This window comes from Diadema antillarum, unplaced genomic scaffold, assembly GCF_040938485.1.
Source record: "Diadema antillarum isolate AM-2024a unplaced genomic scaffold, OU_Dant_1.0 seq00001146_RagTag, whole genome shotgun sequence".
In the NCBI taxonomy this organism is placed as follows: domain Eukaryota; kingdom Metazoa; phylum Echinodermata; class Echinoidea; order Diadematoida; family Diadematidae; genus Diadema; species Diadema antillarum.
In genome coordinates this window covers 143910-215998 of record NW_027271958.1, presented here as the reverse complement: position 1 = coordinate 215998, position 72089 = coordinate 143910, and the positions used below count along the sequence as shown (strand labels likewise).

The following is a 72089-nucleotide window of genomic DNA, read 5'->3' as shown; positions in this document are numbered from 1 at the left end:
TTCGTTAACGAAACGGTCATTTCATCGACGAAATGACCAATTTCGTAACGAAATATTCCATGCGACACTTGGCACTCCGTGGTTTTTGTCCATGGTTTAAACCATGATTTCATTTGTACCACCTTCGTGAATTCGGGCCCAAGAGTCTGTGCAACCTCAAGATAATCGACGTCTTCACCAAGAAAATCATCTAAGATTCTATAGGTTTTCCCATTCATTTTCAAACTTTTTTCATTCAATTTCACAACTTTTCACTTCAATTTCGTCGCGGGATGTCGGGAATAGGCCAATCTTACTTTCAAATTCGTCGTTCATTTTCAAATAAAGTCCATTCAATTTAGTCATTTTCAGTCAGTCCGCAGCACCCGATAATTCGCTCGTAGTTATTCAACTCGTATGCACGCCCGCTCGAGGCCTGCATACGTAATGACCTGCGGAAGGGGATTTTGTCCTTGGACTTTCAGCTACAAAAATACATCTTATATTCACAAATTTGGTATCAAATTCAAGGAAAATATGTAAGCTCTCGTCACATGTTACTCAAATTATTGTAAATGAAAAATATCATAGCGTAATTTGAGCTTAAAAAATGATGAAAAAGCAATTCGTGTAGTACATGTTCAAGACGTCAAAAGAATACCAAATTCACTTTGCGTCCCAATGAAAATGCATTATTTGGTAGTCCATCTCTTAATCTTTGTAGCTATGTAAATATCTTGACAATTTGTTGCTTAATCCGGTCAGAAACCAGTAAGATATACATCGATGTCAGTGCTGGTCAGCTTGAAACCGTGCAATCTCAAGAGTAAGCTCTCTCATTGGACAGCGCTTGCATTCAGCGCTTGCATTACGTCATTAATATGCTGCTACGGTTTCATGCCACGTGCGTGCATCGCGCATGCTTGCATACAAGCACACGTGTAGTTCAAGCCAAGTTCAAGCGTTGAATGCAAGCACTGTCCAATGAGAGAGCTCTTTCGCGCCACTGTACACTTTGTGTTGTGCATACTTCCGGCTTAAGAGTGAATTTTACAGACATTTCAAAACGGAAAAACAAGTATAAATCATGCTTGCGTCTCCTTGACTCAAATAATATGATGAGCATCTAAGTTTCCTCTCTACGAAAAAGCCAAAATCAGAAACAACAGTTTCTTAATCCGGTCAGGAACCAAAAACGAACTTTAGACGACAAAATCTTCCGTGAAAAGCAGGTAAAATTTACACAAATTCAACTGATTATATCATCATGATAAGAACCGATATTATACGCAAATTTGGTATCAAAATAAAGATCAAAGTCTGGAGAACCATTTACTGTGACTTGTAGCTATGATGAATGTATGTACAAGTCGCTACACTGTGAAAACCATAGCCCTGTCAAAATCTCGCAAACTCTCGCACATACGAGACACCTTTCGAACGCAAAGATCGTCAACGAGAGTGCTGAATAAATTTTGCCGGATTGGCTCATTAGCATACGTGCTGCGGACTGACTGTTTTGGCATACATTTTCGTCATTTACCGTTCAAATTCGTCAGTCTCACTCGCAGCACTCAAAACAGTAGGATCGATTTCGTCTTTTGTCAATCATTTTCGTTAAATTTTCATTCATATTCGTCTCATATCTCTATCCGGTGTGATTTCCCAGTCATTCATGTATTTTTTTCTGTAACCGTTCACATTTTACATTCAGGAGTTAACATACACACAAGTGCCCCCCCCCCCCCACACACAAACACACACAGACAGAACCACAGATACAGACACACACACAAGCAATCCGAGTACACAATGGGTGCGTTTATCAACTCCTTTTCTCGGCAGAAACAGGTTATCCAAACAGCTTTCAAGGAATTTTTACGAGTTGATAAACGCAAAGCTGTTTTGATAGCCCTTTAGGAAAGCCTTTTACGAAAGGGTGCGTTTATCAACTCTCCTTTCTCGGCAGAAACAGGTTATCCAAACAGCTTTCAAGGAATTTTCACGAGTTGATAAACGCAAAGCTGTTTTGAAAGCCCTTTAGGAAAGCCTTTTCGAAAGCCCGAAATTTGTGACGATCCAAACAGGTTTCCTAAGCAGGCTATCAGAAACCTGTTTGTAAAAGCCTTTCGAAGTTGATAAACGCAAAGCTGTTTTGAAAGCCCTTTAGGTCGCCCTATACTGCGGTTGCGCAACCATGCGTTTCCAGTTTCTGAAAAGACGCGCGCCACGTAAAGTGCACACGAGTACTTGTACACAGGTGTATACATACAGCTGTGTGTAATGCACGCATATGCTTGGAACATGGAGATGTTTCTCTCACCAACAAGGTTTGAGAAATAAAGTAACAACAGTCTCATTCCCTTTGATCCCATGTCTCATGCCGCTACTCAGAAATATTTGAAGTATGTGCTAAACTGGAGCTGCCTCACAGATAGGAAGACAATTAGTCCATGGGCCAGGCCAGATATTGGTACCATCTGAGGTGGCAATACCTTTTTGGTGTCATTTTGTTTGTCGGGCATAGATATGCTTATCAAGCTATGATAGCATTTCCAAATGAGTAGCTTAGTCATAGTAAATGAATTTTAAACTAATTTGGTCTCGTTGTTATATCCCTGTACTTCTGAATCGAGACCAACCGCTATACAAAGAAGAGCACTGTCTTCTGTGTGTTCACAGGTGTTCTGTTGTAAACGCGGTGCGCTTAGTCTTTATTCAAGGCAGCAAAGGGAATATCCAAGGGTTATGATGTCCACAGCGCTTAGTCTAATATTCAAGACTGCGAAGGGAATATCCAAAGCTTATAATACAGTGTATATCCCTTTATCTAAAAACAACAACAACAAAAAAAGCAATTTCTAGTGAATTCTTGCGTATTTTTCAATTAGTTATAATTTTCCGCTGAAAACGCTACGTTGCAAACGCTAAAACCACGCCAATGTCGCTTTATTTCCATCCAACAATGAAAGATTATGCAAAACAATGTACCGGTACACTACAATACATTATAATCAATAATGTTGTAAATGAACAGAGTGATTTTTGTTTAAAACTGATGTATTTGTTGAGAGGGTGGTATAAAAACAGTATAGATAATCCCTTTTATTAGGAACTTTAGATATGATTAACGGTACATTGTTCTAGATAAAGACTAAGCGCACCGCGTGGCAGCGGTGGACATCATAACCCTTTGGATATTCCCTTCGCTGCCTTGAATAAAGACTAAGCGCACCGCGTTTACAACAGAACACCTGTGGACATGCAGAAGGCAGTGCTCGTATTTGTATAGCGGTTAGTTTCGATTCAGAAGTATAGGGATATAAAAACGAGCCCAAATTGGTTAAAAATTCATTTATTATGACTAAGCTACTCATTTGGAAATGCTATCATAGCTTGATAAGCATATCTATGTCCGACAAACAAAATGACACCAAAAAGGTTTTGCCACCTCGGATGGTACCAACAACCCATTTTTCGGCTCTTGGCCCATGGACTAAATTGATTCATGTGGCATTGTATCATGACTCCTCACTCTCAAAGGAAGATATGTCTTTATGATGGTACCAGGTAATTGCTTTTCGCCGTCCCTTCTTAGAAATCAAGCGGCACATTAATAGTACAGGCAGTCAGGGCTTTGGAAAGGGCTCTCGAAAGGGCTATGGAAAGGGCTATGGAAAGGGCTATCGAAAGTTGATAAACGCAGCCGACGAAAACAAGCGGCACATTAATAGTACAGGGAGTGGACAGGGCTTTCGAAAGGGCTATGGAAAGGGCTTTCGAAAGGGCTATGGAAAGGGATATCGAAAGGGCTATCGAAAGGGCTTTCGAAAGTCGTTTAAACTGGGGAAAGTTGATAAACGCAGCCATTGATACAAATAGACGTAGCGTCGCGCATACGACATCTGGCTAATTTGAATGAAAAATTCGTGAAATTGTGTGAACAAAAACGAATTTGATCTTCACATCCTGCGATCCATCAGCGCGAGGAATGAATTTGAATGACAATTGACGATTTTGAATGCTATGTCTTCGAAAATGTTTGACGAAAAACGAATTACAATGACAACTGACGAATTTGAAGTTAGCATTTGCGTTCCACGGTGCTTCTCGGGACGAAATTGAATAATAAATCGTTGAAATTGAATGACAAAAGTGCGAAAATGGATGGGAAAACCTATATTAAAATGAAAACAAATCACATTGATTAAAAAAATGAAGGTAATCTCATTATTTGCAATAATTGAACTAAATATAAGAAATACTAAAGTAGTATAACTAAATCAACAATTTTGAGCAAAGTGCCCAAAGTTTTTCCTTGAAGTTGTCAACAGTGGGCATGATCGAGGCTTGGGCTTTGATTGTTTCATATACAGACCAGGGTCTGTTATAGTCTGAAAGCTCTCATTGCAAAAATGTTCTGACGTTCGAATTCCAAAGCGTATGAAAATGGCCAGAGACTAGAAACTGCAGTCACATTCGCGAAATTATGACGACGAAACTCATTTGAAGAATATGTGGCTATGTATTTTTGTCAGTGGCAACTGCTGAAGTTAACCTTAAACAAGATTGTTTGATCTGCTATGCGACCAAAGTATACTTTTAATTATTGTATACTCTTTAAGTGTACTCTTAACTATCACTCAACAAGTGATACGACACTATAAACCTAGGCGGGTAGGCGCATAGTAGAGTTTGATACTATTAAAAAAATGTTCACGATGGAAATAGTATGAACATATTTGGCTAAAATTTCTCCTTCAGTTCAATTGCAATAATGATATCCAAGTGATAATTATCATTTTTGTATAATTATGTCCGGTACTTTTTACTTTGTCATTTTCTTTCTCTCATATAACTGTATGTAAATGTATCTCACAAATGGTTGCGCCTAAAATATTTAACTATAAAATGGATTCGGCGCCTTATAAATCCTACATATTTATCAAACAACGGAGAGCTTTAACGTAGTAAAGATTTTTTTACATACCAAATTAGAATAGCTACTTTTGATGTTTTCAACAGCGTTCATGCGAGAGTGAAGCAGGTGAACTTCAACATCAATAATTGCATGTCCCTCACCACTTATTCACCTTCCTGCTCGAAAAATAGCGGGATTTTCCCTTCGGCTTACCTGGCATTGAAACATGATCAGTTTATTGTCTTCAATTCTGTTATATCAATCCATGTGCCAATATAGGACAATCCGAAGATCATGAACTTAACAAAGCAAGGTCAGGAAGTTGGTGCTGGCTATATGGTGCTGACTATAATTATGATGATCTTGGCAAGGAAATTTGATGCGACGTATTCAGAGGAGAGTTAAACTTTTGATCATCGAACCATACCCGCTCAATATTGATTACCACCATTATCACAAAAAAAGAGAAAAGTTTGCTCTCTTAGCCTGTCTGCATGTAAAGTAGAAAAGAAAATTATTATAGAATTAAGTGTGAAAAGAAGGTCTTTCTCCAACTTCCTTTAAAGCTAAACAATGCTAAAGGAGCATTCTGCAGAGCACACGCTGTAATACGGTGACACGACATTTGCTCCTGCGACAACTGTTCTGGTCATATTTTCTCCAATTACAGTACTTACGGTTGGGTTAGGGTTGCGATATGGCTTTGGGTTTAGCTTGAAGTGAGGATTAGGTTTAGGGTATAGGGCAATATTTGCGGGTTGAAATTATGTTTGTCTTAGCAAGCTGATATTTCATGGGAACAATTGTCGCAGGAGGAAATGTCATGGAACTTTGAATACATGTAAGCCTATATAACTATTATAGAAACAACAAGAAGGTGAAAACTAGAACAGAGGGAAGGAAATTCGAAAATGGGAAATGAAGTATAAAATCTGATCACTATTCTGAAGTTATTCCACCAGGAATAACATCATGTTGCAGACTTTAAAGACAAAAACATTGAATTTTGGTCATTTTTTTTACACGATTAATGGAAACTGTTAGGTTATGACATAGCTATAGCTCACTCATTTGCATATTCATATCCACTGTACAAGAACTGTTTTGGCAGAAATTAGCAAAACTTCTAAATGTTATAATTTCCTTAGTTTTCATTCGATTTCAGTCAAATTTTTACCGTTGCTCTCGTATCACGTAAGATTTTACTCTTTTTTTATCAGACCAGATGACTTATATTTTGACTGGATTTGACCTTTAAAGAAATTTTATCGTTCAATTGACATTTATTTACATGAAATAAAAAAAATATCAAATATAAAATATAGATTCTATTTATCCGTCATGAATGTAATGTACTTGAGAATGATTTCATTTGGTTTTGTGCCATGTGAATGCTATTTGTATATTATACTGAACTTACAACTTATGATTTAGGTATTACCTTACATTTTCATGGATGGATGTTGTGAACACACCACTATACGATTTGTGTTGAAACTTAATGAAATGAAAATGAAATAACATGGATATTTTTAAATTTCTTAATGCCGGTCTGTTAAAATAGACACGAGTTTTACTATAAGTGGGGAACGGTATATGAACGGTTTAGATTCATAAATCATACACCATGACAGGAAAGTATATTGTGTAACCAAAGGGTGCTGTGCTATGCCCGTTCCTATACTTTAAGTCCACTACTATTGCTTGAACTGAGTGGGATTAATGAAATAAGATACCCCCCTTTTTTTAGCCTTGTTTCTCTTCTGAGTGTCAGTACGTTTTTTAACATCCACTTTGTATTAAATGTTGCAAGAAATAGTCGCAAATTTGTTACTACACTCAAAAGAAACAAGGCAAGTGCCATAATGTGTCTCACGTACGGACGACGGACGGACAGACGCCGCAGGCGATCCCTTAGTCTCCCCTCACCTCGATAAAAACGAGACCAATGTTTCATTTTCTTCTGTGTTTAAAATTGCTTTCACAATAATTTCCATTAAACAAGATCCCCTTCCCCCTTCCCCCTTCCCCCTTCTTGAGTATTGTTTATATTTTTGTCCTATTTCTTTATATCTCTGTTTGTTTGTATTTTTGTTTAATCCGAATTTAGTTTGTGTGAGATCTTTAAACTTAAAGCAAAACTAGCAGATAGAATAGAAAGAAGACACAGACTACCGTGAACACGTCCTTAGTGATCTAAGCGTCCCTTTGGTTGAGAGTGAGTGTAGTGTATGTATACTAGCTAGTATACACTACATTGACGAAGGCCCGAGGCGGGTTGAAAATTTTCTAAATAAAACCTTCTTGTCGGATCTACAGATGGCGTATTTGAGACTCATTCTTGTTATAATTATGTATATACATATATATATATATATATATATATATATATATATATATATATATATGTGTGTGTGTATATATATATATATATATATATATACACGTGTGTGTGTGTGTTTGTGTGTGAGAGTTTGTCTGTCTGTCTGTGTCTGTATGTACACTATCTGTCATGCAAATATAATATGCATAATATGGACTCATTGCTCTGTCATGTGGTGTTCATATACTATTGCTTATACCTTTGATTTGGAAGCTATTTCATACGGAAGGTAGCATTTTGCAAAGACAGCTCGCGATGATTTGTGGACGTGCACAGTTACTGCGGATCCGATCCGCTACGTGTGTATGGGCATGAGTCCACTGCTCGCTGTGTGTGAGTCCATTGCGAGCTGCCTCTGCAAAGGGTTATGCAGAAGGACACCTGCTCATTGCTGATTGGCTGTTGTTCAGCTAATGCCAGAGTGCGATCATGACATTGCTCCAATCGTCGCAAGTTCCCATCCAGGGATACCTCTCACCTCCCTGGATGCCCCATCCAACGGAGCTCTGTCTGTTTCTCTTCGCTTTCAAATACTTTACTTTTCCCACATAGACTCCGTCTAGGTGGATAAGCTTGACAATGTTGTGTATCAGCAGCATTGAGTAATCAATGAACGACAATAATAAATATGCAAAATAGGTAACAATTTCCCTCCTTGTAGAATGCAGTTACCTTTCAAACTGTTTTTCCCTGCACTGCCCTGCAAGATTAAAAGAAGACGTTGCGTTCCATGCAGCCATCTCTAGATGCACCCATCACACCACAAACTTACTCTTCAAGTGGTCTCATTGCTTTTACGCAACAAATATTTTTCGTTTTGATACAATAACAGAAAATTGCATAGTATGCTGTTTCAAACTTTCTCTTAGAGAAACATTCTGAAACCGAGCCAAGTTCGACCGAAGTCATCCTAGGACCTTACATCCTATCGTGCGTGTCTCGATATTTATGTATATAATGAACAAAAATGGTATATAAAACCCATATGTAGCTGCCAAACCTCCTGGTGTGTGGCATATACTCAATGTACATCGCATCAAGTTTCTGGTTTCCATATCGACACCTTTCGGCACAGTTCGAGGGTTCAGGTTTGTCACTTAAACAGTCTTTTCTGTATGTTTTGTATTTGTTAACATCCAAATCTGTATTCCACTGCCAATTTATTTCAGCAAAGGACATACAGTTGTACGGTTGTTGGTAACTGCAGAATTAATTGCAGAAAGTTAGGTTTATTATAGTCACTTGGTCAAATACCAGTTGGTCTAATTCCCAGATCGTTTTACACCAATATGACTTAACGCATTTAGTTCTAATACCAGTTGGCCTAATCCTCAGATCGTTATTTACACCAATACGACTACACACATTAAATGGAGTAGTCTACCTGAATGCGGTCTAATGACCACACATTAAGTCTACTATACATCAGCGTGGTCTTGACCCCGTTTACAGCCCGGCCTCAATTGCGCGGCCGAGCCTCGCAATTTTGTCCGTTTACACTGCTGGGCTCGGTCGCGCTTTTAATTCAAACCTTTCAATATTTTGTCGTAGTGGCGCTCTGCTTGTAAACAAACGCAATTTGGTATTGTCTGGTTTTCAGACCCTTTGCCAACTGAATTCTGTGGCGACGAAGTCGCTGTTCGGGCAAACTCCTTTGCCGAAGGAAAAAATCCTTTGCAGGACGAAACGACCTTAAACTATACTAGTTTTCGACGTTTAGGGGGTTAATATCCTGAATAGCGAAATAGTACAGGCAGAGGGTTTGGAAGCCAGACTAAAATTGGCCGCGCATTTGGCCCAGTTTGCGTTTACACTGAGAAAAGGCCGGGCTCGGCCGCGGCTCGGCCGCGGCCGAGACCACCTCCAGAGCGGGGCGAGCCGCGGCCGAGCCTCGCACTGTAAACGGGGTCTAGGTCTAATATCCACTTCTGCTAATTGTCATTTCTTGTAATGACTTAATAATGGTCTAATTGACACCCCGTCTTGATCGTTCTCATTTCTCCATTTCCCCTACATGCCACAATAAATCATGATCTATCAACAGTTTGTCTAAAATTCTGATTAAGCCTCTGATATAAAATAAGCTATACAGCATTCCCAATGCAGTGACATCCTCGTGTCCTATAATTTCTTTTTTTTAAAATCTGACTCTCTGATATCATAATTTGCTCTAGTCACGTGGATCACATTGTTAAAAAAGTGTCTAAAATATATGCATGTCTCCTCAAAATTAAGCCCTATGTTAGCCAGAAACGTTAATTGATTTGTATTTTTCTTTAATTGTTCCTTATCTGGATTACTGCTGTACGGTCTGGGGCAACAAGATTAAAACATGTACGTTAAGACTGCAGAGATGCCAGAATAAATTTGCTCGGCTGGCCTTAAATGCCTATAAATTCTCCTCTTCTTCTCCCCTGTTGAAAACGCTTTGGTGGCAGTCAATCGAACAAAGACTTAAAAACCAGCAATGTATAATGGTGTACAAGATTTTAAATGACAGAGTGCCAGCTTACTTAAAACCACTCATCACCATTAGACCAGTATATTACCATACCAAATACGCAGTCAACAGCCCCCTCTTTGTGCCTGCACCACGGACAGAATATATGCGAACATCCTTTTCTTACCAGGGAAGTGCAATATTCAACACCTTACCAGTATTCTCACAAACTTGCCCCTCTTGAAAGATTTAGAAAATTATGCCGTCAGTTGAGTTATACGTTTTAGACAAAAACTTATCATAATTTCATGGTTATTTATTGATTGTTTTAACAATTCTTTTTAAACTTTTTGTATTGTTTTTTAATGATTTTTCTTTTTGTTCCACTAACCCCTTTTATGGTATTTCAAACTCAGTTTTTATTTTTGGTGTGTAATTTTTATTACACAGTTTCTCTTTCAATAATACATTTTGTCTATGCCGAATTCAGAATACATTTTATGTCAGTTTCCATGGTCTAGTATCTTTTTAAGCGTGTATACTGTTTTATGTATATGTGTTATACGTGTATGTGATTTTTTTTAATGAAGTCTATTGTAATCCATTGTTTTATCATATTGTATATGCACACAGGGCTCCCCTGGAAAGCAGTTGAGAAACTGGGGGAACTACCCTGTTTAAACATGACGGAACAAACAAACAAACAAACAAACAAAACAAATAATTTGATATGTTGAAACGCTGTAGCAATACCAAGTTTTAGTGATATTGCTTTGCAGATATCAGTCAAAAGTGAGTGCAGGCAAAGTTTGTATCAGACGAAATAGTAATTGAGCAAAATAGATATTAGACAAACAGGTGATTAGACGAAAGAAAAAGTAACATTTTTTATGAGCACACCAGCAAAAAGAAATGATCAAATCGGGATTATGAATACAACAAAGTTGTGAGATCGAAAATATTCGATAATTGTGCAAAACAGTGCTCGAGCAGTTGGCATGAATATGCAAATGATGACCTGATGATGATTTACCTTGTAATTTTATATTGATCGTGTATAAATATACGCAAAAATTTAATCTTTCTGCTATAAAAGTGTGAAATATACTGTCATTCTTGGTAGTAATAACTTCAAAATAATGATCAGTGAGATAAATAAGGATTTGTGACGGGTGAGGCATAGCTTTGAAAAAAAATCAAGATGTTATGCACACAGTATTTTTTTTAAATAGCAAACGTCGCTTAATCATATACCTTCCCTAATTTTAACAGATTTTTATCAAATTTTCGCTGTTGCGCTTGTTAATTTGGACTCTTTCTTTTGAAACTATAACTGGTTAGGAATTCCCCTTTAAGAAGGGTCGATGTTTATATAAAGGGTCGGTGTTCAAGCCGGATCCTGCTACTTTGAGCAAGATATTGTATACATCTTAGATTACGCTGAACTTTGCTGTGGGGAATATTTGAGTTTGATTCAAGTAACTGGTTGAACATAATGTTGTATAAGACAGTAGCGTGTGATAAATGTATACCTAAATAACCTAACATGAAACTTACTGTCATCACTACTGTATTAATATCATTATCACAAAATCAATAAAATTAATGTTACAGCGTTTGATTGTCACTGCCAATTATTTAAACTGTGATCATTATATCATCCCCTGTAAGAAAAGTTTTTCATCATGTGGTTCAATATCGCTCTAATAATTTGCCCCAGATGGAATTATGTCCGGCTCACCTTACCAGTCAGCCATATTTGAATAAAAAGGATAGGAATCATGTTTGGTAATTAAATTTGGAGGAATTGGGAGGATTTCGAGGAGTAAGTAAAAGACATGCGACTATATCTGTCAATAAGAATAATCAAGTAAACCTTTTTAATCTGATATACCTGTTCAACAAAAATTGTCTTCTCCGACAGTCCCTTTTGGAACAGGGTTGCAGACCAGAAGTCCTCGAAAATTTCGTCAAGACCAAGAAGCTGTGCGCTTTGGGCGTTCATTGTCAGGTATCAACACAGTAATCCACTCCCAACACACGCAAAATGTTTATTAAGATTTCAGTTAAATCGCAATATAATAATCTTAACTCTATGAAAAAAAAAACAGAGTCCGGAAATACAAATCACACAGTGCTCGAAAAACTACATCATTCTACGTTAAATAAAAAAAAAACAACAACGACAGCACATGCATCCTGATATGGTAATATGTCATATCAACTGATGTGAAATAGCTACAACATCAGCACTATTATGCACATAATGATTTGATTGAAAATATTCACACACACGCACGCTTAATGTATTTTTTTTAACCCGTACTTACCTGCGGTTGTTACATTGTATGGCACACCTGATTTACACTTCTGCTGTTTCCTACACAACAAAATATCATCCCGTGAGTCCTTATTACTGCTGGTGAGAAATGGTCATATCTTCGTATTATAGACTCCGAGCAGAAACCTTTTTATTCATATACATATATATTTACCATACGTAATTCAACCTAATTTCTGATTCTATCTATCTTTATATTACTCTTAATGATTACAAGGCATAATTAAGCTTCTCTTTCCTCTTCACGCTACATCAACTCCTACGGACTTTTCCCTTTAATTTATGAGTTTATGTGTCACATGTGTATTTAATGTGTTTTTAAAATGCTATACCGGTATTTTCTTGAAAGATCCCATTTTTTATTTCAATTGATTCTCAGACTGAGTATTTGTTTGATTTACTGTGATTGTGTTCATATTTTGATAAAGCACCTTGAAAATGGATAAATAAATCGAACTCAGAGTACTGTGGTATAGCAGATGACGCTACATTCTTTAATTTAGTGAACACTGCCCTGTATGTATTTTTACCGAGGGTAAAGAAAACGACATTGTTACTTCTGTACTAATCTCTAGTGATTTGTTCACAGTTGTCTTCTAGATAATATTTTCTCGGTCACGAGGCAGTTTCCTTCCCAAACTTACTTGCATTTTTCAGTCTCCTCCTGCACTATAGCTACACACGGTACAAAAATCTTCTACCCCTTCAGCCACTCAGGTACCATACAGTACGTTTAGACCTGTAGCTTACATCCCTCGTTTGTGTGTTGGATACAGACAATAAATTCAGTGCTGCCAATCTTGAACTGTTGAGTTTGGAGTGAAATACTGCGAGGGAGGGGTGTGACCAAGCAAGAGGGATCGAAATAAGGGGGTGGGGGAGGGGTGCAATAATGGTGGTAATAATAATATTTGCATAGTAAATTCTTTAAGCGCTATGCACTGTATGTGATGGTGTGGAAGGGATTGCCCCCCCCCCCTCCTTCCTTCCACGGTATAGGAAGCTTTGGACGTACTTCTTTTTGTATCTTCGTTATGACGTGTTATCTCTATGGGAGGGAATTTTTTTAAATGTGAAAATTGACATGATTGTCTTTATCGAGCACTGGCTCACTTACCCTTCGGTTAATTTCTCCCAGATTTTAATATGTTGTAGCTGAGACTTTGCGCTAAATTACCCTTTGTTTTTTCATCCGATGTCGGGATCACGATAAAAAACTTGGTTGAAATTAACGCTTATCTTCTATGTATTGAGATATTTCTTTCTTTCTGCAACTTTCTTTGCAATAACTCAAGAAAAACACGCCCTATCACCCCCATATTTTGCAAATGTTTAGTTCATGTCACGTACATTATTTCATAAAATAACAACTACTAGATCGGACAACATCTTGGGTACTAATATGTAAATTAGGGTCAAAGGTCATAAATGTTTCATCTTCTATCTTGGTGAATACCTGTCCTATCTTTCCCATATTTTGCACACGTATAGACGATGTCGCGAGAATCATTTCACAAAATAACCACTATTTCATCAGATGCAATCTTGGGAGTGCAAAGGTGGGTGAAAGGTCATATGTACTTGTTGCTGTTTCTTCGTTATAGTGTATACAGAATTTGGTACCAAACATGGCAGATATATATGACTCCCTTTGCTAAATGAGAATGCAAACATCACACGGCCAATGTCTCTAAACACAGATGAAACTTGTATGGTCATGCCTATTGCGATCAGGACTCGAATCATTGATAAAAAAAAAATCGGATCACCTTAATTTGTCAGTGATGACAAATTACAATCTCTCGGTTTTTTTTTTTTTTTTTTTTTTTTTTTTTTTAATGGGGCATATTTTCGTCATGGTTTCAATACAGAGTGGGTGCACCTAATGCTTGAAAATCTCGAGTATTTGGGCTTGGGCATATCAAATGTTTGGAACATCAGAGATTGGGGAGATTTTTTTTTCTTTCTATTATGCTGTTTCAGGGTGAGAATTCGTTAATCAGACATTAAAAATTAAGTAAACTACCTGATTTTATTGCCAGCATTACAGCAACTATGTCTGCCTGTCTGTCCGTTATGTTAAACCTGCGATATTGTCTCCAAACAATACAGTTAGGCCTATACATCAATCTGTTATATCTTGAATCATGTTATCAAAATATTGTTTGACAATTAAAAAAAAAATCTCATATTCAGCAAATCAATACACGGCTATATAAAATACCAACACGCACACACGCGCGCACACACACTCACACACACATATACACAAACAGCCTTACAATCATGATAATATATTGAATTACAAGGTAAAACTAGTATCTCCTTTGAAATAATCGTAAAGACTTAGTTCTTCGGATATCTGGAGAAATTGTGTACCTTATTTTGGGTCCATTGACAATATCTTGGGACGGCAATGACAGTGAAAACAAGCAGTGCATTCCTTTGTATTTTGCACATTCTTATTTTATGTGTGTGTGTGTGTGTGTTCAAATGAATTCTTGTCATCCCTACGCCGCTAAAAACTAAGCATAATTTTTTTTTCGTAAAAGTTACAATAATTGTTTACTTGAACGCTTGTCTACAATATTTTGTATAAAAGTGTTTACATGTTTGTCCATGTCTGTTTGTTCCTCTTGACTTCAAAATATGAGGTACAATATAAACTCAATTTTTCTTCACTAATTTCACTTAGCCTGTTATGGAAAAGGAAGTTTCAACTGAACTCCCTTCTAGTTCTATCCAGTAAATCGTGGCATGAAATTCCTTGCCTTGTATTCTAGCCAACTCTTGATTCTGACAAAGGGTCAGGAATGCGGAAGCGTACTTGTTGGGTCTGGCGTTATCCGCTCCCCTGGCAGCCCGAACCCCTACCAACCGTCTTCCTCGTGTGAGTGGATCCTTGCGACTCACGTAGGAACGAGGATTCGGCTTCGGTTTCATCAAAACGACTGTGGGTGAGACTAACATTGAACATCATTGAACAATGCCTTGTGCTTCTGTCCTTTGTTTTATTAACACAGAAGCAATTGAACAGTATGTTTAATATGTGTATCGATAGCATTATGACTATGTAGACACGATTACAATGTTCAGATATACAAACGGTGTAATGTTGTATGTAGCCTACACGATTTGGTGAGTTCATGTAATTTATTATCGGTTGAGTGGTTCGTGATAAGACATTAATGAAGATTCGATAAGAGATCAAGAAATCATGCAGTTTCATTAAAATTGCGTTATTATCACTCTCTGAAAGAAAATAGTCGAAAATGGAGCCCTGGTACAGAGCTAGTTAGAGTAGAATAACAACTTATCATCTTTTTTTTTTTCGAATCGTGTTTCATTTCCGCTAGTTCACCTTATCCCCTCGTTCAATCATGGTCGAACATTTAACAGAATCATTCAAGTCACTGCAAAACAACAACAACGACAAAAAAACCAAAGAAACTTATCTGATATGTGCAGGTTTTTGACCATCAAATTTACTTCAAGCTACTCTGTGACTAACAGAACTGGATTTGTTGCGTCCTTTCAATCACGTGAGTATCTTGTGTGTCTACAGATATGCTTTTGAAGAAACCCATTGTGGTTTGCCACCTTTTTTCTTTTTTGTAGGTGACTGTATATACATAATTATTATACACTCAAATGTGTTTCTACTAAATACATATGTGTGGCAGTTATCTTTATCTCGTTGGACACTCTTAGTTCATGCAGTTCTTTTATTGTGTCTAGACCTCAGTGTAGACCATGTAGACGGGAGATTCGGGCGGGTGGTGATCTGGAGAAACGGACCGTCCACTTTAAACAATGGCCGTTCCTCCTCTTTCTCTGCGCGCACCAGGATCTTCCGCCGCGGTTGTATAGCATTTCAGCATCTCACTCGCTGATGATCATCCCGCTCTTTTGTGATCAAGTAATGATCATTCATTTTGTTATTTTCGTCGACGTGCGCATTTCCCACTTCATAATCTGTCATGGAATCCGTATACCAACGGATAGTTTCTGGGAATCATAGCCCAGCAAGCTAATGATTCTCTTTAGATTACTCATGTTTCACAAGTATTCATTCTCTAATTTGTTTGTTTTCGACAAAATTCACATTGCATTCTTGAATAATTTATAATTGCCATGGAAATTGTGGAATATGGAATAATAAAGTCAATGCGTCCTTGTTCAAAGATGTAGGCACCACGGGCTTTGAACTCGAGAGCACTGCATGAGTGTCGACAGCATTATAACTCACGACTAAGTATATATAGTCTATACAGTGCTTTCAATGGTCTCTTAATTTCCCCAAAGTTTCTCCGGCAAAGATGAAGAACAAGAGTGTGGGGAACCTGTCAGCTCTGAGCACGCCATCATTGAACTTTGCGCACCTCCTTTTACATCGGGCACCATTTGTCGATACACGTGTGAGCTAGGTTACAGGAGAAGAGAGGGAAGCCCGCTACGGATCTGCGAACCACGTGTAAAAGGGTGGTTGGGGAAGCAGCTGATTTGTGAACGAGGTAGGACTTTAAAAAAAAATCATGTTTGGGATGTGGAGAATTGTTATAAGGGGAACCATGTTTGTCGCAATGAAGCCACTCTTTAAAAGTAACGACGGCGTTTCTTTTTATTGTATCTATTGATTCTTACAACTTCAAGAGTCGATTTCATGCTTATTCATATCGCTAGAAATTGTAATATCATTATAATGATTTTATGATCATTCCCGTTTTCGTAATACTTCATAGAGAATGAGGTAGAAAATGAGATAAGAAACGTCTCTACAAAATTTTGAAGGTGAAAATAGCAGATCATCCGGGGGTCATCCCACGAGACCGACACCCACGAGTCATACGGTCCACGACACCGACATCAATAAAGGTCCATGAGTCAAACAGTCCACGAGCTATACGGCTCAGTAGTCATACAGCCCATGAGTTCGACACTACGCACAAAAGGCTCATGAGACCGACACTAAGCAAACACAGCCCACGAGACCGAGACTAAGCAAACAAAGCCCACGAGACCGACACTAAGCAAAAAAAAAAAAAAAAAAAAAAAGGCTCACGAGACCGACACCAAGCAACGAAAGCCCACGAGACCGACAGTATAGGCAAAGAAGGCCCACGAGACCGACAAGATAAACAGCGCCATCTACATGTCAATTACCTGTACAGGGTGTTCCATGAACGGAAAAATAACATACTGGCGGGTGCAATTTCGTCACGCTATTAGTGAAAGATGGCAACCATCTACATATTATTATGAACGACATCAAATATGTATTTCCACGTACTTCCAGGGGGGGGGGGCAGGTCTGTTAGGGAGCGACATTGTTATCAATTAGAAAAATAGAATTGCATTCTTCATGCCCCCCCCCCACAAAAAAAGGAGAAGACCAAAAAACACATGGTCAAATGAATTAATAAAAGAGGACAAGAACGATGTATGGATTAATTTTAGAGCTTTGATAATGCCACTGTGCTACTTTTAATAGGCTTTCCTAGTTTTAAGCTAGAAGATGGACAGGATGTACTTTTTACCTTTTCTCTTTCTCTATTCACTATTTTCTTTGGCTATAAGATCTATTTGTAATTTTCTCTGTAACTATAATGTATGTAATTCAACTGATTAAAACGTTTTATATCGCAGGGAGTCACCTCGATTTGTGGCTTGTGTTATTCTACTCCAAAACAGTACATTTTTCGTGAAATACAATAGTGGTTTCCATGGATGCTTTTTTTTCCGAATCTGAATCGAATATGTATATATTATATTGGACCTATATGAAAAATTGTCATTTTTTAATCATTTACTGCCATCACATTTCGTGATATTTTTTCCTTGATAATCTGATTCGTCGAGCCAATACAGATTAACATCATAGTACAGCAGTATCTCATAAGATCCCAAAATCCGTGAAGTATAGCTAAAACCACTTATCTCTCATCAATTCAATGTATTGTATTTGCATTAAAAAATGTATGTTTTATTTTCTTCCTAATTCGTTGACTTGTATTAGATTCTTGTCTGCAGCTCCACCTTCTTATCATGTAATTTAAGTGATTTTAATTTGCCAATTCTGTGACGAGTTTTCCACAAGCAACCACTTACAAGAATAAAAACGTAATGATTTTGGTAGCCACTTTGTTTATACAGATTAGATTGAATTGCACTAACAATTTTTCTTACAAGCCGTTTTTTCTCTACTCAACCTATAAGCATACTCGAATCATGCCGATTTTTACTCTATAAAATGCCTCCCACTAGAATATAATAACAATCACCAAAGGCAGATCTCTTTCTTCTCTCTCTCTCTCTCTCTCTCTCTTTATTTTTTTTTTTGGGGGGGGGGGCTGGGAGTAGGCATATATAAAAGAGGTCAAAGGCTTAACATGCAAACGAGGGTGTCTTGGCATCTTTAGTTAATGTGGAAAGATCTGTTGCACACTCTTACTGAATTTTGTTCACTTTTTTTCACAAACACACATCCACGCAAACATAATTAAAGATCCTGATCATTTCGGGGGGGGGGGGGTAACTGATGGGGTAACACTCTGGCAACTCTTCTTTTCTATCTCTCATATCTTCCTTGTGCCATTATCTAGACACCCTATACAATTTATTGGTCTATAGGTGGCGCTGTTCATCCAGTCGATCTCGTGGGCCTTCTTTGCTTAGTGTCGGTCTCGTGAACCTCTTTTGCGTGATGTCGGTCTCGTGAGCCTTGTATGCGTAGCGTCGGTCTCGTGGGCCTTAGTGTAGTGACGGTCTCGTGGGCTTTGTTTGCCTATAGTGTCGGTCTCATGAGCCTTTTGTGCGTAGTGTCGGTCTCGTAAGCCGTATAACTCCTGGGCTTATTTTACTTGATGTCGAACTCGTGGGCTTTATTTACTCAGTGTCGAACTCGTGGGCTGTATAACTGGTGAGTTGTATGACTTGTGGGCTGTATGACTCGTAGGCTGTATGACTTGTGAGCTGTAAACTTGTGGGCTGTATGACTCGTGGATGGCGGTCTCCTGACGTGCACCCATGAAATGTATGGTGTAAGGATCTTAGCAACATGTTATTGTGCTTCACGGAACTAATAATTTCTGAAGTTCTTGTTGAAATGATAATATCATTTCCAAAGCTGCTTGCCAATGTAAATCATCGGTGCAAAACAACATTCTCAATCAAAACTGATATGATAGTAATAATGATGATATAGGTTTTCCCGTCCAGTTTCGTAAAGTTGTCATACATTTTCATATTTCGTGCATTCAAATTTGTATGTCTAAAGTGGTGCACTGGCTTTGGTCAAACGATTTCACGTTCAATGCTTTCAGATTCGTTTTTAGGCACTCAGATTAGTGGTCACTAGTTAAAATTCAGGTGTAAGCATTCAATTTCGTGTTTGGGGCACGGATTGCCAAGTTTGTGCATTCAAATTCGCGCGATGGGCTTGATAAGCATTCAATTTTGTAATGCCCGCACACCTATAAATAAGCAAGAATAAATATGTCCAGCTAATCATTAAATGAGACTTTTACATTTTATTTTGATTTTCATCATCATAAGCATTATTTGTTCATTTGAACATCCATACCTTTTTTTTTTAATGCTAAACATGATATGTAAACTTCACTAAAATACAAATTCCTCCTTTCATGTCATCACATGGCACTATCTTGATCTAATTATTTTCATTAAGATCATCATGAATTATCGCTTTTATAATTTTCAATTGACATAATTGTGATCATCATACTGCTTTGTGATCTTCATTCTATATACTTATTTGCATTATAGTGCCTGAGCAAATTTGACGTAAATGAATGCTTCTGATACGAAATTGAATGACAAAACAATGAAAACTCGCCTAAAAAAAATATATTTTGATGTGATGTGACAATTATGATAAGGATATAATGTGATACTATGATCTGATTGAATTTGATATGATGATGATATGATATGATATGATATGATATATGATATGATATGATATAATATGATATACATGTATATGACATGATAAGAACAACATTGGTTACAAATAAGCATTTAAACCTGCACCAAGCAGGAAGTCAACGCAAGTCTGTTTTCACGAAAAAGATATGAACTGGAATAATGTTGAACAAAAAACCACAAAGTACAAGAAACATGATAGAGAAAGAATTCTGCGGTGTCTACACGACAAGAGATGGCAAGAGTTGTGATGGGGCTGACACCGTCGCGGACAGGGCTCCTGTATAGTTAGCACGCCAATGGGTAATGATTGATAAGAAAGTACTATTTCGATACCTCCTCGAGTGTAAGATTGTAACAGGCATCAAGCAAAGTGCTTCAGTCCACCAATCTTATCAATCCTTTGCTTGATAAATAACTACCAGGGAGGACTACAATGAGGCTAATTATCTTTTAACAATATTGGTTCTTTTGACATGTTATCAAAAGAAATTTCCTCTCTTCCTTTCGATTTACATTATCAGTCAATCCGGTTCAAGACCCAGGAGGCAGTTGTAATAATGACATGGAGTTCTTAGAACGACCTGTGAGTCAGCAGAGCTTTGAAAATGACTTGATTCAGCTGGACTGTGTGGTGAGCGACCCTAACGCCGAAATAGCTTGGTACAAAGATGGACAGATACTACGATCAGGTGATAATGAAAGCATCTTTACTTATTTCGCTTTCACCGAATTATCAGTTGAGACCTATTATATTCTCACTTGTATCTTCGTTTTCAGCCCTGTATAGTCCGTGAAATTTGGTAAAGAAAGATTGTAACCTTTCTCACCTCCGAAATCTTGACCTTAAATGTATGTAGTATATATATATATATATATATATATATATATATATTTATATATATATGTATATATAATATATACATATTATAATGATTAACGTCAACTAACCTAGCTCACAGTCATATGACGTAAGTGGCGCTGGAAGCACTGTTGTAGTTTTTGAAATTTAAAACAGCATTTGTTCCTTGTGTTTGTGTATGCAAAGGAGATAAAGAAACGCAAAAGTATATCTTGCTGTGTTCAAATCAACTAAATTATTATTAGTGATGTGTATACAATGATTAATGTCAACTAACCTAGCAGTCATATATAATGACGTAAGTGGCAATGGAAGCAGGGTTGTAGTTTTTGAAATTCAAAACGGCATTTGTTCGCTGTGTTCGTGTATGCAACCCAGAAGTACATCTTGCTGGGTTCAAATCAACTAAACTATTATAAGTGATGGTATAAAATCATTCTCCAATCTAGGCAGCGTTCCGGGCATTTTCATTCAATCAGCCAACGACCTTCTCATCATACCCGCATTCGACTTGACTCACGAAGGCCAGTACGCATGCGTGGCCTTGGTGGATGGCAACGAATGTCTCAGAGCTGATCTGAGCATCAGTAAGTCTACATTTATCCTTTTAAGGTTGTGCATTTATACTCACATGAATAAAATATTTTGTAATTGCGTTTGATATTATAGGGCCCATGGTCACGACGTTTTGCCTTTATCGACTGCGGTTAATCCGGGCGTGAATATTATAATCTCAAGAAGTATAATATGTAGGCCCTAAACACATTAAAATTGTGTCTTGCAGAAGACCACGCGAAAAAATAGGTACTGTGCTGCTTTTCACCAGAAAATTAATAAAAATCAAACATATATTATCATTGGTTTCTGGAAGGTTGAATTAGAAGATGCTAATATAGGGGTAAAATGGATGAACAAAGCTATAATATAGCATTTCCAAGATTTGCATCCTGATATTGGTGAGAAGGAGTGTCAGTTTGTAAAGAAGTACTATAATGTATACTATACCCTAAAAAGAAGTAAACTCGGCATTACTTCGAAATTGAATTCAACAGTAACCGTACGCTTGTGCAAATATGCCAATGCGTGTGCATCCTTCTACCAATGACAATAATACAATCCAAGTATTTTTCCGTTTCCCTCAATCCAATCAAGATGAATTTTATAAACATGACATCCTATCAAGGCAACCACCTTAGATTGACACAGACAAGTAGCGATACTTGTGCAGGGTTTGGAAAACTTCAAAAGGAGTATCATCATTTTGGTAATGCCTTTCTGCACTTTCTAGCTTTCAACACAATGGGCTTTTTCGCCCAAACACCCGAAGATGCCGTCGCCGAAGAGGGCGAAAACATTTGTTTCAGTGCGTCCCTGAAGATCCAACATATGACGTCACGTGGTTCAAAGGTGACGAAAGAATCTCCATTGGAGATGCAGATGTCATACAGGTGAGAGCAATAGAATTCATTAGTGTTTTTCAATAAAGTTGATTCCGGACCTCTGACTACCTACGACTACCTACACAGTGGACAGAGGGTAGAGGAAAAAGGCAGATGGTGGATCAAAACCAGGGCACGTGAGGCATGAGATATAAGCTCCCCAAATAAAGGAGGGTAAAAAGGAGTTGTAGTAAACGATAAACAATTGTGGAATAGATGGGACTTGAAATTATGACCTAAAAAGATAAAGCTCATTACAAAATATAAAAACTTCTTACAAACTTCTTTATCTAAAGGTAAAGCAAGGTATTCAATTATGAAGCTTCCTTTATATTACTGTCAAGTTAATTCCAAAATTTCGGACCAGAAAAAGAGAATACAGATTAGCAAAAATAGTTCTGGTTAAAGGCAAACGAAATTCATTCGAGTGCCGGGTAGGATAATGAATGGACAGTTTTGTTTTTGATGAACATAGAGTCCAATAAAGAAGGGATAGAATTATTGTGAATCGTCCTAAATACAAACGATACAAATCGTTAATCTTTAAGTTGTTGTTTACATAAAATTAAGCATCGGTATGACATCCCCATGATTCCTTACAAATGATATGAAGATGTTTTTTTTTTCTGTAGTAATGATATTCTTTCATAGAGTTCAGTATAGCATTAAAAAGAAAAACACTTTTCGAAAGAAAAATATTAACTTTATTCAGAACGTCCATGTTTCTTGACATACTGCAATATTATGGAGTCAATATCTAAGTTCCAAATGGGTCTTTTATAAAGAATTAAACCAAAGTATTTGATTGAAGAGATTTCCTCTTCGAGGAGAGTATTCCTTGGAAGAATTTCCAGGGAATTACTTTAAAAAAAAAACATATAATATATTGAGGGGTTATTTTTTTTTGGGGGGGGGACAATTTATTTGCTCTTATCCACTGAAGTACTGTAATCAATTCTATGTTTAAAGTATCAATCAATGCATCAGGATCAGTGTTAGATAAAAACACATTAGTGTCGTCGGTGAATAATAGAAAAGTAATAATAATTAGTCATATCGTTAAAGAAGGAACAAATAAAAAGGGGTCCAAGTAAGCATCCTTGAGGAACATTATAACTGACGTTTTGCATAATAGATGTGTAGCCATTAATAAATACATATTGTCCGCGATGTGAGGTAGCTCATGAACCACTCCAAGGTCTTTCGTCTGACACCATGATAAAAATAATAACTGCTTATGGAGAAGTACATCATGGTCAATGGTATCAAAGGCCTTTTAACTCCAGTAACAAGTATGATGAACTTTATCAATGGATTTTGAAAATTTGTCAAGAAAGGTAAGGATTGCATGGGATATATTGCGTTTTTGCCGAAAACCAAATTGATAATTAGAAACAATTTTATGAGGATCTAAAAACCACAAAAGACTTGAATCAACGTTGCTTTTTTTTAATACATTTAATTTCGACACAGTAAAGTAAAGAAATTGGTCTATGATTACAAAAATCTTCCCTATATTTCCTTTTTTATAAAGTGGAATTACCTTGGAGACTTTCATAGCCATCGCGACAATACCATTACTTTGAAGGATAGATTAAATACAAATCATGTACCAGCGGTTCACAATTCACGATATTTTTCAAAAACATTGTCGATGCTGTCATGCCCGCACTTTTTTTTTCAAATTCTGGACGATATCCATTAATTCGTTCCTATGCAAGGGAAAAAAAAGCTATACAGGATTAGGGGTTGGTAAAGAATCAAAAGACTTCGTGTTTATCTGAGGAATATTTTTGTTCAAGATGACTTCCTATTTGCGAAAAATATAAATTGGAAATATTTGCTAGTAATGTAGCATCATCAATTACAAAATTATCATATATAATTGAAGTAATGCAGGGTTTTATATCTTTATTCTTGTCAATGGCTGTATTGATAATTTTCCATGTATTTTGAATATCATGTTTAAACAACAATACCTGATCAGTTAAGTATTTACGTTTTTCATAGCGTAATATTTGCGTGAGGGCATTCTTATATGAAGTTTACTTATTATGAGATTCCTGAGTACGTCTAATTACATCAACATAATACAAATTATTCTTTCGGTTAATTGGTCGTAGCAAAGACTTAGATACATTTTGTAGTGTCGGAACTCTTTTGTAATTTTCAATTGTTTTTTTTTCTTAATAATAGGAACATGCTTATTTACATATGAAATGAAAGTATTCATTAACAAATCATAAGCTTCATTTGCATCCTCAATATTATACATCAGACCAATCTGCTCCGCTAAGGTCATCTCGTAAGCTAGCTTTTATTTGACGTTACTTTCCTGGAGGTTACTACAGTGGCACATAAAATAATCTCATAATTAAGGGGAATATAAGTGAAAATAATGATAATGATCTGACAAATCTGATAAGCAATATACCAGAAACGGAAAAAGGATTAATCTAAAATATATTATCAAAGAGAGTTGTCGAATGATTAGAATCTCGAGTAGGTATGGTTATCAATGGTAGAGAAGATGTATACAGACATCATGATATCAAGAAAAGACTGAGCAGTATTGGTTTGAAACTAAGGTCAATGTTAAAATCCCCCATTATATAACAATTCTTTTTATCAAATATTGGATTATGTAATAAGAATTGTAATTTATTTTTAAAAATAGGTATTTGAATTAGGAGGTGTAAACATTATCAACTTCAACACGACATCACGTTCTTTGACCAATGATGACATATTGAACCTTAGCTGATGCCGAACTCGTTATTCTAAAGCCAGGCTGACACTTGCACGATTCTCTGGCACGCATTGGCACGACTCGAGTCGTGCCAGTGCGCAAACTAGTCGTAAACTGGCGTGAAGTGTGCGTAGACCCGTCGTGACCTGCGTGCCATGTCGGGACGAGAATTTTGAATTGTTCAAAATTTTGGTCACGACTTGCCACGACAAAATCGTGGCCAAAAGTCGTGCAAGTGTCAGCCTGGCTTTAGCCTCATAATAGGGACCTCCTTCTCTTTGTACTAGGTGTTTCAAAAAACATTTCCCACTTTTGATTATTAATAGTGCAAAACCTATTCATCTGACAAAACTGTCATTAATATGAGTAATAGCTGAATAGTGTACAATTGTGCTGAAGGTGATTTGAATGTGAAAGCATAAATCAGTTTCATTAAATCTAAGATTGATTTTGAAGTAAGGTTTCAGATTTTGGTCAAATTTTAACCCTCTGTACAAAAATTGAACTTTGCACAGGAACCAATGATGTGTATGTGAGTGTGTGCTGACAATGGCCCTTAACAATGGACATGCCTGAACCACCTGTTGAATAGGCGCCAGTCTCACGCTCCCTGGCACATGAATGCTTAATCAATAATTCATGTGGATTGCCCAGGGCACTGCTAGTCTGAAATCATGCACGGTAAAGGGTAAAATGTATGCACATGGAAAAAGTAAGCACATGTTTCCATGTGCTTGCAAACACCACATTTCATTCCAGCTGGCAATCATTTTCAAATTTTGCTTCACATATCACTAAATTTGGGATATAAATAAGCATAAATGATCTTAAGTTCCTCATTTTAATACAACTCTCTACTAATTAGATAATCTGTCAAATTTTTCGCTTTTTCGATAAAAAGAGATTATTTTTGGTAAAGAGTTCAGCAGCATTTATCATTGGGGCAATTTGTTTCACAGTAGATTTATTTAAGGCTCCATATACACAAGTGTATAGTCTAATTGATTTCTTTGCTTCCTGTCACCATGTTTACGATAGAACAGAAGGTATTCATTGTAATTTCGTTTTTCAGAAGTAGGGAGAGCACTGTCGCGACTCAACGACAGTATTGGCAGGCGTTTGACTTTACACAGATACTGCCAGAGGCTGAATAAAGACTAGTTGTGATAGTGGAATTTCTCATGAATAAATAATGAAGCATTCAAAGCCTGGCCATTGTTCAGGACCATTGTCAGGGTGTTAACCACACACTCCCATACACACCCATTGACCCCTGTGCAGAGTGAAATTTTGTACAGAGGGTTGAAAATAGAGCAAAATCTGGAACCTAACTGTGAAATTAATCATGGATTTCATGAAACTGATTTACTCTTTCATATTTGAACCACCTCCAACTAAATTGTACACTATTCAACTATCACTCATATTAATGACAGTGTTATCTGATAAATGGTTTTTGAATTATTAAGAATCAAAAATGGGAAATGTTTTTTGAAACACCTAGTACAAAGTGCAGCCAGTGTGAAATTCCTGTCACGAATACAGATACAGGGCGGTGGTCTTATTCTGCGCAATCTTGAGCCCGAGGACGAAGGGAAGTATACTTGTGTTCTGACAGATGTCGGAGGAAGAGTGAAGGCTCGGGCCCACGCTTGGCTTTTTCTGGCAGATCCACCAATCATTGACATACCTAATCGTAAGACATCACTAAGCAACAAAGAGTTAATGTACGATAATTTCAGGTTTGTAAATCATAGATTAAGCCTTTCTGTCATGACAAACAAGTATTAGAAGAGATGTCAGTTATCTTGAGTTCAAGACTCTGGTGAACTTCTTTACAGACAACAATGACAAATTGCACTTTACCAAGTTCGAGTGTCACATGAAGGAACAGTGAATATTTCACTGAATGGGTACGATGGATCTGTCAATCATGTCAATGAAAGTGGTCAAATTGAGAGTAAGAGGCCATCCTACACGACTGCAGGTTTGTGTATAGGGTTTCTTCTAGCCTTCTATGGTCCATAAACTTCAACATGGCCACGTTGTTGATAACTTGGTCACTCTTATACAAAGGCTATAACCCATTGCCTTTTTTCTGTTATCATATGAACGGAGAGAAATGGATTATGTGAGTTGGTTTTTGTGGGAGTGACGAAGTTATCGAACAGTGTCGATAAGGAGGCCATCTTAAAGGTTATGGATCATAAAATGTTAGAAGAAACCCTAAACACAAACCCTGAACACAAACCTGCATTTGTACAGCTGGCCTAATTTGACTACTTTCATTGACAAAGCTCATCCATTCAGTGAGACATTCATTGTTCCTTAATGTGATGTTCATACTTGGAAAAGTCAATTTGTCATTCTTGTCACAAAAGTTCATACGCTCAGTCATGAAGAACATTTGTCAACATTATTAGATATCAGTGAAAAGAGGAAGAGTTCCCCTTTCCTCACAACCAACATTGAGCTCTACAATTGTGAAATAGTAGCGCTCCAAAGTTCGATTGCCTTGTTTTTTTTATACGCACTTGATAGTGATGATCATTTTGACAATAATGATAAATGATAATTCTTGTTTCATTAATGACTTACATAAAAATTGAGGGGCTCTTGAGTTTCACCACTTTGTTTTCTCATTCTACACGAAAGAAGAGGGAAAAAGTGACGATAAACTCATTTAAATCAATTCAACCCGACTTTGCGTCTAATAAACCAGTGTCTCCTTTTCTCTTGTCTGTTTCTGTCAACACAGAACCAGAATGCGAGGCACTTGTCACACCGGACCACGTGATTGCTGGACCCTGTTCGCCTCCGTTCACCGCCGGCACGCTCTGCACCCACGAATGCGAGCCAGGCTATAGGAGAACGGTCGGCAACGGAAGGCGACTCTGTGAACCAGCCGTAGGTTGGCTGGGGATTCAGCTGACGTGCGAAAAAGGTAGAGCAATGAGAAGCACAGTATCACCACAACGATTTCAAACATAATCCATAGACTGTGTGTTGATACACTACATATTATACCCACAGTCATTTACATGCACAGATGATGATACCAAGAGATCATAAAGCGGAGACACAGAAAAATCATGTGTGTATGAAAACTGCAACCGTCTTTTCATGCGTAGAGGATACTGAATGTCATCAATAATGTTTATTGTATACTGGTACGGCAAACACAACCTTATTCTCCTTGTACCATGGTAAACTGACATTAATTTTATAGTATGACAAAGAGAAGGAGAAAACACTGAACCTGATTTGAAGACGCAGAAAACAGGAAGTAGTAGACGGTATATATCTGATGCAGCAGCCAAAACCTTTTCATTCGCAAATCAAAACTGCTTCAAAGCAGTAAACCTGGTTAATAATCGTAAATAGTATTGAGACAAATATCGTTGTATCAAAAAGGCTACAAATCGCATATATAGCATTTTGAAACAGTTGATCTTTCTTTGTTATCAAAAGATTTTCAATTTCGTTCATGTTCCTTACAATTCCCATCATCAGTCGCTCAAGTTCAAGAACCAGGAAGCAGTTGCAATGTAGACATGGAGTTCCTAGAGCGACCTGTCAGTCAGCAGAGCTTTGAAAATGACTTGATCCACCTGGGCTGTGTGGTGAGCGACCCTAACGCCGAAATAGCGTGGTACAAAGACGATCGCAGATTACGAACAGGTGATCACAAGTAGTAATACGATTAATATGGTGTCATCAAAATTGAAATCATGTTCTCCTCGAGATTTCTCTTTACTGGGTCTGAAAGTCGTAAAATTATTTTCCCATGATTGTTTATTGTTTTTGCTTTAATGGGTATAATGTTGTATTTCGTCCTGTTAGCTTAAATACTTTTTAATTTCTTTATTTCTCTTCTCAATATGAAATCTTTATGAAATCTTTTCTTCATCAGCTTTTGTACGTCACATTTGCCCAATTATTTCTCCTCTCGCAGAAAATCAAACAAATTTCACTTCTTCTTTTAATTAGACTATTGCAGGTCCAATATTTTGATATTATGTTTACCAGGTTTATTGATTTTGTTGTTGTTGATGTATTCACATAGCAATTCTCATCGTTTCTTCGAGTGCAGCTTGATCTGATGAATGCGTTTAAATGTTATGTCCAATTCACTATGCAGAAACGAGACAAATTAATGAAGTCAAGTCAAATGCTTCTATAACCTCTACATCTCTTTCGACATTTCCTATATGTTTGCATTATGTCTCGATCTTAGCAATCCTACGCATTTTCCTAAAGTGACGTTTTCAGTCCGATCAACATCTATGCTGTGGCGTATGGACATAGAGCATGAGACCTACTAATGTTGAGTGAATAACAATCACTGTCCCATCATATTTCAATAACGACAGTCGGTAACAGTGTTTCAAAGACCAAAAAAACTTAAGTTATATTCCAATGACATTTAGATTCATCATCTTTAGGGGGAGGGGAAATGTTATTGTGTTCTAAGCAACTAAAGTCCTGCAAAATTTCGTTTACCTTAGGCAGCGTTCCGGGCATTTACATTCAATCAGCCAACGACCTTCTCATCATACCCTCATTCGACTTGACTCACGAAGGCCAGTACGCATGCGTGGCCTTGGTGGATGGCAACGAATGTCTCAGAGCTGACCTAAGCATCAGTAAGTCTACATTAATCCTTTTTTGGTCATGCCTACCCATGTCAGGAACAAAACGATCTGTTTCGATATTTACCATGAGTAATCAAACAATTGGGTCTTTATCCAAATGTTATCGGTTCAGTTTGGTAAATATACCTGAGAAGAAGTAGAAAAAGAGAAATTCAAATAGATTTTGCAGACGACACTGGAGGATGAAACTAGAACCGAGATACTGGAGCTACGCCTCCCTGCAAATACATGTAGGCCTGTTGGCAGAAGGTGGTCTGCTGTACCATCGAGTGGACTTGTGTATCTATGAGAGAGTGAATTTAATTGGATCACTCGATGTCAATATCGAGGATGATACTTCCCTACATCATGTTTCCATCCTGGAATCTAGATAATGCTTAATGTCAAGCTATAGATCAATGCACGCTATCTCTTAGAAAAAAACACACACATTACAATTGAACATTTAGTATCATTCCTGGAAGGAGTGATTTAAAAATGCTGCCGGGGGTGGATAGATAAACAAGGATATAACATTTTCACGCTTTGCGTCTTGATATAGCTTAGGAGGAGCGTCAGCTTGTAAAGAAGTACCACTAGAAGAAGAATTGATACGAAATAAAATTCAGCAGTAACCATAGGATTCTTTGTTGTTTTGCAAACATACCAATTAGTGTGCATCATTCAACCAATATTAGTGATAATGTTCAAAGCAAGCACTCTTGCTCTTCCCCAAATTCAGTAAGGATGAATTTTAAAGACTTATCAGCCTATTGCGGCAACCACCTTAGTTCTTTGGCACAGAAATGGTTTGCAAAATTTAAAAACGGGTGCATACATGTTCGGTTCTTCATTCGTGTTCCTTCTAGTTTACAAAATGCAAGGCTTTTTCGAACTAGCACCCGTAGATGCCTTCGCTGAAGAAGGCGAACAACATCAAGATTAATTCTACAGACATGTCACCCTATCAAGGCAACCACCGTAGATTACAGACAAGTAGCAATGCTCATGCAGGGTTTACAAAACTTTAAATGGAGTTTTATGTTATGTTTGATTCCTCATTCCCATACCTTCTAGCTTACAACATGCTGGGCTTCTTCGAACTAACGCCCGTAGATGCCTACGCGGAAGAAGGCGGAGAACATATGTTTCACTGCACCCCTGAAGATCCAAAGTATGTCGTCACGTGGTTCAAAGGTGACGAAAGAATCTCCAGCGGACCTGATATCATAGAGGTTAGACTGCTGGATTTTTTTTCTCTCTTTCTTTTAAATAAAGTTTGGTCTCAAACCTCTGTAATCCGACTGGCTGTTTGCCAAGTAAGAATAATATGAGCTGAATTATTTCGTTTTGACTCATGCGATGGTAAAAGTCTTCCAGGTGATAATGCAAAACTCTCTGGGCAACAGGTTCTCACAACGCTCAGCGATTGAAATGCCCTTATGGATTCCTGAAGAACAGTACAAGCAGGGTAATGATATATTGTCGTAAGATACGATAGCGGTTCTGCTGTAGTCAGGAGCTTCTGTGTTTGTCACCTATCTTCACGGGTATTTTTTTTTTAACCAGACTTCTTTCACAAGCGCAGAATGGATGATTTGCATGCAATTGCGATAAAAGCGGCAGCGACCTCTGGAAGTGCCATGGTAGCACAGAAAGTCATCTCTGTTTACCGGTGACACGACATTTGCTCAGTTTTTCCAGTCTTGTTTTCTTCGAGGACTCGGGGTTAGGCCGAGGGTTACGGTTAGAATTTTGATATGGTTGTAGGGTTACTTTGATGTGAGGATTAGGATTGATGTTCGGTTTATGTTTCATGAGTAGAATTTATGTTTGGCTTAGCGTGCCGATATTTCGTGGGAGCAAATGTCATGGAACCCTACTTACCCAAGGGACTTATTGCCGTTAGCACATTAGGAAATGTCAGTAAAAAAAGTTACTGCTAGCCTAGGCAATAATCTAATAATCAAGCTAAATGTCACTAATACGATACAGATCCGTATATCAAAGGTTTGTTCATGTGGCATGATAACTCCCATCAGTTGTTTGTTTCAATATTTTCTTCCGATGTTTGATATTGCTTTCATCTTATGATGGAGAGTACTGCCTTATTTTTCATTTTTCATTTTTTTTTTCTTTTATCATAAAGCTACTGCACAATAAAAACCAAAAATTTTCGAGGTATCTACTGTCACTGTCATGTCTTTTAAGTTAGTATTCGTCCATACTTGAGCAGGTTTAAACCAGGGATCTTCCCACCTCCCTGTTTAAACATATTATTATTATTGCTTCTATGTTCTTTGTACAATGATAGTATTGCAACTCAGCTGATGCCGAACTCGTTTTATTCAGCCTCGTAGTAGCTAGGGGGCCTTCTCGCCATTCTTAAAAGTGCACATGATGTACAATTAATCTCCTGCCATGAATACAGATACCGGGCGGTGGTCTGATTCTGCGCAATCTTGAGCCCGAGGACGAAGGGAAGTATACTTGTGTTCTGACAGACGTCGAAGGAAGAGTGAAGGCGCGAGCCCACGCTTTGCTTTTTCTGGCAGCTCCACCAATCCTCGACATTCCTAATCGTAAGACATCACCAAAGCAAGTTTCTAAGAGTTAGTGTCCGATGATTTCAAGTTTGAAAATGGAGGGTATCTGTCAGAACCAATTGAAAGTGTAAGAAAGGTGTAAGTCATCTTACACCTTACACCTTATTAACATCATACGAGTAAAAAAAAAAGGACAAAAAACCCCTAAAAACTCTCGTTTATATCCGCTGAAGTTATTAACACATAATTTTGAGAGGAAAATAAAAAGCAGTACAATTATGATATCAGTTGCACGCCAACACGGATACACCAAGAGAATTTTGAACAATAACTTAACTCAAAGGAAACAGATACACAAGGACATATATGACTGTCATATTTGCAAATGTAAAGGGAAAAGCAATTGATACAATTCAGGATAGTACTTATATATAATTCAAGCATTTGCTCCAAAAATTTTGTGTTTTATTTTCATGATTATCTTTTTTTCTATGTCTCATTTCTCTCTGTTTGCTAATCGTACTTTTTCTAGAGACAAGAGGGCCTTTTCTCTGTCATATCTAATCCAGGATGTCTACTTTACTTTGCCGTATCACAGTCTGTGGAACGATTACAGTTCAGAATGATCCGGAAACCGTGACCACTGAGCCAACCGTGACGGAAGGAGATCCTGAGTCGAGCCTATCAAGTGCTGTATCTGAAGCGTCCTCACTTGATGACTGGAGCAATGTGGGATTGTCGGAAAGGATAATCGGAGGAGGTCCTGTGGAGGAAGGGACGGCTCCCTACATGGTTCGCTTATACAGTACCACTGACAGAAGGACATTCTGTAGCGGCACACTTCTCGATCAGCAGTGGGTGTTGACAGCTGCTCACTGTGTCCCGTACAGATCTGACCATATTGTACTCTACTTCGGCGATCATGACACCCACTCTCGTAGCAGTCACGAGTTCACACGAGATATAGCAGAAATAATCAAATACCCACGCTACAGGAGGAGGCTTTTGATCAACGATATCGCTCTAATCCGTCTACGGCAACCTCTGAGAGAATTTACCGACTACGTGAGGCCTATTTGTCTATTACCTTCAGGCTTTTCACGTCACCTTCTGGCTAGAGCCTCTATCGGTCGTGTCACAGGCTGGGGAAATCAAGTTGCTGGAGGGGCGCCCTCTACTGTACTCAGAGAAGTAAATGTTCCGGTGGTACCACGAGCACAGTGCCAAGTGCCTGCTCCGAAACCCAACCTGTTCTGTGCAGGTGCACCTAATAAGGATTCCTGTGAAGGCGACGGTGGTGGTCCTTTCGCAGTCAAGTATAGAGGGCGCTGGTATCAACTGGGAATAGTTATTGGAGGTACTTCAGAGCAGTGTGCGGCACCCGGCGAGTACAGCTACTACACCAGCATTGCTCCTTACCGAGACTGGCTGCAGTCCTGCAATGTGACCATCGCTGCTCCGCAATTCCTTCAAGACCTCTATGGAGGAAATAGCGACACTAATGTGGAACTTACCTTCGTCAGAGCATCCGGGAATGTGACGATAGCTGAGGGTAGTCCACTGGATCTCGAGTGTATTCCAAACCGAGATGATGCTTCTGTGGAGTGGTACGTCGATAACGTTAGAGGTAAATGCACTGCAGACGTCGTTACATATACACCTTGCATCTCTCTCTCTCTCTCTCTCTCTCTCTACTCTCTAAAAAAAATCGAGTGAAAATTTTCACTCTAAAAAGAGTGAATACAAAAAAGAGTGAATTTCAAGTGAAATTGGAGTGAATTTTGAGTGAAAATGCTCATTTTCACTCATTTTGGAGTGACCTCAGGGATCACTCGAAGATTTTGGAGTGATCCCTGACGTCACTCCAAAATGAGTGAAAATGAGCATTTTCACTCCAAATTCACTCCAATTTCACTCGAAATTCACTCTTTTTTGTATTCACTCTTTTTAGAGTGAAAATTTTCACTCGATTTTTTTTAGAGAGTATATATATATATATATATATACATACATATTGTTGTTGGCATTCTTTTGTCTCGGGAGACAGTGGAGTTGCGCAAAGAGTCCATCAGTCTGTTGTTGTTTTTTTTTTCTACACCGTAGTATGTTATCTGCATCGCCTCCTGAGGCTGCGTAGCCATCTTTGACAGGCACTCCCTCTGGCAGTTGGCGCAGATGTAGCGGAGATTTTTGCCGGGCTGCAGGGTTGTAATGTCATATTATATAGTTTCTTGTTGTGATCTTTCCTTGTCTTTTCACTTCTCTCTCTGTCACTCGATCCTTTTTTATCCCTCCTCTATATGGTGCTCGATCTCTGGCTGATGGCCACGGCCTTCAGTTGTTGGTATTGACGTCGCAATTAAGCCTGCATGCCATGTTCTCTTTGTAGACATCTGCCTTCCAACGACCCTAGTGCCGTTAGCAAGCTCCCCGTAGAGTATATGTCCTTGCGGCGATTCTGTCATCGTCCATATGACTAACATGACCAAACCACCTTGGCCCTAACGTCTTTGTGTGAGGAATGCAAACATGTTTAGGTTTTCTGCTTGCATGAGGACATCTTTTGTTTGGGACACGGCGAATATAACCTGTCATTATTTTGATGTCAAGGATTTGCCGGAGACAGCATTTCTGTTCTGTCTTGGTTAGCTTGTTGTTTTCTCATGCCCGTCTGGAGGGTCAACCATGGGCCATCACAGTAGGTGCCTCTTGGGATAGATTGTGGATGAGGGTATCCTAGAGCCAAGACAGGTGAACTTCTCATCCTCTTGGAAACTGTGGTCCACAACGTATATTTGGGATGTCTGATGTGTCCTGACCCAAGATGTTTGTCTTCTTGAGGTTGATAGAAAAAAGGCCAAAGTCTCTATACATGCTTGCTCAAAACAGTTTCAGTTGGTCCACGAGCCTCGATCTGTTGGGCTTCTCATGGGTGTGATACCAGAGCAGCAGCATCAGTAGAGGATACTTGATCAGGATACTTCTGACTTTAGTCTTGGCACGCGGACGTGGGTAATTGAATACTTCCCGTCACTTCTGCTAGTGTACAGACTGCAGAAACACTCAATCATCTAATGTCTCAAAGGCATTTGATAGAGGCAGAGAGAAGAATATGTCAAATAATGTTGGAGCGAAGACCGTAACGTACTCCGTTCTTTATTATGGAAGGCCGCTGGTGTTGAACCGTTGTTTTGTATGGTGCCTTGCGTAATTATCACGGAAAAGATTTGAGAATCCTCGGCAGCTTTGGTGGACAGCCAATGATTGGAAGCAAGATGAAGAGGTCCTTTCTACTCACCAAGACATAGGCCTTTGTTAGATCGACGACAAATGTAATGACATTCTGTGAACTTTGGACTTCTCCTGAAAGCTGGCGCATATAGAGAAGATCACGTCAGTGGTTTATCTGCGTCTTGTAAAGCCGACTTCGACTTTGGGTATATTCGAGAAACGAGTAGTTTTAGCCTGATCGAGATTACTCGGGGAAAGGTCCTTCCAACAGTATATATTGAGAAGAGATATTTCATGATAATTGTTGCAATCACAAGGGTCACCTTTCTATTTGTGGAGCATGATAACATTGGCATATATCCCTCATATCCTAAGGGAATGTATTCTTTTCCCATTAGCATTAGCATTTCTTTGCATTCTACTTTTGTATTCTTTCTGGAGATGCTTTCTGAATAGTTTCATCCTATTCAAAAGTGACAACACGTTTGTGGATGGACTTCAATAACTGACACTATCCTACCTGTATTACTTAGCTATAGAAGTGGAACAAGAAACTGACTTGAAAGCTTGGTCCAAATGTTTTTCGTTATCTGCTTCTGTAGAAAGTTTGTTTTGTTGTTGTTGTTGTTGTTGTTGTTGTTGTTGTTGTTGTTTTATGATAGCAGAGAGAAATTTTGGATTTCCAAATAACAGGTCATCATTAAAAGAAGCATCACATCATATCCTAACACTTATATGCTCTTTTCAATATTTCCCATGTGTATGCAGTAAACTCAGCTTCAAGGATGGACCCAGGAGTGCAAATAGACGCCACGGGGTTGATATTTCGCTTTGCCGAGGTCAGGCAGGATTATGAGAGGACCTACACGTGTGTGGCACGTGTCAGCGAAGTTGATGGGGATCAAGTCATCAGTGCCCGGATGTACTTGAGTAAGTTGGCCCTTCAGCAGAAGAGCATTCTCTGGGCTCCAACCACTATTAAATACCATTGCATAGTCTTTTCATTCTACAATGTTCTTTTTACCTTATTCTCTGTTTAATGAAGTGAACCATAATGTTTTGTATAAAAATGAATTAAACTTTGAAATTGAAATTGAAATTAGTGTCTCTCTCTCTCTCATACACACACACGCACACACTAACATTCAAACAATCAGCTTACGGAGATCAATGGGTCAAAAATCTTGCTAACATTGTTCACTTAATTCCCCTCTAGCATGCCAATGCAAAGATTATATTGTTGAAGGGTTGTTTCTGCACAAGTATCTTATGGTTAGCAGTAAACCCTTACCTTGCATGATGCTGGTGATTTCATTTCATCTTGTTATTGTCTTGACAAATGAACTCTCAACAAATTACTTTTATTCGCGCTATATTATTATAGGCAAGTTATGTTCACGGATTCCCCATCTTGTTCAGGGAGAGTTTGATGTTGTGCACTGATTACCGGTGATCAAAAAATGATTACATCTCCCCACAGCGTAATCCAAAATATAGCTGCCTGTCGTATGATAAAAACGGCTTATTTGTCTTTATTTTTCAACCTTAAAATCTAATACAATCCAAATAACATTCTGTTTTAAGCATTTACAGTGTGTATGGTTCGTTAGCAAATGCCAACATTAAGAGAGCTATATGTGATCGTTACTTTTATGTAATTTTAACTATAAATGGAACCTGGCTTTTTTAATTTGTTTGTCTACTTCTCTCTTCCACATTTCTGTCAGCTGTGACCGAAGCACCGGGACAACTAGAGCTGCTACATGTCTTTTGAAGTTCCAAGTGACATCTGACAAGATATCAAGCGTCATCTCTTCACTTCTTCGAAGCGTCTTAGCATATTATATTATCACAGTCATTAACAAGCACCTTCATATATCATCCAATATTTCGCAAACACTATATAGTGGAATTCGCGTGGTGTTTTTTTCCATATGCAAGAACCGCAAGTTAATATGATTCTCATTCCGTCACTGCGTCCCATGGACCATGTAGGGCCATTATTACATTATGAACATCCAGACAAATGGATACTTTGTATACAAGTGTGTCACTATGACAGCATTGCCACGCATATTTAGTATTATGTAAAAAAAAAATGATAATATGGATGCACTGGCTGCTGAGAGCAATCATGTGACCAGTCTTTCATTTCTGATATGTTTTTGTATCAATGATCGATACTGATGACCTGTACTAACGACCACTCAGAGATATTATTTCATCAATTTGTTCAATAGTTGGCTTACCGTAATCTCAAGAAGGCTTAAAAATGAAAGTACTAGAGGAGTAGCCCAAGAAATGTCGGATACGGTTAATATGCCAGCATAATATAATGTATGTATTTTTACCTTATCCAGACCCTCCATATAGTAGTTCAAATAATGAATACTTAATTACATAATATCTCAAGTTGGATAAAGTCAAAAAGGTTATCACTGAATGTGCAAAAAAAAAAAAACTATCCCAAACTAAAAGTATGTTATTCAATAATATTATACCCTCTCTTCCAGATGATACTTGCTTTGATGATTGTTTACTTGATCAAGAGAACGTTTTTTCTTCTTGTTCTGTTCTTTTAAACTTTATTCAATTTGATTCTTCCTTATCTGAATTATGGACTTTTGGCCTGGGGTGACTCAAATAATTTTTTTTATTGATGAGAGGGTTCTCCGTATTATTTGTAACCTCAACTTTTCTTCACATGTACCTCGTTTAATGAAGAGGACAGTTTATGCATAAAATTTAATTAAAATGAACTTCCAAAAATATCATCTGAAATGTTTATTAGAAATAGTTCGGTTCATAATTACCCGACAAGGCAGTCTAACTCAGTGCATTTAGATCTGATTAGAACATTATCTGCTAATTTTTTTTTTTTACATTCACAAGGGCCTAAACTCAGAAATTCATCAGAAATAAGTTTAAAAGAAATAACTATGTTGAGTAATTTTAGGAATCAATTTAGGAATGAATTATTACAAAGATATTCTGTTTGAAATTATCAATCCTCCTGCTTGATATCCTCTTCTCTATCTCTTCTTTCCCCTCTCATCTCAACTTATTCCATATTCCATTCAAAATCCTCTCTTCTTATCAATGTCTCTCTCTCTCTCTCTCAATTCGCGGAGCTTCAGTTTCAGTTATTGTTGTGGTTCTTTATATTATTTCAATATACATTCTGTTTATTGTTATACATTGTGTCTCCTGTCATTGTTGTTGGTTTATTCTGGGGACTAAGTAGTACAAGTTATGCTTTTGATAATAGTCTCCCCACTTTGGTTCTTTTGGCTCTGTGTGTTGCAAGTAATGTTATTATAGTATATGTATTATCGTTTCAATTATTTTTTATTTAAAAAAATGACAAAATATTATTTGTAGTAATAATTGAAATAATCCTTATAACTTAGTTATATTTGTTTCATGCTGTTGTGAACTCAAGATGGAAATAAATTCAAATCAATTAATCAGTCAGTCAATCAATCAATCAATCAATCAATCAGACAATCAATTTAATTTTCTGCCGAAACTATCTTTGGTCGAGTTGACTCATTACCTTAACCTGTTGTTTTCCATGGTAACGATCGTCTGCGCCATTTCACCATAAAGCAATAATTAGTCAATACACATTGCTTACAGTCGGATGTTAGTGCAAATTATCCGCCCTCTGTAACTTTGGAACAGTCCAAAATATACTTCGCCTCGTATGTTTCACTGTTCCAAAGCTACTAACGGGTGGATAAATGTTACCAACGCCCTCTGTAATGTACATTAGTGCACTCCCGTTCTGGTTACAACGAAGTAAAAATTCAGGTCGTAACATTATCCACTGTATGTATCTATAATCTATATTTGTCCGGTTATGACGAAATTTCGATACAACGAAAGACAACAGCCTTTCCCAAGGACTTCCTTATAATGGGATTCCAATGTAAACAAGAGTATTACTCATAGGGAAAACGCATATTTTAGTTTTCCATTTGTGATCACTTTACGAGTGTGTTCACAATGTATTGACATCCCTGCTTGGTGTTGTCATAGTTACATCACCGACTGAAAGTGATCCACTTTGTGTTACATTCTATTTTGATATTCAATACATAATAACGTGCTGTAATAGAGAACAGTCTGTCTGGCAATATAGGACCACTCATTTTGTAATGCATGTATTATGCATATGAAAGTCCTTTTTCGTATGGTCACATGTAATTTTTAATGTACACCGTCAGTACTATTATGCAACTTATAGTCTGGAGCGGCTAACCATGTTGTATCATACAATTATCAAAAAACTTTAAAAAAAATTCCCATGGCATCGTATGGTATGAACATTTTAATTAAAGTGTTTTTATTTCATAGTGCTTCACTGAATACTGAAACATAAACATCTTTGTAGAATTTGCAGAAAACGATATTATTATATTTTAATGTCCTCTTATCATGTCATCAATTGGAAGTTTTGATATTCTTTTCAATGCTTGCGTCTTGAAAAAGAAAGATCATCTAAAGAAAAGGAATGGAAAATTAGCAACAAGAATAAAGGAACAGGACTCAACAGAATAAAATCAATGGCATGAATGATTATTACTAGTACAATGTGTCGTTATGTTGTAAGACAGGGAATAAGAGTCTGCTTTATTGTGACTTATTTGCTACGTAGTCCTATACATTACACGTCCTCATATGAAAGTCGTGCGTCAATTTTATTGTGTGTGTGTGTGTGAAGGTTATATGATTTTGACTTTGTGTACAAGGTGGATGTGCTGCCTTTATATATATATATATATATATATATATATATATATATATATATATATATATATAATATATGAATTAAAGTCTGCGATGGTAAGAAAGTATGAAAAAAGACTCTTTAACAACCCCCCCCCCCCAAAAAAAAAAACCGCTCTGCATGACAAGTTGTTGTTGCTATTTAGATTTATTTGACGTTTATCATTCCTACAGGAATATTTACGTGGGAATGGTAGTCTTGTTACCGACCACATTATAGCTGTCATAATATGGCCGGCGCCACGTTTTCAAAAGTGTGTGTGTGTGGGGGGGGGGGGGGTTCCACTTCAGTCCGGGTATGTACCTCGTTGTCTCTGGGCTTCTTCAGCTAACAAGCAACAAAAAAAAAAAAAAACTAGAGATTGTAATTTGTCATTACTGACAAATTAAGGTGATCTGATTTTTTTTTAATCAATAATTCGAGTCCTGATCGCAATAGGCATGACCATACAGGTTTCATCTGTGTTTAGAGACGTTGGCCGTGTGATGTTTGGATTCTCATTTAGAAAAGGGAGTCATATCTGCATTTTTGGTACCAAATTCTGTATACACAAGATAACGAAGATACAGCAACAAATACATATGACCTTTGACCCACCTTAAAGGGATCGTACAGTTTTGGTTGAGACCTAATTTCAGGTTTCTAACATTTTTTGGTGAGATAATGAGAAACCTCGTATGAAATATGAAAGAGCGTGTAATGCTATGAGGAATTCAACGTTTTATTTGATGAAAATCGGTTTTGAAATGGCTGAGATATCCAAAAAAGAGCGATTCTAATAAAGTGTGGGACCCACACTTTATTTTTGTATCGCTTTGTTTTACTTTGTTTTTGGATGTTTCAGTCATTCCAAACCCGATTTTCATCAAATAAACTTTGAATTCCTCTTAAAATGGTACGCTCTAGTACTATGTCACAAGTGTTTTCTTGGTATCTCGCAAAAAGTTAAAAGCCCAATTCTCATCTCCACCAATACCGTACTATCCCTTTAACACTCCCAAGATGGCATCTGAGGAAAAAGTGGTTATTTTGTGAAATGATTCTTGCGACATCGTCTATACGTGTGCAAAATATCGGAAAGATAGGATAGGTATTCGCCAAGATACAATATGAAACACTTATGACCTTTGACCCTAATTTACATACCCAAGATGTTGTCCGATCAAGTAGTTGTTATTTTATGAAATAATGTACGTGACATGAACTAAACATATGCTAAGTATGGGGGTGATAGGAGCTGTTTTTCTTGATTTATTGCAAAGAAAGTTGCAGAAAGAAAGAAATATCTGAATACATCGAAGGTAAGCTTTAATTTCAACCAAGATTTTCGATGTGATTTCGACGTTGTATGAAAAAACGAAGGGCACATGACGATAGCGCAAAGTCTCAGCTGCAACATATTAAAATCTAGGAGAAATTCACGGAAGCATAAGTGAGATAGTGCTTGATAAAGATAGTCATGTCAATTTTCACATCTAGAAAAACTCCCTCCCATAGAGATAACAATTAATAGCGAAGATTGAGAAAGAAGTACATATGACCTTTGACCCCACTTTGCACACCCAAGATGCCATCTGAGCAATTAGTGGTTATTTTGTGAAATGATCCTTGTAACATGGTCTTTACGTGTGCAGAATATGAGAAAAATAGGACATATATTTACCAAGATACAGGATAAAACATTTATGACCTTTGACCCTAATTTACATACCCAAGATAGCGTCTGATCAAGTACTTGTTATTTTGTGAAATAATATTCGTGACATGAACGAAACATATGCAAAATATGGTGGTGATAGGGTATGTTTTTCTTGAGTTATTGCACAGAAAGTTGCAGAAAGAAAGAAATATTTCAATACATCGAAGATAAGCTTTAATTTCAACCAAGTTTTTTCACGTGATCACGACAGCGTATAAAAAACAAAGGGCATACTCACGATAGCCCTACATCTCAGCTACAACATATTAAAATCTTAGAGAAATTCACCGAAGCATAAGTGAGCTAGTGCTCGATAAACATAGTCATGTCAATTTTCATTTCCATAAAAATTGCACTCCCATAGAGATTACACGTAAACCGGTCAAATTTGACATGGTTACCTTCAATCCATTTTTTTGAGGTGATGTCGTCATCTCATTAAAATTGTGTAATTACATTTATGAAAGAACATTTCATAAGCTACAACATATTGAAATTTGGGTGAAAATTGGCAAAGGATAAGTGAGATATGCTCGAGTAAACTTGAAATTTGATGACGTCATTTTGAAAATTTACTTTTTTTACTTTATTAAGAAATTTGATATCTTTTAATCATTTTTTCAGCATAGCCAACCCATGTAATGACATGTACAACTCATCAGCTTTCAGAATATGTTAATAAAATGGAGGGTCACCGTCCATCCTGACGAGTAAAATCCGATTTAAAATTGACGGTTTTTTGGCATAGTTGCACTGTGTATCCCCATTGACGCACGCGCGGAATTTTGAATTTGACGGGCCCGTATGACGTCATATTGAGTCGGATCGACTTGAAACTTGGTAGAAATATTCCTTGACATTTTGGACATCCGATCCGTGTGAAAAAACTGAAAATTTCTATTGCATATGAGCTTTGTGTGCGAATATGTGCGCGCGCGTACGCGTTCGTCGAATTTTTTCAATTTTTCAAAAAATGCTCCAAACGGTCTGAAACGTGTGCAAAAAAATTTTGAGCTCGATTTGAGTATACAAATATTTCAACGCGCGCGTACGCGCGCTTTTTACAATATATATGAATTTTGAGAATATGAGTAGAATTCGCTTAAATTGAAATATATGTGACGTAAATTTCATTGAAGAATTCCATTCTATTAATGGGATATACATGAAAATGTGTTTTCATATAATGACGTCATAGTGACGTCACGGTCGACTGATCACTATGATTTTACTTGCGCTGTCGTCTTTGGGACATGATACATATATAGTATAAGTTTGACATTGATAGGTAATGCACTTTCTGAGCTAACCTCTGCACAACTTTTGAGGAGAAATAAAGAAAGAATCAGTACAGATACAGAAGGTGATCCGAAGGATACTCGGATCACCTAAAAAAGTCTTAAGCGCAACGAACAAAACCTCAGTGCCGTATACGGCACTGCAAAACCTTTAGTCCATGGGCCAGGCCAGATATTGGTACCATCTGAGGTGGCAAAACCTTTTTGGTGTCATTTTGTTTGTCGGGCATAGATATGCTTATCAAGCTATGATAGCATTTCCAAATGAGTAGCTTAGTCATAGTAAATGAATTTTTAACCAATTTGGTCTCGTTGTTATATCCCTATACTTCTGAATCGAAACTAACCGCCATACAAAGAAGAGCACTGTCTTCTGTATGTTCCATAGAGCTGTAAAATGCAGCTCTATGGTATGTTCACAGGTGTTCTGTTGTAAACGCGGTGCGCTTAGTCTTTATTCAAGGCAGCGAAGGGAATATCCAAAGGTTATGATGTCCACAGCGCTTACGACACCAAAAAGGTTGTGCCACCTCAGATGGTACCAACAACCCATTTTTCGGGTCTTGGCCCATGGACTACTTACCGCGTAGCGCCACTTAGGTGTCCTATACGCACTTCCGGGGTAAAGAAAAGAGAAAAAGTGGGGCCAAAGTAGTGACACCTTATGTATTGGTTTGTATGGTGTAAAACCAAACAAAAAAGTGGGAGAGGCAAGCCCACCCCCCCCCCCCCCCCGTTCCGCCGGCCTTACCTCTTATCATATAGAAATAAATAGGAAAATGAGATTACATCAAGCCAATGCCCATTCCGTGTTCAAATTTGCTGTAAGTGAATAATTCATTCAGCTCAATTCATAATCGAAATTCTACTCCGTTTTTCGACAAGAGAGACATTTCACTTTCTTTCGTAACAGGGAATAAGGTTTCATTAGCAAAACAAAGCAAACTGACAGGGTACGCAATAAAATGTGTGGAACCTTTTAGAACCTTACAGTATATAACTTGGTGATATTCGTGGCAATCTCCTATAGGCTAATGTAGATTATAGGCAATGATTTCATATCCTCACAATACGAATATTTTGGAAGTCATTTTTTTTTTCGTGATCAGGAATTTAGCATTTTAAACCCCTCTCCCTTCCAGTGAAATGTAATTCCACACTTATTAATATAAAAAATTAAAGCAAACAAACGAAATGATAGGACACAGGGGAAAAAAATAAGGAGAAAATGAATACATTTTCACGTTCATGTTTTTAACATGAAACTATGGTGAAAGTCAATAGATTAGATCTATTTAAGCAAATTGATTTGTCTGCCAACATGGCAGCTACCCACAAATTGACACTGCATACACACGAATGTACATACTGTGTATTTATTTTTCTATTCCAATGTGCAAAAGGAAAGATTACAAAATTGCATAATTTTTCTTTTAAAAAGCAAACAAAATTAAGATTCTGCAACGTCATATTGCACAGAGAAGAAAAAATCGCACGGTTAATTGGGCTTGAAAGGAAATTATTTTTAAAGTAGGCCCCGTCTTTTCTTATAGTCGGTTTCTTTCCATCTTAAAAGTTTTTTTTTCTTTCTTTAAATTCAATATTTTGTTGAGCCATCACCGCGTAATAACTGTCAATCAAAGGTGAAGCGCGATAACAGACTCTTCTTTTATTTTGTTTTGTTTTGTTTTGTTTGCAAGAAAGAGAGAGAGAAAAAATAAGAGAGAAAGAGTAATGAAGTTTATTCAGCTATGTCTCTCATGCTACGATAAAGCCATAATGTTATCTTAGTCATTTATTTCCACTGTTACGCCAAAGCGCAATTAACACACTACGGCGGATTGTCCATTTCTTCTTTTACAATATTTCTTTTGTATATACCTCGACAAAGAAAAACAACAAAAAATGTGATCATACATATAAAGATTTGACCTTTATGTTACCATAAAAACAGGTTAAGAGAGAATGTAATTTCATTTAATGATTTATTTGTTTTTACTATATGGTATTTGTGACAAATCTGAATAAAAAACAAACAAACAAACATGCACACAAATTTTGATGATTGAGGACTGTATATAATTTTGTTTGAAACGTATCAGCTGTTCTCTCACTTACTAGTAATGATAATATGAACTTCTTGTTATTTCGGAAACTTGAACGTGAGAATTTGAAGGGCGTAATGGAAAGGGAACCTTGAGCCTGCAAAGAGGTAATGCTAAGGATGTGATTTCACGGAGCACGCGAACGATTTGCGAAGGACGCGAATGGAAAAATCCAATATTCGGAAAAGTTTTTATCCGAATGTGTTCCGACAGTAAAGCCGAAAACCATTCTTGCGCAATTTGTGCGAAGTACTCACGACGTATGTGCGAATGTCGTGTGTATCATTGCTAAAGTACAGCATGTTACGTACACGGAGAACACGTGACGGAAATGCGAACAACGCATCTTTTTTTTTTTTTTTTTTTTTTTTTTTACACTGCAAAAAGTCCGGTGTTAAATAGTGAACATCGAGCTGGTGTTAAATTTTCGGTGCTCATTTATGGTGTTAAATTAACACCTCCGGGTGTCATTTCCAAATATAAAACTGTTTTTGAAGAGTTTCTTAGTAACTGCACTTCTTGTTGATTTTTAATTTAGACAAGACGATCAAGAATTTTACATTAAAATACTAGATTTTTGAAAAAATGTGAAAATAAATTGACACCACAGTAACACCAGCTGGTGTGGTCTCTTATTGAAGCTGGACGGGTGTTAAACCATTGATATTAACACCAACAAATATCAAATCAACACCATGTGGTGTCATTTTTGAATTAACACCAGTACAGTGTCAAAATAACACCAGGTACAGTGTCAAATTAACACCACGAAGTGTCAGGTGAACACTTTTCAACACCACCACAGTGCATTTTCTACACCTGTGGGTGTGGTCCTCTATTGAAGTTTGATCGGTGTTGGATTTAACATCCATGGTGTTAAATCTAACACCGATTTTTTACAGTGTAGTAAGCATGGGAGAAAATGTACCCAGGGGGAGTTGGGAGCTGTCTTGAATTGAATTTTTTTTCTTTCCTGTATTTCTCCTTTCTTTTCTCTCTTTTTTCTATTATGTGCGTGCCTTGAGTTTTTCTTAGGACCCATCTCCACTAGTAAAGCATTATCTCTTTTTTTTTTGCAGTTTCTTCAACACATAATCTCGAGTTTCAAATGCAATTTTGGCATACTTTAGATTCATTTTAAGCGTATTCGTCGGGGTTTTTTTTGTACATCAAACATTTCTTTCTCTTTGGTAGTCTTTAATTTCATTTTTACTATATAGTTGTTAATAGTTGTTTGATGTTGAGATATGCTACGATTGTGATTTGTAGAAAACGTAGGTCATACATCCCCAAACATGCGCTAAACGTTCGTGAGAATGTCTCAAAAGGTACGCCAACAATTTGCGGTTACGTCGTAAAATGATCAGAAAAACTTCGCAGATGTCGCGAAACATACGCGAGACATTCTCAAAAGTTTCGGAATCTGTTTGGGGTTTCACGAACATTTTGCGAACATCGCGAGTGTCTTGCGAAGGTCTTGCGCATAATGACGAGGCTTTTAAGACACTTTCGCGAACAAATCACGAGCAAATCACGACCAAGGTTGTGTGCGGAAAAGGTTCGCAAAAAAAAATCTTTTTTTTTTTGAAATTCTCGCAGAGTAAAAACGACATTCGCGAACAACTGACGGCGCTTCCGAACCCTCACGTTCGTTTGGCGATCATTTTGAAAATACGAATGTTGGATTTTGCCATTCCGGCGCGTCCTTCGCAAATCTTTCGCGTGCTCCGTGAAATCACATGCAGTGCTTGAACGCAAGCGGGCGCTGGACCAACCCACCTACTGTAGTATACCCGAAAAGGCTCTGCCACCTACCGAACATGACCACACAGCACAAAGTCGCAGTGCGCTAAGAGGGTCTACTCTCTTGGTTTTGCCAAGGAGGTTTAAGAGATGGAGTTCCAACTGGCTGTAATTATTCAAATAGTTGTCACTTTTCTATTGATGTACAAAAGAATTCCATAGGTGCATCTGTGCCTTTGGTGGCGGGGTTTGATGCCGCCGTCTTGCTGAGCAATCTTAAGATTCATTTTGAACGTTAACTTCATGTTGGCTATATTTTGCTTGTTTATCCATTAAATGAAAAGAAATCTCACTTTGACCAGGCGTTCACTAGGGCGCGGACAAGACGCGGACAAGCCCCGGAATGCAAATTTGGTATTCCGCACTCCTTCGGGAACCTGTCCGCACGTTCCTGAACGTGTCCGCTCACTGTCCTAAACATGTCCGGGCGTTTCCGCACCTTCGACCAGGCGTCCACTAGGGCGCGGACAAGACCCGGACAAGACCCGGAATGCAAATTTGGTATTCCGCACTCCTTCGGCAACCTGTCCGCACGTTCCTGAACGTGTCCGCTCACTGTCTTAAACATGTCCGGGCGTTTCCGCACCTTCGGGAGAGAGAAAAATTTCCGCGTCCAAATTTTGATCGAGACCAAAATTTGGACGCGGAAATGAACTTCCTGACACCTTCGGCGACTTGTTCTGACGATGTCCTGAGGATGTCCCGCTTGTCCGCACACGCTCCGGAAAGAATCCCGCGGTGTGGGGAAGCTTCGCGAATGAAAGCGGAAGACACCAGGAATGGTTTAGGACAGCGCGGAGCCGATGCGGATCTATATATGCAAGTGTCCGGAACCGATGCGGAAATTTTGTGATCCAGAATCGAAAATGTCGACACTTTCCGCGAACGTCATGCCAATGAAACACAAAATGAGCAAGAAGGGAGGCGAGGCCCCCATGCAAATATCCCCATCACAGTCACACCTTTCGTCTAGTGATGAAGAACAGGTAAATCTAAAGAATTTCCGGTCCCAGAAGGCAAAGAAGAAGGTAGTATGGAGACTGTGCCAAAAGCAACCAGAATCAGTTATATTTACCTAAGCCAAAAACAGACAATAAGAAACGTTCCTTCTCATACTCCGCTTGTAAAATGTTCAACTCACTTCCAATTTCCGTTCAATCATCCCCTTCATTACCAGTTTTCAAGAAACGCCTCCGGCTTCACCAGTCTATCTTTTGATTTAGTTATTATTTCATATGACCACCACTTGTATTATGTCGTATTATGTTTTCATTTGTTTTGTTTTGTTTTGTTTGTTTGTTTGTTTGTTTGTTTGTTTGTTTGTTTGTTTTCTGTTTTTATTTTGTATATCTGTTACCCGATATTACTTGTAATTCGTATTTGATTTTGTAACCTTTGTGATGCAGGGCTCCATTGCAAAGCAGGCCATTGGGGCTCTGAACGGGACAACCCTGCTTTTAAAGAAAGCATGAATAAATAAATAAATAAAGAAGTGAAATCAGTCCCTTAACTTCCGAGTAAGTTTGTGTTGATTTGATCTTTTCAGAAAGTATTTTTCATCTGAGTGACTTTCCTGGTTCCTATTACTTACTATGGTACATTTTCCTTTACGTCGTTTTCGTATTTTATTTGCAAACAAACTAGGTTGTCCCATGACATTGATTGTGACAGCCCAGCTGAAAAATCACAAAAGTAGGTGGAAGTATACACTCAGAAAAAAAAAGCATAGAATTTTTGGCTAAATGTTAATGTATTATGTAAACATGAACAAGTTGTTATTCATACGTAAATGCTTTCTAATGATACAACATATTAGAACAAAAGACAAATTCATCACACTAAAAAGCATGAATTCAATTGCAAAAATATACCTGTGGTCTCATTACAATGTAATATCTTTGAAGCCCAAAATAACAATGAAAGCTAAAGATGATGGAGGACAATGAAGAATATTCTGTCACTTCAAAATTCAAGTGAAATGAGAGAAAAAGCAATAAATCATGAACTCGAAAAAGTGTTAAATATCTGTCTTATTTTTGTTTTGTTTTGTTTTGTTTTGTTTTGTTTTTTTTGGCTGAGTGTATATATTTAAGTACGTACACATTAAGCATCACAAATCATTTCAGAAATATTCTTACCTGAATGATTTTCGTAGTTGTTATTACCTAATATTTTTTTCTTCTCTTTTTGTTTTAGTAGCAAATAAACTCGATTGTCCAATTTGACAGCCCAGCTGAACCCCCCCCCAAAAAAAAAAGAAATTAAAGTAGCTTAAAAATATTTCCCCATTTTTACACTTCATTGACAAAAGGATAGTTTCAAGTTTCAAGTTTCAAGTTTATTTCATATTTCCATTTCTCAGTGATGGGATTACAAAATGATTGACAATAAAACAAAAGTACAAAACATATACAACCATATCTTATGTTTGAAGAAAAAAAGACAAACAAACATTACACACAAATATAAATGGTCATTTTCATCTGAGGATATCACAAATAAATGTCAGAAATATGATGGGGCCTACATAAAAGCAATGACGCTTGTAAAAACTGTAGGTTCCCGAATTTATAGGCGTGAAATTATACGGAGAACGGACATGTTTATCTCGACCAACTTAAATTGTACCAGTGCAAAATCAGTATTAAAAACGAACTATCGAACCACATGAATACTTGTTAGTATCGCTTAAACGAGACTGTACATATTTCGCCGTGTTTACACACACACACACACACACACACACACACACACACACACAAGTGCTATAACGGTATCGTCAAATAACTTGGAGCTGCAGACAAAGACAAAAGACTGGGGGTATTAAAAAAAAGAATGTTGCCAAGAGCCGGGTAGTGTGTATCCACTAAGTAATAGCCGTTTTAGTTTGCGTTTGAAGGTGAATAAGGATAGTAAGCTCTAAGCATGAAAAAAAAAAAAAAATTCTCGGACTTGAAAATGTTCAAAAGTGATCAAAGTAAGAGAGGGTTAGAGATGCACAAGGGTAAAAATGAGAGAAAGAAAAACAAATCTAATGATTAGGATCATTTTGGCATGCTCTACAGAAGTATCAGACAAAACATGTATATACTTCACGATGGATCCACAGGTCTAAAAAAAGGGAATAAAGAATATATATGTATATATATATATATATATATATATATATATATATATATATATATTTATATGTGTGTGTGTATAAGTAACAAAACTGCAACAAAGTTCATGCTGTATTCACCAACGGTTTATTTCTTGTGAAGAAATAAACCGTTGGTGAATACAGCATGAACTTTGTTGCAGTTTTGTTACTTATCTTTTTATTTTGCCAACACGTGGACTACCTTATCAACATGATATAATACATATATGTATATATATATATGTATATGCATTTACATTTTTATGTATATTATATATATATATATATATATATATATATATATATGGTTAAAAAAGTTTGCGAATATCATCCATGTGACTGTAGGCAGAGAAAAAATTGTTCTCCCAGATGAGACAAATTAAAAAGAAAAAAAAAAAGAGTCGTCAGCCGACATGCAGACAATCCTATTCTTCGACTTTTGGTGGTCACATTTATCAAATAATATTGACCAATCATATCAATATAATATCAGCAGCTACTGCGGAAGCACAACAAGGAGCATCAATGACGGCTAGCAGTCAAATGAGGATAAGTCAAAGTCAGCGCCAAATTTATACCTTTCCATTTTCCTGGTATTGTCCGCAGTTTGTCCGCATGCCTAACTTGTGTTGTCCGGAAGGCATCCTGATTGTCCGCGTTCATTCCTGGTGTAATCCTATAGATGTTTCCGCGCTGCCCGGCTACGATTAGCATATTCCGAGGTATACCATTCGCGCTCTTCCGGAGTGATTCCTAGGAATGTCCGCGGACAGTCCTAGGAATGTCCCAGGACAAGCCGATTCACAAAGTTATTCCGCGTCTGTCGCGGACAGGATGCCGAAATAACAAAATTTGCTTCCGCAACCCTTCCGGGGCTTGTCCGCGCCCAAGTGGACGTCAGCCGTAAAACTCATTAAACAAAGGTAAATCCCTTCAAGAAATATGTGCAAAAGTGTAAATCAGAGCTGTATCATGTGAAAGTGTTTAAAACTGTACCCTCCCGGAAAGCCGGTTTTATCACTTTTCCACTTAATTCCTCCAAATAAAACTGATATGGAATAATCTTCGAGTATAATTCTATATTAATAGATATATCAGATTAGTGGCCGGGCACGGCCAGTCGAGTAATTTTCATTTTCATTTCATCATTTTTTGCGCAATTTCTATTCGCGCATCCCCGTGTCTTTACCATTATATACCACCTATCTTTTATAAGTAGGGATGGCGAAAAGTGATTACCATCACAAAGACATATTTTCGTTAGAAAGTGGCTGATGATTATGCAATGAAACATGAGTCAATTGTCTTCCTATCTGCGCGGCAGATCTAGTTTGCCACATGCTTCGAATACTTTCGAGTGGCGGCATCGAACGTGACTTCAAAGGAAATACGACAGTTGTGACTCCATTCTCTTGAACCCCCTTGATTTTACTCTAGTTCGCAACGTCGAGAAAAGCTCTCCAATTATGACTTTGATTGAATGTGCGTTTCGGAGTTTTGTTTTAGTGTTTTGTTTAGTCACTTTTAAGCCAATTTATGCACTTTTGGCTCTTCAAGTGACTTTTGTGTTAGCTTTGAAAACTACCTGATCACCTATTATGTAGAGGTCTGCTCATCTATTATCTATAGTCCTGAATTTCCCTGAAATGAAGCTATGTCTCTGTATGTAATAGTGAAAGTGTTCTCTCTCCTTTCTTTGATAACACCATGAGCGTCTTTGTTTTACTAAATTGGAGGTGGGAACGTTCGGTCAATCACATTACATCTGTAAGAGGACTGGTCCTGTAGTATTCCGGTGTCAACATAATAGAATTATTTTCATCTTTGATGCTTTATGTGCAATATCATTATCCTTAATCATTATCATTTTTTTGGTAGGCCTGTAGCTTCTGATCGGATCCCTCGCAATTTTACATATACAGTAGTAGATCTATATTCAAATTAACGTGGTATTCCTATACTTACAGTAGCAGAAAATCGTCTTTCGTGACCAGTCGCTTTGATATATTTATTTCCTTTAATAGCTTTATACATAGCTTTCATTTCATTGTACCAGCATGGTGTGAGAGTCTACGCAATCCAAAATCACTCTGAAAGCAGAACTTTGAACTTGAACCGAGTCAATAAAAGAAAGGCACCCCGGATGGTTCGCAACATGAACCCGTATTTACATTGTTACGAATAACATTATGAATCAACCTATACAGTTTTTATGAACCCAACACACACACATCGCTACATCCCCCATTTCATCTAACAATTCACCCATCTCCATTAACAACACATGAATCTATATTTAAAGAATACGCACATTGTGGGGAAAATTATCAATAGATAGATCCCCATTAAATACAACAATCGCCGTAATGTGTGGACGCGCATGAACCCCGCTCCAGCGCTATAATACACACCAAAAGCACACTCACCCAGGAACCAGACATCACCGACGACACCAGCACCCATGACAACAGCGCACCACCATGATGAAAAATATCAGCAAGCACCAACTGAAATCCAATACACAAACATCACAGATATTCCAAGAGCAAATCAATCAGTCAGAAAAATGAATGAATATAATGAACCATGTATTGTACCACTAGTTATACAGAATAGGAAGTGAATTACAGGTAGTCAGAAAGATGAAAATCTGATACAATATGCACCATGTTTAGTACCGTACAGAATATAAAATGAAAGTTATATAATATGACATCAAAAAACTAATTTCTGCGTGATGAAATCGGATCAAAGGAATGATAAAGTAAAGCTATCAAGATTTAAAGCAACAGCCATGATATCTAAAGCTACGGAGTCCCTCGTGTTGCGATGCTCATTTACAAATTCCCCCTGAAAAAAACAAAAATTCAACAAACTTAAAGGGACAGTATACAGTATTGGTGGAGACTGAGTGAGAATTTGGTTTTAACTTTTTGGGAGATACCAAGAAAACAACTGATATAGTACAGAGCATACCATTTTAAGAGGAATTCAAAGTTTATTTGATGAAAATCGGGTTTGGAATGACTGAAACATCCAAAAACAAAGTAAAACAAAGCAATTGTAATGAAATGTCGGTCCCACACTTTATTAGAATTGCTCTTTTTTGGATATCTCAGCCATTTCAAAACCAATTTTCATCAAATAATCGTTGAATTCCTCGTAGAATTACATGCTCTTTCATATTTCATAAGAGGTTTCTCATTATTTCACCAAAAAATGTTAGAAACCTGAAATTAGGTCTCAACCAAAACGGTACGATCCCTTTAATACTGACCAACATCATTTTGAAATGAAACAAAAAAGAAGAAAATGACACTGGCTTCCAGATCACGTGAGCAGTCCCTTTAAGGCTGAAAAATCATACAAATGTGGAACTGTAATACACATTCAAATTATCAAAATATGAAAATAATACGAGAAAGATTTTCTTTCTTTCCTTCTTTTTTTTTTTTTTTGCTAGAAAATTTTCCAAGTATTTCACCATGTCATGAGGAATAAACTGTACTGTAGTAATGCACAACCAAATTATCAAAATACATGTACGCCTGATGAAAATAATACAAGAAACTTCATAAAATTGCAAGCCTAAGCAAGAAACTTGAATTGAAAGAGAGAATATGATAGAAAACTGTTGATAAAGCTTTAAAAAAAATAATAAAATTGAGAAAATTAAAGGGAGGCAGAATCACAGATAAGAGTTCTGTGGGCAGAATTCACTCTTACAGGTCACGTAGAGCGATTTGCTTCCTAAAATGGCCGCTTTTGGGCTCCATGCATGGCTTACTGCGAGAGTAGACCTCATGCGCACTTCTGTGCTCTGTTTGTCATGCACGTAAAGTCGTAAGTAGGGTTGGGGGTACCACGTATCGACACCCTAAGGATCTGTAGCTTGTTTATTCTAAAAATATAATACAAATCCGCCTAATTCTTACCTCAAATATGCCATAAATACTGCAGTTTTGAATGTCGTGACCGTCTCGTTGATTATGAATCTCCGTTTTAAAATAGCGCAATTTTAGTGCGTGCGTTCCGTTTTCTTCGCGCAGCTAAAAAGGGAACCTTGCGATCGACACCCCCTCTCCTCCATAGGTATACACGTGAATTTCACAGCATAGGTATACACGTGAATTTCACAGGCCATAGGTAATACACGTGAATTTCACAGCCATGCGTCGTTACTGATCGGATGTGTAATTTTTAGCTTGGTTTGTTTGAGTTTGATTTTCGTTTCTTCGTTTTTATTGTTTTTATAGCTAATGACACTTAATCCCGCGCGTACTTTTTTGTTCTATACGCAAACAGCCATGATACGCAGGGTGTCGATGGGAAGGTGCCCTGTCGATAGGTGGTGCCCCAACCATACAAGTTACAACACTGGAGTCTGTGACATGGCAGAACAGCCACTGAAGATGTGAGTACCTTTCTTCATTGCTTTTATGATTCTGTCATGAACATCATGCTTGCGTAAAAATGTACCACATGTCCATCTCTGTCTCGCAGTTCCTTGAAACGCTAACATTATGTAAATAGTGCAACGAGGTAAATTATTGTAAAGCACGCGTGTTCAGTCCCACACGTTTATCTCTATGTTGTAAATATACTGAAGTTTGCTTTGAATAACGTTAGAGTTCTAAATATTACGTTAGGCCTAACGTTAGATCTAGAATGGAGTTAGTCTAGACATGATAACAAGGGTAGATCTGTATAGAGTTCTATGAATGTTACAGTTGATATTAGGGTATAGATGTTCTGGTGAGCTGAGGTAACTAGCTAATAGACTAGATAGAATAGAAGGAACGTTAAGAAGAGCAGCCAGTCTAGTCATTGTCATTGTCACATTGTCATTGACTTCTTAATCTGTAATCTTGGCTCTCTACTAAGTCTAGGGTAGGGCCTAACAGTTAGGTCTTAACGTTAGATTATAGAACCTAGTCTAGTCCCGTTTGGCCATGCTCTAATCTAACCTACTTTAATGTGGACAGGAAAATCCATCTCTCTGGTCTTCTGGAGGAGCTAGAAGTGGAACTGTAGAAGCAAGACTCGAGAGTTTTTTATCATTTCTTGTTTAGGATTTTTTTTTTTTTTTTTTGCATTTAAATTTAAGGTCTACTGTTCTTCTCCATATCACGATATAGGCCTAGACTAATGGGGGTTAGATCTAAGAGGAGATTCTGTGAAGCCAGATAAAGTCTCGGGGGGAATATCTCCAATATTATGATCAGATAATTTACATACTGATCTTTCAGACAAACTGAACCTACCTAGAGCCTCTTTAGATATTTATTCGTTTTTATAAACTAGTCTAGAGGGCTAGACTCTAACTAGGTGTATTGATCATTTATCATTCATGCATGAGCTCAGCACTGCTTAGTTACACAGCTAGCTGTAGACAAACTGAGCAGTAAGTAGTGGCAGTATAATTTACAAAAGATTTGGATCGTCCTAGATGTAGATTGCCTATCTCATGATCATGAAGTTCTCCACTGCCACATTATTTTACTTGAAATGTTGAAGGGGATGTCCTGGTAGGCTGGAGTCTGGAAAAATAAAAGTTAGTCTAACGAGAAATCTTACTTACTAATACTAGCACAACAGTCAACCAGTGACTAAAGTGAAGGTTCGATCAATATTAGATAAAAATAACCAGCTGATTACAGAAGTTACTAAATTGTGCCCAACAAAACAGCATGTGGCTAGAAACTCTAGTTGGTAAAGACACACACATGTGGTTATAGGATCCTACTATAGTACTACACTGCATAAAGTAACAAAACTTAGCAAATCTTTGACATTTCACAACTTTTTTTACTTGTAATCAGATGTTGATGAAATTGCCATTTTCTTGCCATATTTTACTCCTTTTTTCCAGGCTATTATTACACTATGCCTTTGAACTGATCTGGGAGTCCCTTGAGGCTTTAATAGCTTTATTAACTTAATTGAACGTGTGGGCCGAAGGGTAACTGACACAATGATTGGATTTGATAGGTGTACCAGACATACTTGTTCACCTGGTAGCTACGTAAGTGATGAAAACAGACTAGTATCAACTTTATGTACACGTGTATGTTGTATATGATTGGGTGTTTTTAACATTCAAAATGGGAAAGAGTTCCTTATGTCCCCCCCTCCCCACCAACTTGCACAAAACAAACAAACTAGGCCTACCATTCCTTTTTACCGATAATAAACTAAATAAAGGTTATGCCATTTATGGGAAGACTTCCCATATTAAACCTTTATTTAGTCCACCATCAGCAAAAAAAAAACAAAAAAAAACCCCAGCAACCTATCTAACCATTATTTGTGTAAACTAGTGGGGGGGGGGGGGGGGGGGGGGGGGACATAAGGAACTCTTTCCTCGAAATGAATTGTGCTGTCATGTCTGAAATACACAGTGTATTCCATTATCCGACAATGTCAATGGCAATGTCATGGTCAAGAAAATCATTAGTAAAGTAGATATAGGTAAATGCTATGCTCAACAAGAAACCATAGATAGCAGGTACCGGTACTAAATAAAAAGGTAGTAAGAGTATGTGCAAAATCTATAAACAGAAAAAACAAGTGAAGCCAGGCCAACAGTGATATATATGCCCAACTGTCAATTCAAGGTCTCGTGATATGTTTTGATGCACTGCTCATTTTGTTACATTATTATCTTCCCAATAAAGCCTGGTCTGTGGAGATGTGGAGGGGAGATTTTCACAGCTCTTCACAAGAATTCGAAATGTGATTAAGAAAGCAGGACCATTTGAGGTGAGTCTGGAGATATGCCATGTCCCTGCAGATGTACAACGTAGCACTGGCCCATCATTGTGCAATATAAGGGTAGACTATATCAAACAAATGCAATCTACAGTAGCTTTGTAAAATTTAAACAAAAAATGATAGTGAAAAAAATAAAATGAAGATTGAGTTATGCCTAGTCACAGCAAATTGTGTGTCTATTCTTTACAGTTTCATTTTCACTACATTTCTTATTACCTAGATGGACCAGCCCCACCCCCTTTTTTGTTAACAAAGTTTTATTTTCAATATATATTCAGATTTGGAAACACTCCTATTGTAAGTTTGGTGTTCTCTATATTTGACATCCAGCAGTCATGAAATTGTCTAGTATTCAAAAAGGCGGTTCCTTCTGCTTTTCTGCTTCTCTTTCCTTTTAAATGTCCTCTTCATAGTTTAATGTTATTTGCATTAGTTTTATAGTGATGTGTACATACCAGTTATGTATGAAATTAATGTAAACTTTATCTTCATGATGCCCTGAACTTTACAGTCATTATCCCTTTCAGCAGCTCCTTTGTGCTTGTGTGAAGCAAACAAGTGTAAATCTCACTTATTTATGTTCATAGTGTCCATTAATAGTGAACATCCCCAGGGCAAGTACAAAATATTTCAAATGTGCCTGTGATCTTTCATTCTCTATTTGCACTGACTGCATTCTTGTGAATTCATGTGAATAATAGATTCAATTCAATGTGGTTTTCAGATGCTTCTATGTGTGGGAAATTTCTTCGCAACTAGTGAATCTGCCCTGGCAGAATGGAAACTTCTTCAATCTGGTAAAATGGAAGGTGAGATTTTTCAGCCTTTATCCCAAATGCTACTATCATTTGGTGGAGGGGTAGTGGGGTTTACAGGATTTTTGTAGGTTCTACTTTTCACCATGACATCCCCCCCCCCCTCCGCTTTTGTACCCCTCCCTGACAATCTCCTTCGAAAGTGATATGAATAGCAAGTACAATGTACAAAGATATGCTGTGTTAAGGAAACCATGAGGAGTTCAGCTGGGTTTATTAATTTTTTTTTTTTCACTTTCTCATTTGACCCATCAGCATAAAAGCTCCATGAAGTTCCATACACTGTATATTGATTCACCAGCTCTCCTATGTGATATAATTTATCCAACTTTATTTCTAAAAATATACCACTAAAATAGACTGAAAAATATGGTTACTGGATAGACACACTTCTGAGAAAATTGTCTGTATAAAACCTTAAAGGGATTGTATAGTTTTGGTTGAGACCTAATTTCAGGTTTCTAACATTTTTTGGTGAGATAATAAGAAACCTTGTATGAAATATGAAAGAGCATGTAATTCCATGAGGATTTCAACGTTTATTTGATGATTATTGGTTTTGAAATGGCTGAGATATCCAAAACAGAGCGATTCTGATAAAGTGTGGGACCCACACTTTATTATGATTGCTTTGTTTTACTTTGTTTTTGGATGTTTCAGTCATTCCAAACCAAATTTTCATCAAATAAACTTTGAATTCCTCTTAAAATGGTATGCTCTGTACTATTTGTTTTCTTGGAATCTCGCAAAAAGTTAAAAGCCCAATTCTCATCTCCACCAATACTGTACTATCCCTTTAAGTGTGGCAAAGCATGTACATGTACATTGTAGGGGAATACTCTTTCATAATTGCTCTGGGTATTATGTTAGCACTACAATACCAGATAAGTAGCAAACCAGTTAACAGTATGTTACCTGCCAATGATATGCATATCCAATAGTTGTAGTACTTTAGCAAAGCAGTTAACAGTATCTTTCCTGCCAATGGTATGCATATCCAATAGTTGTAGATATTACTTTCATCTGCTTTGTATACCAAGATGAAAATATGTATCTTTGCCAGCCATGAGTAATGCTGAGCGATTTTATTCTGCTCTGAAATGCTCTGTTGTAGTACCCATTTCAACGTACATCTTGGGACCTAATACTTCAGACCACGAAATCTTCTACGATGACAGTGATGGATGCAGCATTTGTGATAACCTCACTTTTCTTGGTAAGTCCAAGTGAAGCATGCCTATTCAAAGGTGCCATTAAAAGCAAGTTTGCATTGGCCTGTTCAGAAACAGATGTTATGTATGCTCTACCCTTTATACATTGTACTTCAGATCTGTTCTAGATGTTCTCATGGGTGGTCACTTGATGGTAGTGGTGATGATGATGATGATGATGATAATGATAATAATAATAACAATAACAATAATGATGATGATAATAATGATAATAATAATAATCATGATTATTATAATTATAGTAATAAAGATAATATTGATGATAATAGTGATAATGATAATAATAATAATAATAATAATAATAATAATAATAATAATAATAATAATAATATTAATAATAATAACTGTGAACTCTTATAAAGCACTCATTTTACCTAAAGAGATAAAAAATGGTGCTGTGGAAACAATGAATAGTTAGATTACATTATATACAACATAGTATCATAGAAGATAGAGCATAAGAACAATAAGCAAACAAACAGTATACATGTACATGTAGACAATCAGCAATTCAAATTAATAAGGTAGGTATTAGAGGTTCAATTTGAAAGCATCAATAGAAGGTGTTTGATGTAGAGATGTTGGAAGGTTGTTCCAAAGTTTTGGGCCCATGTATGATCTTGAGCATGAAAAGGAGACCTTCCAATTCTCTCTTACAATATAGCACCATCGGTGGCTCATGGCGTCAATTTGACAATGCCTCCCTCTTCACCTGTATTTTTTTCTTTTATCCATAAGGTCATCCATATACATGTAGTGATCCCCAGTCACAGTTCTGTGCCATTGATGGATGTATGAAGGTCAAGTGTCAAGGGTCAATCTTTAATTGCTCTGTTGATGTTGTGGCACAATGAGCACATTAGGCTGTTGAATGAAACTTACTATGACACGCTATGTGTTTTGCAACTATCTCGAAATAGGTTTTACATCATAATGAGGTTAACTCAGAAGAGGGTAATCTTGTCAGTAAGTTACATAGAACTATAGCATCACCACAATCTTTGTGGAATACCTTCTGCATCTTCCTTTGCATTGAGTCCTTTAAAAATGTGTGGAGAGAACACCTCAAAACTCCAATATTTTGCCATGCATAGTGTAGTCAAATCACTTGACTGTGTGGATGGACCGCCTCAAACTCCTTATACAGTGTACTCCCGTTGGCGTTATAACAAACACCGTTATAAAAAAAATTCTGGTTACAAAGAAATAAAAATCAAGGTCGCAAAGTGATCAGCTCTATGCTTTTTCTTGTTATACCCCCGCCAAACGAAGTTTGAAGGGGGTATATAGGAATCAGCGGACGGTCGGGCGGTCGGTCGGGCGGTCGGTCGGGCGGTCGGTCCGTTGCAAATCTTGCGTCGCGAACTACTTCCTCAGTTTTCAACCGATTCCCATAAAACTTGGCACAGATGTGTGCCTTGGGTTGTAGATGTGCAAGACGTATTTTTTGACAGTACCCAAAAGTACGTTGCCATGGTAACGGCATATTATGGGCAAAAATGGGTACAAATCTTGCGTCGCGAACTCCTCCCACAGTTTTTGATCAATTTTTATGAAATTAGGTACAGATGTTCGTCTGAATATGTTAATGTGCAAGACACATATTTCCGCAGTGGCAAAAAGTGCGTTGCCATGGTAACGGCATGTTATTGGTAAAATATAGGGCAAAATGCTTCATGGCAAAACTGCTTCATCAGTGTTCTTCCAATTCTCATGGAATTCATATTGAATGTTTGTCTTAGGATATAGGTCAGCATGACACATTTCTTGACAGTGACAAAAAGTATGTTGCCATGGTAACAGCTCACATATTATGAGCCAAAATGATGGAAAATTTTGTGTTGCAAACTACTTCCTCAGTTTTTGCCCAATTTCCATGAAACTTGGTACAGATGTGTGCCTTTGGTTGTAGATGTGCAAGACGCATTTTTTGACAGTACCCGAAAGTACGTTGCCATGGTAACGGCATATTAATGGCAGAAGATCAAGGAAAGATCTTGCGGATTTAACTACTTCCTCAGTTTTTTGACCAAAGCTTATGAAATGTGGCACACACCTTGATCTTGGTGGGAAGATGTGGAAGGCATATTTTTGAGATGTGTCGGAAGCTGCGTTGCCATGGTAACGGCATATAAATGGCAGAAGATCAAGGAAAGATCTTGCGGATTGAACTACTTCCTCTGTATTCGACTGAAGCTCATGAAATGTGGCACACACATTGGTCTTGGTGGGAAGATGTGCAAGACATATTTTTTGGACGTGTCGGAAGCTGCGTTGCCATGGTAACGGCATATTAATGGAAGATCAAGGAAAGATCTTGTGGATTGAACTACTTCCTCAGTTTTTGACAAAAGCTTATGAAATGTGGCACACACAATAGTCTTTGTGGGAAGATGTGCAAGACATATTTTTCGGACGTGTCGGAAGCTGCGTTGCCATGGTAACGGCATTTAAATGGCAGAAGATCAAGGAAAGATCATTCCTTGGGTAAGACTGTCGTCACGGGGCGGGGGTATTAATCACCTTAAGTGATATTTCTAGTTTATGTGTTTGGTTATAACGAAATTTCAGTATAACGAAAGAAAACTGCCAGTCCCGAGAACTTCGTCGGAACGGGAGTCCACTGTATTTTGTCATGCTTAGTGATATCTATAGATACTCTTGACGAAGTTATGAAACTGTCTTTTTTTTTTAAGATAGTCATTTATGCATGTAGATGATGGGATTCGCACAGCACAATGACTGTTTTGTATTTGATCACTGTCATATGGTGTCCCAGATGCAATCCAAAGAATGATATTGCCATAAGGATATGATTATGATGAGAGTGAAGGGTAAGATGCAGTGTGCTGAACTTATCTCTTGGACATTATGTCATTCTCAACCAAACCCAGGTAAACGGGGCATCTACTCGACAGCGTCGGGCTTGCAGATTGCATACCTGAGTGGAACAGAGTCCAGTGGTGCTGGAGATGCTTGCCACTTCACAAGAGCAGATATAGATGCTCTGGGCTTGCCCCTGGTGTCCAACAGCAAATTCAAAGGTGTGGATGTACTCTTGACATCTCAGTGGCCAAGTGGTGTGACGCAGTATGCCAATAATGCAGTAAGTTCCTATGCACATGATTGTAAAAACATTAATGACAATGTCAAGGTCAGGGCTAGAAATCTGTGTAATGTCTGCATTCACACAATAGTATGATCTTGTTACCTCCACCAAGGGAGGAGGTTATGTTTTCATCGGTGTTGGTTTGTTGGTTTGATTGTTTGTGTGTTTATTTGTTTGTTTGTTTGTTTGTTTGTTTGTCTGTGTGCAAAATAACTCAAAAAGTTGTGCAAGGATTCAGATGAAACTTGCAGGAAAGGTTGAGAATGCTTAAGGAACAGATGATTACATTTTTTTAGTGATCAGGAAATTTTATGGATTTTTTGAAGGATTTTCGATATTTTGGCAGGTAGGGTCAATGAACTTGGGAGTTCAAGCTGCACATTTTTGAGGTTTTCATACGCGCACTAAAGTGCATGCTCTAGTTTCTGCTAGGGCGAGGTGCGCCGCGCAGCCGAGGGTTTATGACAATACAAAGGCTTCTATATTGGGATAACGGGCAATTTTTCAGCATGCAAACTCTGGAAGAGCAAGATCATTGGTGGAAAGTAGCTGCTTGGTGGAGGTTTGCGCTCTGAGAGTGCTTTTCTAGTATTTACATTGAGATTATTGGTTAATCAGTGATATTTCCCTTATCATCAGGCTCTTGTGATGCAAAGTCAAGTACGGTTTGTAATATATTTATTAATCAAATATATTTACCAATGGCAAAATTTGAGCGAAACATGAGATTAGGATGATATTGCAAAAATAAATGTTTGTTTCACTGGCTTGCAGGAGAATGTCAAACCTGTAAATCCGTCGCCTCTCATCGGAGATCTGGCCCTGGCGCTTCGACCCCGTTACCATTTCTCAGCAATGCAGAATGTCTTCTATGAGAGAACTCCGTACAGGAACCACAGGATCTTAGCAGAGAGTGCCAAGCATGTTACGCGGTTTCTTGGCCTTGCTAAAGTTGGCAATGCAGAAAAGAAAAAGGTTTCATTTATTTTTTTTTTCTATCCTTCTCTCAAAGCCTGTCCTAGATTAACTTGTAAACTTATGTGACATATTTGATCTAGATCATCAAAATAGAATTCCTGTATCAATAGATAAATTTTCTTGTAGAAATTTTCTGACATATTTCACAATCAAAATAGAATTTTGGTATCAGTTGATACTCTTGAATAAGGGCACATTTGCATGATTAACAAATGCAACATGATTGAGGGTCTTGGAGTGAAATTCACCTGATGTGAAAGAGGAGATGAGGCACACAGGGAACCAGGCATATGAAAGTATCACAGCCCATTTATCTATAGTTTAGCCATTTAAGTCATCATAAGGTAATCTTAATCTTTTTTAGAAAATGCTAGTACTGGAAAAATGCAAGTGCTGGAGAAAATAACACTTCTATGGTGTAAATTCTAATGCAAATAGATTTATATTTGTCTTTGCAAGAACTTTCCATTTGCATTATTCATGGAGGACCCATAGAATCAGATAAATAGGAACTACCATGGCGGACAGATGCAGTGTCAGAGTAAACAGAAACTTTAGATTTATCTTAATCCCTTATCACAGATATGACTCACATTGTCAAAATAACGTGTGACTGCTGCATAATGTACGGTATCGACTGTTACCATTAGAGAATATTGGACATTGAGATGTTTTAGAAGACGCTGCTTTTGCCTACCAGTAATTGTTAGTGTTCTTTATTTTTTTCCCCATATGTTTGTACAGTATCTGTATGCTTTCAACATCACTCCCATGAACAGACTGAATCAGGCAGAGCTGGTCAAACAGCCGGACGAAGTCACTGAGTGTCCGTTCTCCTGGACAAAGAGACCTCGCCAGGAAGAAACAGAGGTATTTTACCAAAGGAAAGACAGTGTGTCAGCTTCCACTCGTGAGAAGCTTGCAAACATGTAGATACAAGCCTGATAACTCGGCATGCAAATGTCAACACTGCATATTGTGCATAAGTGTCAATCATTTTAAGTGCTTTTATGTTAATCATCGTAGACTAATTTGGAATGGAGAAAATTAAAGTATGGTTTCAGTTATCTACTGTAAACGTGTGCTCAAAGTAAGAATTATTTCTGGTAGTATTTTGAAACTTATATTCATGTGCAGTCTGTATTTGAATGACTGAAGTATGGATCATGGTCTGCATGTAGGCCTAATATGTACCTCCAGTCTGTTATCGCTGTTCTTGCTGAATAGTACTGATGAGCCAGGGCCCTGTTTCATAAAACTGTACGTAAAAGTTATGAGCGACTTACAAAGGACTGGTGATCAGTTCTAATGTGCTATACTTATCAGAGTTTTAATGATTCAGGACAAGAACTGATCACCTGTCGTTCATAAGTAGTTCATAAATTTACAAACAGCTTTATGAAACACCCCCCCCCCCCCCCCCCCCCGGTCATTTATCATGCATTGTGATGTTCATCCCAACAACTGATAGGTTTCATGAAATTAATCGAAGTGTACTTTTTTCTTTTTGTATGACTTCGGAAAGATCAAAAGAAACAGAAAACTATGAAGAATCAAGTTTAAGTGTTACGCTGATGCAAAAAGGGAACATTTACGACTGATTCGCACCTCTGTCTCACTGTGCCACCTTCCAACCAGAACAAGCAGTTCTTCTTCTCAATGGGTGACCGGTCTAAGCAGGGAGCACATCAAGGGCACAAGAGGCATCACCACCAAAGGGGCGGAGGTCACCAGCGACAGGAGGGTCAAAGGTCAGATGGAGAGAGGCAACACAAAAGACCCTTCAAGAAGCATCGTAGGTCATAAGAGGAAGAGGGCTTCATCAATAATTAAGGCAGTATCAAATGACACCAAGGATCATTGTCGTCAATATTATAGAATGAAAGGGACCTCCTTTAATTCACATACTGTATGGCATGTTTTTCTCTCTGTTTTTGTTGTTTTATTTTGTTTTGTGTTTTTTTTTTTGTGTGTGTGTTTTGGTTTTTTTTCTTAGTGCTATTGATGATCAAAACTAAAGTAGATATGGTTGGGATGTGAGGAGGTGTTTCGTGTGGTAGTTTTGCCTATATTTCCAAACTGCTTTAAAACTAGGATTACAGAAATGTGTTGCATGTACACAAGAGCCATCACATTTTTGTACATTTTTTTTTTTCCCTGCAATGAATGGAAAATGGCTTATGATAATAAGGCAACTTTTATCAGATTTATATTTGTGACATTTGGGCCAATGAGCATGCAAAACGAATGCTTTGGTTTGAACTTTTTCTAAGAAAAAGTAAATATTATAGCCGTTGACTGTAGTCAGGGAGCCGAGATGACAGATGAATATTAAGTGTGTTCCAGTTCATTCAGTACATGTACCACCTGCCATCATGGGTTAATAACAGTCTTATGTTTTTGTATTTATAACAGCTCAGCCCACAGGTCCGTGCTGGTTTTGTCTTGGCAGTCCAGAGGTTGAAAAGCATCTTGTTGGCAGTGTGGGAACATCGGTGAGATATCCATTTCTTGAAATTGATCCAAATGAAAGCATGTATATGCACAGCTTGTAAACATGGTGCATGTTCAACAAAGTACACGTATCTTGAGCAAGTTGTAGACTGTAACAGCAAATGGTTAGTTATGTTAGCTAGATGTATGCTATGCTTAGACCATTCGAGGTTTGTACAAAGTACAAAGGTGCAGGAGTGAGTACCACACAGATGTATGATTTTGTGTGTGTGTGTGTGTGTGTGTGTGTGTGTGTTATGAAGTGGGGATAGTATAGATCCTAATCAAATGATTGGTTAACCCTAATCAGGCTGGGGGGGAGGGGGCCGAATCCGCCCCCCTCGACGTTTCGCGCAATATCTTCGTAGCGCGATAAGCTCCCACTGCGATATTTCATGGCTTTTTTCTTTCAAGTATCGCGCAACTTTTGAGACCAAAATTGTTGCGCCCGCGCGTACCGTTTTGATGCGACGCCCGTTCGAAAAAAATTTGTCAACCCCAAAATTGCTCCAAAACGTGATTTTGTGTACAAATCCAATGCAAATTGTGTTTTGTCAATTAATTCACATAAGAATTCATATCTTGACTTAGAATGGACGAAATTAATTTATTTTAGCATAATAAAGCTTCGAAAAATGTCTGTGACAAATTTGGGCCAAAAAACAAACAAAAACAAAAGGTCGAAAAACAAAGAAACACATAAGAAATTCAAAAAACAATCAACTGTACATAAGAAATTAATGTCGATACAGATTTTTTTTTTATCCTATGTCTCAGGAGAATGATACAAGAAACATTTTTAAAAAGAAATTAGCTTAATTAGAGCATTAAGAAGTGATTTAGAGCCCAAAATTGATTTTATGCATAAATTACAATAATTAATTAATATGAAATATAAGAAAAAATTTTTCGGAGAAAGCAACCATACATTTTGATAGTATACGTCGCGGGCATCGCGTGTGCCGATTTTCGGTGCGATCACGCGTTCCATAGGCGAGATCTGAAGGAGGGGGCGAATCTGCCCCCCCCCCCCCCCCCCCCCAGATATAGCATAGCCAAAAAAGCCCAGTCTGAGTAGGGTTAAGAGATATCATGTGACCAGTCTTTTATTCTACCCACAATAGCCACATTTACTTTTCACTGGAAATATGCTTATGACCAGTATTAACGACCGCTTATCTGCGCTCAGCTGCATTGCCTGTTGATAATAAATCATACCTGCCAACTGTTCAGTTTTAATCTGAATATTCAGATTTCTCACTGACAGAAAAATGTATTAGTGCATTAATTTCAGTGTGTTCTGATTTTTAGGAAATATCTGTTAATAGTAAAGTATATGAAATTTATGAAAGTTCCATTTTTTTAATAATTTTTCTTTGTTTGTTCAGATTTATTAAGTCTCAGGATTGGCAGGTATGATAAATGCATTACAATTATTCATATATGTGGTTCAGTTTACAATAGCTGAACCACAAGGCAAGTAGGAGTTCAGCACTAACATGACGCAAATCTCTCGTTTGAAGAGGCTACACCCCCGTAAATGATGCCAGTGGCATATCTTGGCAATCAATGACTTAAAATCAAAGATATAAAACACGTGTTTCTTGACCCTGGCCTAATCTAAGCATCAGTCCATCGCCACAGCGCCACAGGATGGGGGGGGGGTGGGGGGGGGGGGGGGGGGGGGCGGGGGGGGGGGGGGGCACCGCGAGAGGAGGAGATTGTTTTCGGTTTTGGGCATGGGCTATGTAGCTCCATGGTGCGTGTGTGTGTGTGTACGTGTGTGTGTGTGTGTGTGAGTGTAGACATTCAGCGTATGCAGACAGAGCATGCCTGTACTGCAGTGACTGGAACTATTGTCATTCCATTTTGTCTCTCCCCTTCTCCCTCCCCCCATCTCTCCCCCCCCCCCCCCCCCCCTCTCTCTCTCTCTCTCTCTCTCTCTCCCCTCTCTCTCTCTTTCTCAGCAGGCTGATTGTAACCAGGGAGGTAGTCTCACCTCCCCGTTGTAACTCACTGCCAAACAGCACATTGTCAGCACCGGCAAACTGGCAATGCTCTCCTTCTTATTCATGTATTTTTGTTATTTACGGGTCAATTTTTTTCGTTCGAAATGTAAAATGGATGACCATAGAATTTCTCAATAGAATATAAAATTGAAAACTTTAAAAAGGATAGAGAAAAATTGAGTTCACTTTGAATGGTCTGCCACAGGCAGATATCCTTATCATGCTCTTACGTAATACGACAGCTGCTTTCTCAATGATCCAGTCAGCAGGCTGATTGTAACCAGGGAGGTAGTCTCACCTCCCCGTTGTAACTCCAAATAGCACATTGTCAGCACCGGCAAACTGGTAATGCTCTCCTTCTTATTCCTGTATTTTCGTTATTTACGGGTCAATTTTTTTCGTTCGAAATGTAAAATGGATGACCATAGAATTTCTCAATAGAATATAAAATTGAAAACTTTAAAAAGGATAGAGAAAATTGAGTTCACTTTGAATGGTCTGCCACAGGCAGATATCCTTATCATGCTCTTACGTAATACGACAGCTGCTGGAGTCATCAAACCCTGGCTTGGCCTCCAGGTTTGTCACGTTCGACTCCCAACTCCCAAACGACAAATATACGCACCCCACTTTGGAGAACCCCAGTTGGGGACTCGCCTCAAACGAGGGATTGACGGCATGAAAAATTGACTTATTTCTGGTAACATTTTATTTAGTGAAATGACAAGGATCTGTCACCATTTATGAAACAAATAGTGCACATAATTTTGTCTGATGTAATTAACTATCCACCTTCTCTCCCTTCAATAGTCCATAGTTACTAAAGATGAATAATTCTCACTAATGCCCTCTATAAAGTGGCTTATTTGTATAATAAGGCCTTTTCTAAGGCAGGCCATTACAGTGCACTCCTGTTATAACGAACACAGTTATAACAAAATTCCGGTCACAACAAAGTCAAAATTCAGGCCACAACATTGTCCACTCCATGTATATTTATTGTTTATTTGTTCAGTTATAACAAAATTTCAATATAACAAAAGAAAACTGCGGGTCCCGAGGTCTTCAATATAACGGGAGTCCATTGTAAATAAGAGTATCACTCAGAGAGAAAACTTATATTTTATTTCCTCAGTTATGATCACTTTACGATTCTGACCACCACTTACTCCTGTGATTCTGCTACAGTGCTATGTGGCCCTAGCCAAAGGAGCACTTGTCTCAGACCACTGCTTAATTCTTCCCATTGGACACTACCAGTCTTCCCTTGATCTGCCTGAAGTAAGTTTTATACTTTTCTGTGTGTTTTCTTGTTTATTTTGCATACATATAGCTAATGATAGTATACTGTAAATAAGGAATGTTTGCGTGCATATTACTTTCGCTAATTTCTAAAGAGCCAAGATTTACAACATTAAAATGCATGCAAATGTTCTTGTCTACATTATACGCATTGAATGTTAGAGGCAACTGGTGAAAATTTTGTGCTGTGTAAAAGGGTATTGGATCCAATTTGCGAAAAATTTCATGCCACAAAAATATCATGTTTTACAGTACATTAACTTCTCACAATGTGTACTGATATTGATTCTTGCCACCTAACAGTGCAAATCTTACATTTTCATGTTTGTACCAGTTTATCTGTTGAGGTCAATGTTCTTAATTTTCATTGCATCGTTGATGTTTGCATTTTCTTATGCAACATTTGTTTATTTTCATCTGTTTTCTCTTTTTTACCCCCAACATTGTAGGATGTACAAACAGAGTTAGATCAATTCAAGTCTGCACTGAGGAATTTCTACAAGTCTAAAGGGAAGACATGTGTTATCTATGAGAGGAACTTCAGAACACAACATCTTCAGCTACAGGTACACCAGTAGTGTCAGTGTGTTTTTGTACTTTAATGATGATGCAAGTCTGTAATTTAAAGACTGACCTCAATCCTCAACCCTATGCCAATGGGAATAGCAAATAGGTGTATGTGGTGTACAAGTATTTGATCATTGGAAATGACCACTTCTTAGTGGCAATAGCTTATGATAATGACTTGCTGGCTTTGATGTGTAAATGTACTTGACCCTGATTAAGTACATTTGTTGTCAGCCGTAATCGTTTTAATTTCACATCTCACCTTAACATCTTTGGTGACGTTTAGCAGAGCAAAGATTCAACTTTACATACATTTGTGTAGGTGATATAATCTGTCTTCAGTTATCAAGTAGGACACAGAGCTGGCACTACGTTTTTCAAAGTGAGGGGCCAACTTTATGGGAACAGGGATCAATTCGTTTTCAGGATGGGGGGGGGGGGGGTGCTGTTACTTTTGTACCAAAATAGGCTGACAAGCAAAAAAAAAAAAAAAAGGGGGGGGCATCTTATATTTCCTGCATAAAAGTAGGGGGGCCAAAAAGTCAGATATTTTCCACAAAAAAGTACCTCAGCCTTTGACCCATGTCTTGTATACAAGAATGTGAGCAATTTTAATAAGAGTTTTATGTGTCATCCAGGTCATACCAGTGGACAAGTCAAAAGTAGATGACATCAAAGAAGTGTTCTTCAGGATTGCAAAACAACACAAGCTGGAGCTGGCAGAGATCCCCAAACATACAGAACTCAAACAGGTAGAGCTAATTTTATTTTCTTTCTTTCTTTCACTAGTTCTGTTTGTAATTGTTTATTTCTAGCTTGGTTTCAAGGTTTTTAAGAGGATCATTTCTATCACAACACACACTTATTAGGACATAACAGTGAGTAGAGAGTTTGGTACCAAACAGTTTCAGAATGTGCGATTTGTAGACCTATCCACATCAGCAGGAGTCAATATGGAAGTGGCTGTTATACTTTAATATCACAGTTAGTCATACAAAATGTATAGTGTTTTTTATAATAAAGCAATTCATGTTGCATCTTGTATAATGTATATGAATTCAAAATGCACATCAGAAAGGACTTTACTGAGAAGTGTTGAATCTTTGTGTTTGTCATGAATTTGTGTACAAGCCTATCAGGGAGAGGACTGAATGTACAAACAGACAAATCTCTTACTAACCCAACTCTGTATAGAATGGCAGTCAGCCCAGTTCCAAAGATCGCAGTACAGTTGCCTATGTTAACATCATGTTTTAACAACGGATAGTCAAAGCATATGGGAACACCAAAGTGGCAAAATTTAATTGTATGGGCAAATGATAATCTTTAATTTGACGTTTGTGTGAGGTGATGCTCTTGTATGTCTACCCAGATGTGTTTTGCTCCAGAAGAGTTGACTGTGCTCCTTTTGTGTTTAGATTCTCTCCTGTGGATCCCCATATTTCTATGCTGAATTAAACAACGGTGAGAAGCTCCTTCACAGGATCAAGAAGTTCTTTCCTCTTCAGTTTGGCAGGTAAGTGACTGTGTTTCATTTTGGTTTCATTTGCATGTAGTTTTTCAGTGTATCATACCAGCAGATTTCAATTTGATAAATTTAATCATTCATACAGAAGGCAAACAGATGCCTTATCATTAAAGATAAGGAATAGTACCAATAGTAGGAAAATTCAACATATTTTCACTTTTCTAGCTTAGTGAAAGAGCACTTGACTTTTGAATACTACTGTCAGAAAGTAGGGGGATTAATATTCCCATTAATATATGTCAGTAACAAGTTAATTGGCTGTGTACTTCTCATGAAAAATTAAGTTTTGTAGGATTCTCCTTGCTTTCTTTATATATCGCTGTCCATAATGACATCATGAACTCTTATCCAGTGATGACAGCACTGAAACTTTAAAAATTCATAACTTATGAATCAATGATCTGATTTTCCTCAAACTTTCATTGATGTGTTCTACTAATATTGTTAATTTCACTCGATCCACATTTATATGTGGGCTTTGATTTCATTTAACCATGACACCTCACATGGAGAATATATCATTAAAGGCGTACTCTGATATGAAAACTTGCGTCTGTCTTGCAGAGAGGTGATGGCAGCGGAGGAGCTTTTGGACATGCCAGACAGGATCAACTGGAAGAACTGCAACTACACCAAGGAGGAGGAATCCAAGATGGCCTCTACATTCCGAGAAGACTTTCAGCCGTTTGATTTCAATGAATGACCGTGACTCTTCCTTGAAGAGAGGAGCAGACTCTCCTTGGACGTTCACATGACATGATAGGCGCAGACGAGAGCCGACTGGCCGAACTGTGATAACGCAAACACCTTGAGAGTGATTACCTGTCATCTCATTGTGCGTGGTCGATTTTGACACCTTCAGAGGTTCACATTTGCACAGAAGGCAATCTCTGTTTGGAGGACCACGACCAAGCCTTTGGCATTGTGCTCAACATTGACAAAAGGGTGGAATTGTTTGCAGTGCAGGCAAATTG

At 37.7% G+C, this 72089-nt stretch overlaps 3 protein-coding genes across 3 annotated transcripts; all 3 read left to right on the top strand.

The window, feature by feature from the left end:
• Positions 1-20573: 20573 nt before the first annotated feature.
• Positions 20574-32309, top strand: LOC139744189 (peroxidasin homolog). Its single transcript, XM_071654640.1, has 9 exons — positions 20574-20700; positions 21320-21457; positions 22159-22277; positions 26604-26754; positions 27817-28002; positions 28572-28739; positions 29567-29704; positions 30770-30927; positions 32124-32309. The coding sequence occupies exons 1-9, from the start codon at positions 20574-20576 to the stop codon at positions 32307-32309; spliced, it is 1371 nt and encodes a 456-aa protein (XP_071510741.1).
• A 704-nt stretch (positions 32310-33013) lies between these two features.
• LOC139744188 (coagulation factor IX-like) lies at positions 33014-37243 on the top strand. Its single transcript, XM_071654639.1, has 3 exons — positions 33014-33865; positions 36238-36399; positions 37197-37243. Exons 1-3 carry the CDS (start codon positions 33028-33030, stop codon positions 37241-37243), a joined length of 1047 nt encoding a protein of 348 aa, XP_071510740.1. The 5' UTR covers positions 33014-33027.
• Positions 37244-54698: 17455 nt separating this feature from the next.
• On the top strand, positions 54699-72026 carry LOC139744194 (CWF19-like protein 1). Its single transcript, XM_071654644.1, has 14 exons — positions 54699-54722; positions 56986-57070; positions 57807-57891; positions 59012-59113; positions 62024-62235; positions 63013-63213; positions 63961-64086; positions 64855-65011; positions 65632-65711; positions 68907-68999; positions 69470-69586; positions 70226-70339; positions 71006-71103; positions 71680-72026. Exons 1-14 carry the CDS (start codon positions 54700-54702, stop codon positions 71816-71818), a joined length of 1632 nt encoding a protein of 543 aa, XP_071510745.1. The 5' UTR covers position 54699; the 3' UTR covers positions 71819-72026.
• The last annotated feature ends 63 nt before the right edge of the window (positions 72027-72089 follow it).

What these genes read in the sequence shown, in the direction of transcription:
- LOC139744194 (XM_071654644.1), top strand. Translation starts at nt 54,700, where the DNA reads ATGGCAGAACAGCCACTGAAGAT. An exon ending in CTCGCCAGGAAGAAACAGAG is followed by an intron (nt 64,087 to 64,854) that starts GTATTTTACCAA and finishes CCTTCCAACCAG; the next exon opens with AACAAGCAGTTCTTCTTCTC. An exon ending in CACAACATCTTCAGCTACAG is followed by an intron (nt 69,587 to 70,225) that starts GTACACCAGTAG and finishes TGTGTCATCCAG; the next exon opens with GTCATACCAGTGGACAAGTC.
- LOC139744189 (XM_071654640.1), top strand. Translation starts at nt 20,574, where the DNA reads ATGGAGTTCTTAGAACGACCTGTGAGTCAGCAGAGCTTTGAAAATGAC. An exon ending in TGGACAGATACTACGATCAG is followed by an intron (nt 20,701 to 21,319) that starts GTGATAATGAAA and finishes TCTCCAATCTAG; the next exon opens with GCAGCGTTCCGGGCATTTTC. An exon ending in CAGAGCTGACCTAAGCATCA is followed by an intron (nt 29,705 to 30,769) that starts GTAAGTCTACAT and finishes CATACCTTCTAG; the next exon opens with CTTACAACATGCTGGGCTTC.
- LOC139744188 (XM_071654639.1), top strand. Translation starts at nt 33,028, where the DNA reads ATGGTTCGCTTATACAGTACCACTGACAGAAGGACATTCTGTAGCGGC. An exon ending in GTACGTCGATAACGTTAGAG is followed by an intron (nt 33,866 to 36,237) that starts GTAAATGCACTG and finishes ATGTGTATGCAG; the next exon opens with TAAACTCAGCTTCAAGGATG. An exon ending in CAGTGCCCGGATGTACTTGA is followed by an intron (nt 36,400 to 37,196) that starts GTAAGTTGGCCC and finishes CATTTCTGTCAG; the next exon opens with CTGTGACCGAAGCACCGGGA.